Raw genomic sequence first — 72,089 nt, 5'->3', positions numbered from 1 at the left:
GCATAGTGATGGGCCTCTAAATTAGACATAAATTAAGGACCATGCCTATAAATTAAACATAAATTAAGGTCCATCTAACCATCCTTCAGCATATTAAACCTCTCTTCTTGCATTAGATAATTTATTTTTTACTTTAATATATTCATTAGGAAGGTTTATGAATAATTGGATATTTATGCCTAATATTATTTATTTTTGTGGAATATTATGAGAATATTGGGCAGATTATGAAGATTTGGAGGAGGAGATAATTTAGAGACTTTTTCCCTACTAAAGGAGGATCAATAATAAATAATAAATCAACAAAATACTATGGAATTATGGCATAGATTGTGGAATTCCAATTATTGGGAAAATCTAGGAATGTGTTCCACTAATCAAGGGACCAGATCCACTAATCAATGGATTTGTGTGGGGAAAGATTCCTCCATTCATGGGGAAAGATTCATAATAATTTTGTATAAGTACCAAGTTGAATTTGCCTCTAGGGAATGATTGAGAAAATCTAGGAATGTCTTCCCTGCCATTTAATGCAGATTCCTAGTATTGGGGACCAGATCCACTAATAAATGGATTTTGATGGGGAAATCTTCCTTCATTCATGGGTAATGATTCCTCATCATTTTGTATAAGTACCAAGCCGATTTTGCCTCTAGGGGGAGATTTTCATTAGTGTTCTTGTGGAGACAACTCGTATTTTTGCAGCTTCATTGTATTTTCTTGCAAGGATGTAATTCTATTGATGAAAATAATGAAGATTGGTGTCATGTTCAGCTTCTAAATCTTGTTCTCCTTAATAGGTTTCTGAGTTTCCTTGGGATTTTCCATCCCAGGATCCTCAGAGCCCTTTTGTATCATTTTCTTTCCTTATTTTCATTTCTTATTCACATGCATTTGTTGTTTTTATTTCTTCCTATTTCTACATTTAGTATTAATGATTTCTTTTTGTAGGATTGAGTTAAATGGTTGATGTAAGTTATTTTGCAGGATCACAAGCACTATTTCATCCTTGGAAAAGCTTTGGAAGTTCATAGTAATCATTGAGCTGCTTGGATTAGTCTTCCTATTCCCAAATCTAGATTGTTGGACCTCCTTTTTAGCAAAGAACAATAAAATTCTGTTTTTTTTTTTTTATCATGCAAATAAGCTTCAATCGTGTTGTTTCCACTTGTATTAGATCCCAAAAACATTCTACTTCATAACAAAAATTACCTGATTGCATTTGCACTTGATTTGGTTAGGCATTTTTTAGATTTACTAGGTCACTAGTTTTTGAATTTCTAGATTTTCGACTAGTAATGTTTTTTATTTTTTTCATGGGTTAACAGAAGTCTTTTTGAGCGATTCCACTTGTAATAGGGACCTACGACATCCTAGTTAATAAAAAAAAATTCCCATCTAGTTTGGATTTTATTTGCTTGGTCATTAAACCCTCACCAATTTCATCATTTCACAAGGAAACTTCTCCAAGCTTTTTGAGAAAATCCATCCATCTCTCAACTTTAGTTTTGATTTATGAAGTGGTCCTAAGAACTCCTTGCCTTTTTCCATCCATCAACCACTTTCCCTAAGCTTTACATCACCTTCAACATCCATCATTTTTCTCTTGGGTGTATCCTGTAGGTTTTCAGGGGATCCTATAGGTTTTTAGTACATCTTGTAGGTTTTCCCGTAGTGCCTTGTTTTGAGGCTGAATTGAGGGAAAACCTCCAGGAAGCCACACAAGGTCACATAAGGGTCTCCCAAGCCTTCCAACCATCCACCATCATCTCCAAGCCACCTGGCACATCACCAAAAGAGATTAGCTTTCACACTCTCATATGAAAAAAGACAAAAAGAAAAATAGATTTATTTTATTCATTTAAATGTACATCAGTAGAAGGTTTGATGGTTTGAGTCTGCATGCTTAGGATAGTAGGATTGCATACATGTTAACTTAACATTCTTTTGAAGAAAAGCCTCTTATAATTTAGTTAGAAAATGGTGTGTTTTAGCATTTGATTTCAGTCTCTTTCCTTGTACTATCTTTCTCTCAATAGGTTAAGGTTCCATTTCGAACATTTCATTTTCTACAATTAGTTTAGGATTTGACTTCAGTACATGCACTCCATTACATCATGACAACAAAGGAATGACACATTGTATTTTGCACATATAGTGTTGATACCTCTTCAGTTTGTACGAACCCCGAGTTGACAATTAAAGTCGGTAGCCTTGGGAATTGCAATATTCTTGTTGCAATACCAAGGCTCGTCACTTTTTAGCGTTGTTGTTGAGGAGGTGCCAAAGTATGCATTGTTTTCTTCCCTAGTTGATTCATTTCTTTTTAATTTTTGAAAAAAAAAATTAATTACATTAGGCATATATCATTTCAAAAGTGCATTGCATTAGTGTTTTCATTCAATCATAAAAACAAAAAACAAAAATATCCAACACCAACCCACCCCTCGATTTGATCACGCAATGCAGTAAGAGCCACATCACCATTCACTTTTGCAGGTAGAAGAAGAAGATGGCAAAGAATGTAGAAGAAATGGATAGAGATGATGAAAGTGAGGAAGATCCTCTCGGATTTCCCATTCAAGATACTGATGGTAATATGCACATGAAGAACATCCCTCCATATTTTCTTCCAAAATTTCATGGTCTAAGGTCAGAAAATCTGGAAACCTTTCTCTTTGAATTTTAAATTGTTTGTAGATGTTATGGTTACTTATTAAAAACTCAAAAACTGAGATTGTTTTTGGCAACATTGAAGGATAGAGCTCTTAAATGGTTCATGAGTTTAAGGACTAATTCAATAAGATTATGGAATGATATGCAAAAGATATTTTTAGAAAAATATAAAGGTCATGATCTTAAGGAATAAATCTTTAGAATGAATCAAAGAGAAGATGAGAGTCTAGAGGATCTAATAGAGAGGTTCATGTATAATGTTAAGAGGGGAAAACTACATCATTTAGGATCTGACACACTAAAAACCCTCTTACTTAGAACAATTAGGGATGAATGGATTGATCTCCTTAATCTCATGAGTAAAGGTGATGTATATCAATTATCATTTGAGGAAATTTGTGAAACATGCAAACACATATCAAGAGGAAAAGCAAGAGTAGGTAAATCAACATCAAGATCAATAAGTCAAGCTAAACTTGGAAATTTGTTTCATGATTTTAAAACAAAAATTCTTAGCAATCTAACAAAACAAGTATAATGGTAAGAATGCAAGATGAAGGAAACGAAAATGCTGATATTTGTGTTACAGAATCACATGATGTTAAACATTGTCCATCATTACCAAGGTTAAAGGAAGTTTACCAAGAGGACAATGGAGAAAGTCAATCACCAATGTAGCTATATTATGTAGCTCCAAGAGGACCATGGTAGCCTATTCAACCTAGTATGATGCAAGAGCCTAATTCACAATTTCAAGGTTATGAATATCCACCTCAAAGTAATTGGAACACACCCTTTCCTTGGCAACATTGGCCATCTCAACCCCAAAACCAATCTTGGCAACAAGGTTGCCAAGGAACTTATGGGAGCCATCCACAATATCCTCAATATCATCCATACCCAACTCCATGTTATCCCTATCATTCACCTCCACCACAACCACAACCACATCCACATCCATCTCAAATATACACTCCCACTCAACTATCTATACCACCATTTCCAAATCCACACTTTGAAGTAGCTCAACCCACTTACAATGCTGAGGTACAACACTTCCAAACATCTCCTCTTGAGATCAATGGTATTCACCATAACTCAAGAAGAGTATTGCAAAAAAGAGATTATCTTGATATCATTGAAGGACCATATCCAGAAGAAGAAGAAGATTCAAATGAGAAGACCACATAATCATTTGCCCTTGATGAAGAGCAGACATCAAAATCATAGATCAAGAGAGATCCTTCATGTATTCAAGAGAACAATCAGAAAAAAGAAGAAGATTTGAAGGTCATGGTAGAAGAAGACATGAAGAATGATCCAGATAAGCAAGAAAACCAAGGACATCAAAGTTATATTGAGGTTTGGTTCTAGAAAATCAACAAGATGGAGCATCACTCTCTTCTTCAACTATGCTTGATCCTTTCAAAGTCAAATCATTTGGTCTCTAAAATATAGGTACATGTCAAAGCATACATTTAAAGCCTACACATCATTTTGTCTATCATCTTTACGTGCACATGGCTCCATTAGAAGTATTCTTATACTTGAAAGTGATTTTGTTTTTCAAGCAGGTTAGGGCAGAAAAAAATTTGATAAAAGAAAGAAAAAAATTCAGGTGCGAACCTCCTCAGAGGTGCCTCAGATTGGCTCATTGATTGAAAACCTCCATGAGGCGATCAATGGGTTGGAAAAAAGAAGAAAAGAGAAAAAAGAAAAAATCCTAGGTTAAAACCTCCTTTGAGGCGCCTAGGCAGACCTACTAGTTGAAAACCTCACTGAGGTGGCTAGTAGGCCTAGAAGAAAAAAAAAGAGGAAAAAATAAAAGAAATCCTTGCTCCATACATAGCTTTGATGAATGCATGTACTCTCCAACTTCTCTAAGCACCAAGAACAAGTTGGTACCAAAAGAGAAATTGGTTAAGCCTAGTCAAAAGAAGTCAAATTTTGACTTTCTCCTCCTTTGCTTAAATAGTCCAACAAGGCCAAGGCCATGTCAATCCATCACCCTCATCTATTTTCACCATCCACCCATCATTCTCAAGCTTCTACCATTCAATTTGCTTGCTATCATAAAAAACTACAGGATGCTACTTTTTACTACAGGATACAAAAATACATAGAGCATAATTCTTTTTTTCCATAACTTGAAAACCATGCATCCACTTGCCAAGTTGTTTCCTGGGGAGATGCATATGGATGATGGTAACATTCTCAAGCAAGTTCAGCAATTTCCAGTGCACAGTTTTTGAGAAATCAACGTCGATCACCTACAACCATTTTTTCATTTTCTCGATATCTGTGCACCCATTTAAAAATATGTATCATGAGAAGATGCATATGGATGATGGTAACATGCCCAAGCAATTTCAACAAATTCTAGTGCATGGTTTCCAAGAAATTGGCCTCCATCATCTTCATCCATTTTTAGTTTTTATCGAGATCCGTGCATCCATTGACCAAATTTGTTGTATGGAGAGGTGCATAATGATGATGGCAACATGCTCAGAAAGTTTCAGGTCAATCCATTCTACCATTTGGGAGATATGGAAAAAATGAGTCCCTGTCCTCAAAACCTACAGGATTCCCTGAGATCCTACAAGATACAAAACAACACCTACAGGATTGGCAGTGAGCAGTTTTAAAAGGGAAAAATAGAGGTTGGCTTTATCAAGCAGTGTTAAGGAGGTAGGATCTACATTTTCCCACATTTTTCCAAGTGAAAGAAACATAAAAAACCCTTCTAGTTTGTTGAAAGTGATTGCAGCATAAGGGAATTGTATACACCAAATTTTTAAATTTGGTATCATACATATACAAACCTCCATCCATTAGAGAAAAATGACAGGGGGAACCCATCAACACAATGATTATTCATCAGCACCCTCCTATACTAGAGATATTCACAAGGCATAATTGAATGGGTTTCTTTGAAAAATTAAGGGGATATGATGATGAAGTAGCCAGAGATTTGCAGTCAGCGTCAGCATGGAGATCCAGAGGTCAAAGAATCTCCTCCAAAGCTTAGCAACAACATCAGCATCATCAGCATCACATCCAACACATGCACATCAACATCAACTCAACAGCAACATGCAGGTCCCTCCAACAACCATTAGGTAGGTATAGGTATGCAATATTTTTGACCTCTTCTCTTGAGCATATTATAGTTAGAAATTTGTTGTTAGTGCATTAGAGATGAGGTTTTATAAGCTAAGGATGGGTCAGCAGTCTCATCCGCATTCAACTAGTTAATTTCAGCTCACTCCTTCACTCATGCAATGTTAAAAAGTCCAATTATGAAGGGGGATGATTTCAAGGAATGAGGACAACAGTTAAAAGAAGAAAATTTTGTAAAGTCCAAGTCACCACAGCACTCCAAGCCCTCCATCCACTTCATATTCTCTATCTATTCATCATTCATCCATCCCATTTCATTCTTGAAAAAAAAATAGAGCATCCTCTCCATTTTCACAAACCTACACTACTCCCTTTGAGCACTAGCATCATCATCCAATCCCTCTTCATCATTTCTCATCACTCCCATACAGTTAGAAGACCCTGAAAGAGGAGGAATGACTACTACAGGAAGGCTGGATGTTGCTACAAGAAGGAAGAAATGAACAAATCATGTTAAACCCAAGGATGGCAGAGCTTAAGAGAGACCTAATCGAAACAGAGAACTCCAAGGTCATTAGGCAGTCATCTAGGCCACAAGAGAGAAAAAGAAGGAAAAAAAGGAAATAAGGCATTCACCATCAAAACAAAACTCAAACTGCAGTGATGAAAAAATGTTTTCCAAGAGGTCTCCAATCTCTTTCTAGCTTTTGTCCAAGGCCAAAAAATGGGGAAAAGGTATGAGAGTCAAGTTGAGGACATGTCCTAGGCTTAGAACATCATTTATGATCAAAAAGGGTTTCCTGTAGTTTTCACAAGATTTCATGTAGGTTTCCTATAGTTTTGACAGGAATTACTCCAGGATGTCCTAGTTCTCATCTAAAGGCAGTTTGAAAGTTTTAGAGGTGTCAAAATGGTGGAACAAGGTAGCATAAGGTTGATAACAATGTGGAAGACCTTGCGAAACTAAAAAATATTCAAAAACCCATCTTCAATAAGCGGAAGGAAGTAAGCTAATGGTCTTAAGAAACAATGATTTTTCTTTGCACAAATATGTTTTTGGGCTTGTCCTTGCAGAACTTACATCCAAGATTCTTAATGCACAAGAGAGAAGCCAACAGGACCATGGATGAGGCACAATGAGGTAACTAAGTTTCTCAGAGGATGAGAAACACTTTCAGTAGGGGAGTATGATGGGCCTCTAAATTAGACATAAATTAAGGACCATGCCTATAAACTAAACATAAATTAAGGTCCATCTAACCATCCTTCAGCATATTAAACCTCTCTTCTTGCATTAGATAATTTATTTTTAACTTTAATATATTCATTAGGAATGTTTATGAATAATTGGATATTTGTGCCTAATATTATTTATTTTTGTGGAATATTATGAGAATATTGGGCAGATTATGAAGATTTGGAGGAGGAGATAATTTAGGGACTTGTTCCCTACTAAAGGAGGATCAATAATAAATAATAAATGAACAAGATATTGTGGAATTATGGCAGAGATTGTGGAACTCCAATGATTGAGAAAATCTAGGAATTTGTTCCACTAATCAAGGGACCAGATCCACTAATCAAGGGATTTTGGTGGGGAAATCTTCCTCCATTCATGGGTAATGATTCATAATCATTTTGTATAAGTACCAAGTCGAATTTTCCTCTATGGAATTATTAAGAGAATCTATGAATGTATTCCATGCCATTTAATGCAGATTCCTAGTATTGGGAACCAGATCCACTAATCAAGGGATTTTTGTGGGGAAAGATTCCTCTATTCATGGGGAATGATTCTTAATCATTTTCTATAAGTACCAAGTTGGATTTGCCTCTAGGGGGAGATTTTTATTAGTGTTCTTGTGGAGACAACTCGTATTTTTGTAGCTTCATTGTATTTTCTTGCAAGGATGTAATTCTATTTGATGAAAATAATGAAGATTGGTGTCATGTGCAGCTTCTAAATCTTGTTCTCCTCCATAGGTCTTTGAGTTTCCTTGGGCTTGGCCATCCCAGGAGCCTCAAAGCCCTTTTGTATCATTTTCTTTCCTTCTTTTCATTTCTTATTCACATGCATCTCTTGCTTTTATTTCTTTCTATTTCTGCATTTAGTATTAATGATTTCTTGTTGTAGGATTAAGTTAAATGGTTGATGTAACTTATTTTACAGGATCACAAGAACTATTTCATCCTTTAAAAAGCTTTGGAAATTCATAGTAATCATTGAGCTACTTCGATTAGTCTTCTTATTCCCAAATCTAGATTGTTGGACCTCCTTTTTAGCAAAGAACAGTAAATTTATGTTATTTTTTTTAGCATGCTAACAAGATTCAATCGAGTTGGTTCCACTTGCACTAAATCAAAACAAATTTATAGTTCATAACAACAATTACTGCATTTCATTTTCACTTGATTTGGTTAGGATTTTTTTAGATTTACTAGCTCACTAGTTTTCGAATTTCTATATTTTCGACTAGTAATTTATTTTTATTTTTTTTGCATGGGTTAACAGAGCTCTTTTTGAGTAATTCCACTTGGAATAGGGACCTAAGACATCGTAGTTAATAAAAAAAATTTTCCCATCCAATTTGGATTTTATTTGTTTGGTCATTAAACCCTCACCAATTTTATCATTTCACAAGGAAACCTCTCCAAGATTTTTGAGCAAATCCATCCATCTCCCAACTTTGGTTTTGAGTTCTAAAGTAGTCCTAGGCACCCTCTTGCCTCATTCCATCCACCAAACACCTTCCCTAAGCTTTCCATCACCTTAAACATCCATCATTTTTCTCTCGGCTATATCCTGTAGGTTTTCAAGGGATCCTACAGGTTTTTAGTACATCTTGTAGGTTTTCCGGTAGTGGCCTGTTTTGAGGCCGAATTGAGGGAAAAAATCTAGGAAGCCACACATGGTCACCTAAGGGTATACCAAGCCTTCCAACCATCCACCATCATCTCCAAGACACTTGCCACATCACAAAAGACATTAGCTTTCACACTCTCACATGAAAAAAGACAAAAAGAAAAATAGATTTATTTTATTCATTTAAATGCACACTAGTAGAAGGTTTGATGGTTTGAATCTGCATGCTTAGGACAGTAGTATTGCATACATGTTAACTTATCATTCTTTTGAAACAAAGCCTCTTAGCAATTAGTTAGAAAATGGCGTGTTTTAGCATTTGATTTTAGTCTCTTTCCTTGTACTTTCTTTCTCTCAATAGGTTAAGGTTCCATTTCGAACATTTCATTTTCTACAACTAGTTTAGGATTTGACTTTAGTACATGAACTCCATTACATCATGACGGCAAAGAAAGGACATATTTTATGCTGCACATATAGTGCCGCTAGCTCTTAAGTTTGTACGAACCCTGGATTGATAATTAAGGTTGGTAGCCTTTGGAGTTGCAACATTCTTGTTGTAATACCAAGGCCCATCACATAGCAGCATCCATCTTGGGTTCTTTAGATACGTGTGCTCCCACCTCAGGCTATGTAGGCACCTACTACATGATCAACGATCAACATCATGGTTATGGGTCAACTACACAAAATCCTTGTCATCGAAGTTAATTTTCTAGGTCGCACACTATTAGTATCACAGTTGGTCACAATCATTACATGGTATCTCTATCATTCGATCTTCATTTTTGATGGTTATGGGTCATCCACAAATCCACACTTCATCGAAGTCCATTTTCTAGGCCACACACTGTCAATATCACAGTTTGTCACAAGCATTATAGGGTATCTCTATCCTTAGATCTTCATTTGTCATGGTTATGGGTCATCCACAAACCCACACTTCATCGAATTCCATTTGCTTGGTTGCACACTGTCAGTATCATAGTTGGTCACACGCATTACATGGTATCTCTATCCTTGGATATTCGTTCATCATGGTTATGGGTTAACCACACAAAACTATTCTCTTCAATGGCTCTTCATATTAAATAAAGGCTTCATAGGAGGGAACTTCATGTAATGGGGACTATTGCTTCTTAAGGAGGGAGGAATAATATGAATGGAAAATGGAATTCAGCCATGGTATTCATCCACCCATGGAATTTACCCATGGTATTGTAAGTGGTGTCCACCCATGGTATTGTAAGTGGCATCCACCCATATTATTCATTCACCCATGGTATTTTCCTATGGTATTGTGACATCCACCCATGGTATTCAGTCACCCATGGTATTTACTCACCCATGGAATTTATCTCTAATATTGTAACCAAAACAAACGATGAGTAATAAGTCGCATTTTGTAAAAGGACAGATTGTCCATCAGAATGTAGCTTTTATATTTAATATCTGTTTTAATAAAAAGAAGTTTCTTTGTGGTTTTTTTTATTGGGTGTTCTTCCTTTTTTCTTCTGGCATTTCAATTTTTCAGATCTTGGGGGCCTCCCCCCAAGGTCCATTTCAATATTTTAGATCTTGAGGGCCTCCCCCCAAGATCTAGATCAGTGGTATCAGAGCCAGGTTATGACTCTATGGGAATCAGGGCTTTATGCATATTTCAATTTCAATGTTTTAGATAAATCTTCAACAATCTTCATGCATGTGCTACGACCTCCACGAAACTCTTTCTTGGGTAAAGCGGGAAGAATTTTCTTTTTCTCAATTTTTTTGCCATAATTTTTTGGGAAGAGAGTTTGCAGATCATATTTGAAACTTTTGGTGATATAATTACAAAAAAAATAACAAAACAGGATTCACTACGAAAAAATCAGTCAAATCAGAGTCTAGATGGGGGAGATATCGTTGATTTAAAATCATCAATGTTACAGAAATTTGTCTAATGACAATTCATGGATGGAAACTCTCCTATCATGATTTGCAGTTTTTGTGCATAATTTCAAAAACATTATTGCAGATTTGAGCTCCTCTTGAAAAATTACCCAATTAAAAAAATATGGGTTGAATCGGAGTTTAGTTGTGGGAGATATCGTTGATTTAAAATCAGGTATTTTTTCAGAACTTTTGTGACAACGAAACAATTGCAGCGTGAATCTAAGATTCCATAGTGTCCGGATAAGGATTTCTAATACATGGGAAGATGCAGAATGGTCATTCCATTTCCAAAAATAGGTTATAATAAATATTGAGTTATATTGATCGAGTTATGTCCATTTTAAATGTGGAGCAACATTCAGAGCGAGTTCCCTTTGGAGACATGTCCTCCTACCTCGCTTCAGTAGGCACCTGCTTCACATTCATCATTTTCAGCATAGCAGCATCCAACTTGGGTTCTTTAGAGACGTCCCCTCTCACCCCAGGTTATGTAGGCACCATATACTTCATCAACAATCAACATCAATGTTATGGGTCAACCGCACAAAATCCTTATCATCAAAATCCATTTTCTAGGATGCACAATGTTAGTATCACATTTGGTCACATGCATTACAACGTATGTCTATCCTCAGATCTTCTTTTGTCATGGTTATGCATAATCCATAAATCCACACCCCATCAAAGTCCATTTTCTAGGCCCCACACTGTCAATATCGTAGTTGGTCACAAGCATTACAGGGTATCTCTATCCTTAGATCTCCGTTTGTCATGGTTATGGGTCATCCACAAACCCACACTTCATCAAAGTCCATTTGCTAGGTCGCACACTATCAGTATCATAGTTGGTCACAAGCATTATAGGGTATCTCTATCTTTGAATCTTCATTCATCATGGTTATGGGTTAACCACACAAAACCATTCTCTTCATTGGCTCTTCATATTCAACAAAGGCTTTGCAAGAGGGAACTTCATGCAATGGGGACCATTTATTCTTAAGGAGGGAGGAATGATATGAATGGAAAATTACATCCACCCATGGAATTTACCCATGGTATTGTAAGTGGCATCCACCCATGGTATTTATCCACCCATTATATTTTAACTGGCATCCACCCATCTAATTCATTCAACCATGGTATTTTCCCATGGTATTGTAACATCCACCCATGATATTCATTCACCCATGGTGTTTACCCACCCATATAATTTACCTGTGGTATTATAACCAAAAAAGGCTACGAGTAACAAGTCACATTTTGTAAAATGACAGATTGTCTACCACAATGTAGCTTTTATAATTATTATACGTTTTAATAAAAATAAGTTTCTTTGTGGTTTTGTTTATTGGGTGTTCTTCTCTTTTTCTTCTAGCATTTCATTTTTTCAGATCTTGCGGGCCTCCCCCCAAGGTCCATTTCAATCTTTTAGATCTTGAGGGCCTCCCTCCAAGATCCATATTAGACAAGGAATTCTTCAAGTGTAGAATTTGTGCAAAAAGAAATCTTACAAATCAATGGAGCATCACATCATGATTATGACAATTATTGCGAAACATCGCCAAAGCTATATAAGCATTTATCACATAATGATGGTGACAACAATGGAAATACATTTCCAAATGTTGGGTGTGGAGCTTGATTATCTTCTATATTCAAAGGTATCGCCACATAGGACCCTAGTTTGAAATGGGGGTGGCAACGCCGCCCGTAAAATATTCACTGCAGGGGGGGTCCAAGGGGGGTGGTTGCGACCTTTTGGGAGCCCAGCTAAAAACAGCTGTAAAATTGCCTTGTAAAAGTATAGTAATTTCTAGTCAATCTGAGTCGTTCATTAGGCAGATGATCTGACGGTAGAACTTATGTTTAGTTTAGGGTTTTTTTTTTTATGCCCTAGAAGGCAACCCCTCTCTTTGTATGAGGGTATTTGTATTTGAGGCTGTGTGATAGATGTGTATTATGTGAGCGAGAAACAGAGAGGTGAGACTGTGAGAGAAAACAGAGGATATTATAGCGGATTTGTTGTAGGTTGTGTCTCTTCATTTTGCTGGATAATAGAAAGGAAGGACTGGCTGTTCAGGGTGGACGTAGCCCAAACTGGGTGAACCACGTATATCTGTGTCTCTCTTGTTTTGTGCGTTTTCTGTGTTTATATTTCTGCAATATTTTATGTGTTCCATTGCTCCGTAATATATAATTTTCTAACACCAAAGAGATATGAGTGGTTTGAAGGAAGAACTAAGTCAATTTATCCTCATCAATCAAGTTCTCCTCGGCCTATTCACTATCCAAAAGGAAACCATGAAAGGTATATAAATAGTGATTATTCAAAAGGTTTCTTTGGTTATAAGTGGTTTAATCAGTTGAGTCAAAATTTATGGAATATATTTCCTTGTAATTTTTGTCATGCACCTAACCATTATGTAGCCAAATTCCAAACAAGGAAGGAAGACCCGCTTCCAAGTTTGAAGGATTTCTTTCCAAGGAACAAGTGCCATAATTTTTTCTCCCATTGCAATATAAGTTGGCACTAGATTGAAAAGTGTTGGAAACTTCATCCGTGACTTCATCCCAAGAAGGAAAAGAAGGGTATACAATCGCCAATGAAGGAAGTGGTAGATGGAAAAGTGGAGCACATGGTAGCCCTCCTAGAAGCAACTCACGAAGAAAGTCAACTGAAAAAAAAGAGCGCTCAGTAGCTCGGTTAGGTAAGAAATGGGTAGACTATTTGTCTAGTTAAAAGTTGCAATTTATCTTTAAATCACATGTTGCATATCCCCATAGCTGGGAAATTTGTAAAAGTGATTTCATGCATAAATCACTTATATGAAACACCATGTTTCTTTTTGGACTTGTTGTTGAGTCAGTGGGTATGGGAATGTGAGAGATGAGTCTATTTTATTTGTTTACAACTTTTGGAGTCCAAAAGTTCTTTTTGTTGGAAGGCATACTCTAGATGGATCTCAAAATACTCATGACTATCTCAAAATCCTTTGTAAATGGCTCCATTGCATAGAGCTTAAAATTTTGAATCCAATGCAACTTGAATGGGAAAGAAATGGGTCCATATGACAAAGTTATCTCACATCAAAGTTCCAGGATAACAGGAAAAAAAAAGTCAAAGTCAAAGGACAGATCAAAGTTGACTACCACATGGTAGTTCATACATCTAAAATGGTATTACAAAAGATGATTTCATTATTCTGAAATGGAAAGATGATGAGTTGTCATGTGTCACTTGGACTTGAATTTTCAACATATGTTTAGCTCATTGAAATTATGCCACATGGCATCTATATGGCTGATGTGGATGCTAACATGGTGTATGGTCACAACACGTGGCACTGACGTGGAGAATTGAATGGACAAGGTTGACTAGATGGTAATTGGGCAAAATTGATGATGTGGGAATGTGGATCCTAATGACTAGGTGCCACGTGGCCCAACCAGAGACCGCCATGTGGCCCTATGACAAGTAGACAAGTGACAACATCATTGGTATGAACATGGACGAATCACGTGAGGACATGTGGTTGTATGGATGATGAGATGTTAGCTAACAGGGGTACGGTGATGGAGCATATGGTATTGCATGTCAACCAATCACAAGGGACCAAATGGCCCTACCTGAAGGCACCATGATGCCCTATGAGGGACCACCACATAACCTTAGGATTCACAATAAAATTTTGTTATCACCTGAATGAGCCTCTAGTGGATCGAACACAAGACCTATGAAAGGAAAGACAGGAGCCCTATTAGTGTATCATGGGTGGAACTTATCCCATATAGGTTAGCAGTTGTATTTAATTTTTACTGTTATCTTGTTTGGCCGTAAATTGGGTAGGGCAATGGGCTAGCTGGACTTGCCCAACCCATGGTTTTATTGGCATTCATATGACCAAGAGGTAGAGTCAGGGGATGTTACAGGTGGGACCAATGGCCTATAGGTCATATGGGTTAAATGTGACTGGAATGGATGTGACAAGTGGGCCAATGCTTCCGCCAAAAATAGTTCAACGACCAATCCATAGTCAGGGCTAGTAAGGTTTGAACCCACACCAGTCGTCAGCTGGTCAACCACCTGGAGGTCCCCATATTATGGCCTATGACAAATATCATGGATTCATAGGATGTTACGGAAGGCCAATGGCCATTGTTCATATTACCCCATGCAACCATAGTAGAGGTGGGTGAAAAATGGCAGAGGGCCGACAACCCATTTAATATTTATTTAATGTTTAAAAAAAATTCAACACAACATCCACTAACTCGATGATTTGAACCTGATACATATGCTAGATAAGTGGAGCACCCAACCAATTGGACTATATTATGTTTTTTTGTTTGATTAATAGGGAGCAGTTGTTTTTCATGAGTAGTTAGCAATGCATTTGGAAAAGGGAGGTTATCTTGGCCATTCAAAGGCCTTTTTTAGTGTTCTAAGAGCCTAGATAGGGGTTTTTGGTCCTTTTGAGAAACATGGCAATTTCAGAATTGCAATATGATGTACCTAATGTGACATCATCGGTTTTGGTGGCTCAACGTTAATTTCCCATTATTTGAAACACAGATTTCTAGAGGGAGGCCTGGAGGGAATGAGTGAAACATAGTTGAATTTATAATTAAATAGCTCAAAATTTCACAAGGAGTTCATCTATAGATGTTTGTTTTTTCATTCCAACAACCGATTTTTAGGTGATCTTCAGATTGGGGACACTTCATTAAGAATTATGAATTGATTACAAGCAGTGGATTCAAGATTACCTATTTCCATTTTATGTGAGAGTGTCCCCTTTAATCTTTCTTTCCTTTTTGAAAGAGAATGACTCTATGAGTGATAGTTCTTTGTAGGAGAACATTTTTTTGTAGGAGAGACAATTACACTCTAGGAGAGATTCCATTTCTTAAATTGACACAGATTTTCATATACTCATTATCTAGTTGCAGAGATCAATAAAGCGGCCACCCCATGATTGAAGAAGGAGTCAGAGACATAGTCCACATTGGACAAACTTTGTTATCATATGGTTGTCACCTTCTTTCTTTTTCTTTCTCACACTTCTCCATAGTTTTATGTTGAGTATAGAATGCATGTTTTATATTGTCAAGTTCATTTCATTTAAATGTTCATACCTGAAAGCATAAGAACTAATATCATTTTAAAGACCCAATTTTTTAAATCTTGCAAAGTGTTAGTGATGATCAATTTTCAGATCAACTAGCTTAGGAGCTACAAAGCTGTAAAACTTCAATTGACCAAGGCCAAGATAAAATCCATTGGGGATATAAAACTAAAGTAATGTTTAAACTCAAATATTCTTATGCATTTTTGGTTGGTCATAATGATATTCAGAGAGAACCATTCTAGCGCAAATTTGGTTGGAAGGTCATTGGCCTAAATTCACTCAATTCTTGTGGCTGATTGGAAAAAGAAAAATTATTTCATGGGACAAAATTTAGAACAAGGGATTCTAGGGTCCTTAGATCTTCCCATTATTTCAGAATCAGGAAGATAAATTTGGAACACCTCCTCAATTATTTTCCTTTCGTAAACCATCTATGGACTCAAATCTTACTCCTTTTTGGATACTAAAACTGAAACTGTAATATCCTTCTGGAAATAATGGAGTAGTGACAATCGAGCATATTCAATAATATGATCCTAAATCATTCATGGAATTTGGTTTGGGGATTTTTAATGTGGTTGACTTGGGAAGAAAGAAATAAGAGGATATTTAAACAAAAGGAAAATGAAGAACAAGAATTCGATTAGGGAGACCATTCTATTAGAGGATTGGATTGAGAAGGCCTGGAAAATTGATCAACATGAGATGATGATCTTGAACTAATTATATCTTTCACCATCTATAATAACTTGGATCAAAACCAGGTCTCCAAGTAGTAGAAGTGATTCTCCCACATTCTTTACCCCTCCAACAATAGGGTTTGTGAAGTTAAATTTTGATGGTGCTTCTAAAGGAAATTTTGGCCAAGCAGGATTCGGTGGGAAATTCTATGATTATTGATGAGAACCAATATTGCATCAAGGATGTTGCTACTCCCAAGACGCTTGACTTTAATTATCAACTCATGGTTCGTACAAACTTAGAGGTGACAGTGATATATGAACAATAGGTCAAGTTCTAGTCATGTCACCATCAGTAATTGAATCAGATCAAGGCATGAAAAGACCACTCCTTCATCTAACTACAAAGATAATTTATGGGAAAAGACACAAAGCCTACTCTAATTACAAGGAAATGAGCATTATCCTAGTTGCAAAAATGAAAGTTCCATTCATTAGATGTGGAGACTAATTGTAACTACAAGAAGGAAAGAGACTACACTAGTTGCTGGAATGAACCATGCTACTCTACTTGTAAACCAATCCCATCAATACTCTACTTTCAGAATGTAAATCATTAATATAACTACAAATTGCTTTGAAAGAGGAAATTTAGTATATAACACATAACTAGGAAATCCAAGAGTGTAACTGATTCTAACCTATTTGCATTGAAGATTTTCCCTTCATATCACCAAGTGTAAGATAGTTCTAGCTTTAAAAATAAGGTATTTACTCATTGCATAAAATAATACTCATTGTGATTCAAATGTGAAAATTTACTTCCTAACTTTATTTGTTGTCTTGTTCCTATAGTGGAGGAATGAGGGGTCTAGAATGGTCCTTGGGTCTCCCCAATCATATATTCAAGGCCTATAGGTCATTATTCAATCTCAAAATGAAAAAATCAAGATACTATAGAAAATCTAGTTGAGTTTAGGTCATGCTACAAGCCTACAACATGATTCTATAGGATAGTGCATTTCGCTACAGGATTTCCCTGTTTGGCTACAAGATTGGGTCTGAGAGATTTTTGGGGGTAAGGAAGGTGTTATGAAGTTGTTGGAAGGTAGATGAGGGTACATCAAGGATGTCTGAGAACTTTTTCCAAGCTTAGCACCCCTCAGAGGCCCATCTTACACAAAAATCCATGCTCACAATGTCCTTCATTAACTCTGAAAAGATGATCTCGGTGGCAGAATTTGAGAACAGTATGGGGTGTCCAGGTGGAGGATAGTAATGAAAAAGTGGATGTGGATGAATGTGCACACCCCTGCAAGCCAATGGCAGCCCCTGTAGACTAACAATAAATAACATACATCTAATGATCAAATTTCAGCAAAACAAATCAAAGTGGAAAGGCTGAGTTGAATTTTATTTCATTAAGAACTATTGTATCCTACAATATACATCTGATCCATTTGCAAAGACATGCTATTAAATTCTAAGTTGCATAACACAACCATGCATGAGAATTACAATCCAAAGCCTAGAAAATTCCAAAGAAACACAAACGCATATTTTTGGTTTGTTTTTGTAGACTCTTCAACCACACTTCCCATAGGAGAGGTGGTGATCAAACTTGCAACTGAAATTTTTGCAATCTAACTTATATCTAAACAAGGAATGAAATACAACAACTTCAAAAATAAAAAAATAAAAATACATGAGAGGTACTAAAGCCTCTGGGGTTATCCCTAACCCAAGGGTTTCAACCCTCCTAAGCTAACTCAGATGTGAACCAACAATTAACCTTTCATTAGCAGAAAATGGAGTTCAAATACATAATATTAGAATGTAAATAAAAATCTCAAGTACTTGGCCTTCAATAGCCCTTTCTATCTCAATACATAATCTTAGAATGTAAATAACAATCTCAAGTACTTGGCCTTCAATAGCCCTTTCTATCTCTAGAATTTTGAATCCTAATGAGCTCTTAGGCCTATTTATTTATGCAAAAAGTGACTAAGGGGAACTCCCTTTAGAGGAGGACTACTTCCCTCCAAAAATATTGAAATTAGTGGATCCAACTCCCTTAGATCTTCCCATGCACTTGAGTTCCTCAGATGTCAATGAATCTTGAGCTATACATGAGTGCATGTGAGTGATTCTAGGGATCACTTCAGGTCAAGGGAGAATAAATGCAGGGGAAAAGCCTACTACTTTCCCTCTAGCTGCCTCCAACGTGCCTCTACATCATAAATATACCAAAAAATCTCTCTTTCCTACGCATAAACCACATTAGGCCACAAAGTATGACAAACACACTTTAGTCTTCCTACTAAACACATTATCACCAAAAACGTAAGTTAATGTGGAGAAAAGAAAGGATTTATGGGTTGGAGGATAGAAATATAGACTTAAAAATATACCTAATGATGGGACCCATCATCACCTCCCTACTGAAGGGGTTTCTCACCCTTTGAGAAACTTACTCATTGATATGAAGTCCATGCATCACCTTGGTGGCCTCTCTAAGATCCTAATGCATCTCATATGGTGGGCCTTCCTATGGATAGAACCCTACAATTGCGTCTATGTATGCCCACTCCCTTTATTCTTCTTCCTAATTCCTTTTCTCCTGTAGGCCCAATAGCAAGGGAGGACTAATTTTGAGCCCTATCTAATTGATCTTCAACCTTCGAAAAATTCTTTTGTAGAGTGGGGTTCTCTACAGGTTATTCCTTAGTCTTTTAGGGGAATGAAACTCTCGGATTTTCAAACTGTGAAGGAGAGCATGTCATCTCCTTTGGAAAGCACATAAGATCTCAATCCCCAACAACCTTAAGGTATCCTCAAAATGGAGGATAGCTTGTTCTTTTGTTTTCATGTAGTGAGGGGCCAATTGGGGATTAGAGGAGATGATGTTGTGGTTAGTGATGATAGGCTTGGGGCTCACTAACTATGCTCTGATGTATAAGTGCACACTTTCCTCTTTGGCCACCACCCTCTTCACTTCGTCAGCCCTTGTTTCTTTGTGGGTCAACCAAAAGCATAGTTCCATCAGTTGCATATCTGCCAAACTTGAGCTGGCGTCCCGAAATTTCATGTTTGTGAGGATCATGTTACGCATATAGAACTTAACAAATTTGTCCCTATCCTTAGTGCTTACCTTTTGGAAAAAGTCAATGAACCTCCTATAAACTTGGAATGGTAGAGAGACATATTGTGCCAATGTTTTTATTTGGAATTGTGCCACTTCTCCTTGAGGAGGATGGCATAGGACTTGGATCATTGTCTGCATTAGATGGCTTCCATGGAAAAATTTTCCATGGTGGCAAGTTGTGCTTCTCTCTCCTGTAGCTGCTCTTTTAGTCTCTGATTTTCTAATTGCAGTTGTTCTGACATGCTTGACTCTCTTAACCTTAGTTCATAAATTTATCTTCCCATTTGTTTTAATTTCTCCTCCATAATACCCACATATTCTACCTTCTTTGATTTTAGAATCTTCATCCATTTGTGAGTTCTACCCCTCTTTTTCCAATTCGAATAAGAGGGGTATTGAAAATTTCCCAGGTATAATCCTACCTACCTCCACAAATTTATAAAAGGATCCAAGGTTAGGTTGTAGTTCAAGCTCCTGGATTCCTTGGGGACCTACTCCTTCCTCTTGTGATCTAGATTCCCTTTTCTATACCACTTTCTCTTTATCATGTAGAAATCTTTTTCCTTCCTGTAGTAGCCCTGTTTCTTCCAGTAGCATCTGTTTTTTCTCCTATAGCTCCTCTACTTTCTCCTGTAGCACATTTGTCTTCTTCTGTAGCACCTTTGGTTTCTCCTGTAGTAGTGTCTTGTGCTTTGAGTTTCTTATATGTGACTATTCTAGTGGTGGGCCTCCCTATGGGTGAAAGAGGTTGTTTGCCCTTGGCCTGAGGGGAGGTGACATCCTCAATTTTCCCTTCACTAGGTCACACTTATTTTTCTTGGTTGGATGACTCATTAATTTTGATTGGGATTGTTGAAGGAGTTTGAGGATTCCCTTGCTTGATCCTGGTGCTATTTCTCCTCTTAAAGTACAAGGGGCCCTGCTTGGGATGCCTTCTCTTGGGCTTGACAAGTGTGTTACGTGTGGCCAAGGTAGCATCCACCTCTTGTTATGTGTTTTCTAGGGAGAGGATTCTTTGCTCCCCCTATTTTCCTATATTTTTAGATCTAGATGGATCCTAAGGTGTCTATTCTTCTACTTTTTTTTTCCCTCCTTCTTCCTCTGTCTTTTCTCTTCCCTTTTACTCTTGTTCCTCTTATTCTTCTTCTTTCCTACCTCTAGCACTAGATCTTGGTGTCTCTTCTTGTTGTGTTGAGGTAAGGGTTTGTGTCTTAATGAAGGCCTCCTTACCATGTCCACAAAGTAAGCCCACAAAATAGGTCTTCTGAGATGGCTTAATGCATCCATCACAATGATTCTAATGAGGCCATGATGAGCAATGTATTGGTGCTTTCCTTCCCTAACTCTCTGGCTCATTTCAATTATAGACTAAAGGAGAAAATTTGGAACACTAATCTTGCTTGGAATGGGAAATTATGTTTGGAACCTTAGCTCATAGAGAAACCTAAATTGATAGGAATATACAACACTCAACCTCCCTTCACATGATATGTATTTGAAGATGTTATAGGCTACTTCATCCCAAGGGTATGGGAGGCTTTATCTTCTTACTCACTTTTTGTCTTCAGTAGGTTTCTCTTCAGGGAGGAAGCATGTTTTCCTGGTTGTAACATCTATTGTCCTATTCTCTTTGCCCCATCAAACTCCTAAGGGTATGATGTTCACTCTTATAATCAACTCTATGTCTAGATGAATGGTAAGTCCCCTAATAATAATGGCAGCAACTATCCTCTCCCTGAGAATTGAGGGCCATGGATAACTCATGTGTTACCTCATCATGACATCCTTTCAATTGTTCAAAGAACCTCATTCACTGGCATCTTAGAAAATTGTCTCTCACTGGAGGGCATTGATGGATTCTATTAGTGTTTATGGGCTTTATTCAATTGAAACCTCCTTTCATGGCTTCTAATGCTTCTTCCTTAAATTATCTAAAGGGATTTTTTTTCAAATTTTTTCTCTAAGTAGTCTAGGGTGCAGAGGTAGAAATAAGGAGGTTGATGCCAATTTTTTGTAAAGAGAGTGAGAATAATGATACCCTCTAATTTAGTGAAAAACTTCATTTCCCTTGTATATCCTTTCTTATGTGATAAAATAAGTTTTTCAAAGGAAATTACCTCTACGGGGGTTTGATACAGGATTCATGTAGCAAGTAAAATCCATTTCACAATTGTATGTAAAATGAGGAGGGAGGATGCCACTTACCCTTCTTGGGATGAATTATTGATGTTTATGGGGGTTTGAAGGAAAATTCTCGGTGGTTTGGACTCTTTTCCACCTCTCTCACCAATCCTATAGCACCTCCTCTATGTTCCTATAGCAATCCTGGTAATCCTGTAGCAGTGGTGCCTAATCCTGTAGCACCTATAAACCAACTTTGTAGCTCTTCTACAACACCCTAGGCAACCCACGGTAGAATTTAGCTCAATCTTCGATATATTGATGGGCCTCTTTAACTATTTTGGGAATGAGCATCGGTATAACTAAAATCGACCCTTTTCCTTTTATTTCTTTTTGTGGTAATGGGATTGGCACACTTGGTGACTTGGCCTTTACACGTATTTCCTCTTTTAGTCATTGTCTCCACTCCTTGTAATTATCACTTCCCTTACTTTGAATTTTCCACATTTCATGGGTGGATGAGTAGACTCCATTTTACTAATCGAAGGTGGACAAGTTTACTAGCCACCTTCGGCCCATTAAAAATCTATTCTCACTCATTAAACACATTTTTTTAACCATTATATAAATAGGGAAGAGATAATGGGTGTTATACCTAAGCCTACCTGTGATGTTGAGTTGTTGGAGATGCATGCATGATGCTACTGAACTAATGATCAATCAACTTCTCTCTGAAGGTGCTAGCTTCCATTTGCTTTCTTGTGCACAAGTCTTCATTAAACAAAACATTATGATGATGTATTGGAATGATAAAATATCCCTTTCATGCAGGTATTTTCCAATGTTCGATCTTCTATTGTTGGAGTGGATTGGTGACCTTGGATCTACCTCTTAGGGATGGTGTTACTTCCCCAAATCTCCAGGATGGACTCTTGCTTCTTTAGGGTGGCCATATCTTCATTCTAGAGCTGCAACAATCCTCTTCCTATGGGTTTGTTGGATTTGTGCAGATTTCTACAAGATTGATCTCCTTCCTGTAGTAGTCACACAGTTCCTTCCAAAAACCTCATAATCCATTCAAGTATTTAGATAAATCATGGTGAGCCTAGGGATGAGAACAAAATCTTCTAATGATGGTGAAATTTTGTGAAAAAGAGTGAAGGAAGAGTCTTTTTTTTGTGTGTGTGTTTTTTTAAGGGCCAGATGTGGAATCTTGATAATGGAGTTAGCTAAATAAAATGAATGAGAGATGAAGGAGGTTTGATGGACCTCTTCTAACATTTACGAAGGAGAAACATGATTTTGACCCTTTTTTCTAAGTAGATCCCAATCATGTAGCATTTCTAGTCGATCCTATAGCAGTTTAGGACAATCCTGTAGCAGTTCATGAAAATCTTGTAGCATTGTGGGATTGAAGAAAAACTAGGTGCAGTTTTGTGCTAAGTGATGGAGGGATGAAGGAAGATGGTAGAGAGATGGGTAAATGATGAGGGAAATGCAGTAGTTAGGTTTGGGGAATTGAGAAATGGACTGCGGATTCTATTCCTTCAATTATTGTTCTCTTAATTGTTTGGAGTCCTGCAAAAGAAAAATGTTAGCAGAATTGATGTAAGGAACCTCTTACCTATGTGTACTTCCTCCTTGTGTTCCATTTTCCCTTTTTCCTCTTTTTTTTTTTTCTTAGACATGCAGATTGCCTCTAGGGAGGTTTTCAATCTGCAAGCCTGCCCCAGATGCCTCATAAGAGGTTTTCACTCAAGGATCTTTTAATTTTAATTTCCCCTTCTTCTTCTTCTTCTTTTTTCTCTCTTAGGTTTCCTCGTAGAGGTTTTCAACCCTAGAGTTCGCCTTATATTCTAAGTGGAAGTTTTAACCTAGGCCCTTTATTTTTATTTATTTTTTATATTTATTCATCTTTCTTTTGATGGTCAAAAGATTGGTGGACTAAGGGCTCTGAGCATTCCAATCACATTCAACTCCTTGCTAATTGAGCTAATAAACTCCTCCTTAGACATAGGTATTTTGTACAATTTCAATCGGTAACCATTAACAAGCAATGGGATAACTTCCTTATCAATTTTTTGATTTGGACAGACCCATTCTCATGAAATATTTCCACTAGATAGGGGCCCAACCATCTTCTCATTAATTTTCCTTTGAAGTACTTGAATCTCGAATTATATACAAGAGCCCAATCACCCTCTTGAAAATATCTTTCCCTGATGTGTTTGTCATGCCAAATATTCCTTTGTAGTTGGAATACTACAGTGTGTAGGAAAGTTTGCAATATGAATTCATCTAAACCATTGAGCTGTAGCAACCTCTATTGATATTTTCTAGTGAGGTCTAAGTCTAACTGAGCTACCATCCTTACAGTATTATATTCAAATTTAATGGACAACAGGGCCTTCTTTCCATAGACTAATTCAAATGGGGTAAATCCAGTGGTGGTCTTCCAAGTGGTATTGTAGGCCCAAGCGGTTTCTATAAGTCTACCTACCCAATTATTTCTACTAATGTTAAGAACCTTGGTCAAAATTTTCTCCAAGGCTTTGTTTATGATCTCCACTTGCCCATTTTCCTAAGGGTGATAGGCAGTGGATGTATTGTGCTTGATTTGGTGTTGTTTCATGATGTCTTCAATCAGATTCCAGGTGAATTGTGTCCCTTGATCAGTGACCAACTCCCTTTGCAAGCCAAACTTGTATAAGATGTTCTCCCTCAAAAATTCAGCCACATTCTGCTCAACTACTACCCTTATTGCCTTTTCTTCAGCCCATTTAGTCAGGCAATCAGTGCACACAATGATATACTTATTCTGTCTTGATGGGCGCTCAATGGGACGAGTGAAGTCCATGCCCTATTTATCAAATATATCTAGAGTCACTTGAGGTTGTCGGGGAATTTCATCCTTATGTGTGCGCTTTCCCATCCTTTGGAACTGATCACATTTGGTGGTGTACCTCCTTTTATCCTGATGGAGAATGGGCCAGTAGTAACCGACTTGTATAAGTTTGAAGGTTGTCCTCTTGGTAGAAAAGTTTCCTCCAGAAGGTCAATCATGGCATGGTAAAAGGATTTCAAAGACCTACTCTTCCCTCACACCTCTTCTCAAAATCCAATCTAGCCCCAACTTGAAAATATTTCCCCCAATCCAAGTGAATGGGGCACTCTTCCTAATAATCTTTCTCTTATCACTATAGGATAGGTTAGGAGGGAACCTTCCATCAACCAAGTAGTTTGCTATTATAAAAAAACCAAGGAGATAGCACCGAGAAGGAAAATATGTATTCATCTAGGAATTGATCATCTATCATCTCCTCATTCCCTGCAGGTAAGGCCAGTCTTGAAAAAAATATGCAACCACATTCTCTTTCCCTGGTTTTTCAACAATAGTTAAATCAAATTGTTGCAATAATAACAACCATCTAATTATCCTAGCATTAACATCAGGTTTATTCACTAAATACTTAATGGTTTCATTATCAGTGTGGACAAAAGTTTGATATCCAGTGATGTAGTGCCTAAACTTGTTCAAAGAGTGTACCACAACCAGGAGTTATTTTTCAGTGATGGTATAATTTAGCTCAGCCTTAGAAAGGTTCTTACTGATGAAATATATAACATAGGGTAATTTGTCTTCAATTTTTCCTATGGTTACTCCTATAACTTTATCTGATGCATCTGTGTGGATAAGGAAAGGAAATGCCCATTTGGGACCCCTAATGATGGGTGCAGTGGTAAAATTTTCCTTTAGTACTTCAAAGGCCTCTTGACATTTATTTTGCCAATAGAAGTTTGAATATTTAGCCAGTAGTCCAAACAAGGGTGAAGCCAATTTACTAAAGTACTTAATGAACCTTCTATAGTACCCATCCAATCTCAAGAAACTTATGGACTCTCTTTATTTTTTAGGGATAGGGACCCCTTTAATGATGGAAACTTTTTTGGGGTCAACCTGTATCCCTTCCTTAGATATGGAATGGCCTAGTATAGTCCCTGCATTCATAAAAAAGTCATATTTCTTGGGACTTAATGAAAGATTCATCTCAATGCATTTCTCTAAGACCTTACATAGATTAGAAAGAGATTCCTAGAAGTCACAACCAAAGGAGTGAAGCCATCCATGTATATCTCAACAGTGTCATGAACAAATTCAGCAAATATACTCAGAACTACCCTCTAGAAAGTAGCAGGGGCATTGTACAAACCGAATGGAACAACCCTATAGGCAAAGGCACCCCAAGTACATGTGAATGCGGTCTTGTCTTATTCCTCAAGGCTGATTTGTATTTGGTTTTACCCACTAAAACCTTCTAGGAAAGAAAATAATCTCTTCCCTACAAGGCCATCTGAGACTTGGTTAATGAAAGGAAAAGTGAATCGGTCCTTCTTTCTTTCCTTGTTAAGATTTCAGTAATCAACACAGATCCTCCACTTCCCATTTTTTTGTGGGTACTATGAACCCTGCATCCAGTAGTTTTTGTAATTCCTATTTGACAATGCCCTTAAGAGTTGGATTCATCCTTCTCTAGTGTTGGTGCACATGCTTTTTTCCCTCTTTGATGTAGATATGATGAGTAGAAACTGAGGGATGGACACCTTTCATTTCTTTATAATCCTAAACAAAAACATTCAGGTGTTTCCTTAACACATTGCATAATTGTTCTTCTTTCTCAACTGCGAGACAGGGGTTGATCTTTAGACTTTTGGATGATCTAATCTATACAACCATAACATGATATATATTAGGGTTAACAGAGAACATATCACTCCATGGGATTCTCTTGGATTCTTTCATCATTCATCCATTGTCAAGGTAGTGGGAGGTTGATTCTGTAAGATATGGTCAATAAGGTCATCTTCGTCAAGTTGTCTCCTTCCTACAACAATGTCTGGTGTACAAATTGGGTAGAGGGAGGTTTGATAAAACTGTTCCTCTTTATCATCCTCTAACCATAAGGGAAATTCATGCTCAATATAAGTTTGAGCAAGAGGGAATAACACAAAATGTTTTGATAGATGACCATTCATGATGATCATGTTCCAAGTCGTGCAATTAATATAGGTATCAATAGTGCCCAAGCAAGGTCTTCCTAGGATGAGAGGGTAACCATTACAATTGATTTTGGGCTGGACGAAAAAGAAATTAGTGGGGTACTCCCAACAGTTAATGAAGACCATTACATCCTCAATAACCCACCCTTGAGCTACTGTGGATCTATCTACAAGTTGCAGCATTGTAGTGGTCTTCCTGAAGGCCCCTTGGAGGTTGAGCTTAAGCATGGTGTCCTTTGTCACCACATTGATTGCAAACCCAAAGTCAATCAAGGTATTAGAGATCATAATGCTATCAATGTGCACATCCACTACTGGGCTACCAGGATCTAAGTACTTTGGAGAGATCACCCTCCCAAGAATTAGATCAGACAACTACCCAACAACATTGATAGTGGGGGTATCTCTCCTTCTTCTCCCAGGTATTTTAAAACACTCTTCCTTGATAATATTGTTGTAAATGGGGACATATTTGATGGCCTGGAGAAGGGGTATTTTGACACACAAGTTATTCAATTTTCCCAGAAGTTTAGCCTCTTCTAGGGTGTGTTGTTTAGGTTGGACCAACCTTTTAGGATAGGGAGGTGCATTGGCTTGAGGGGTACTATCTTCCTTTTTTTCTTTAAGTTTTTTAAGGTGGAGAAGGTGGGTGAGTATTTGGAAGTACCTTCCCAAACTGAAGGTTGATCTATTATATTTCCACAACATAATCAAGGTAAGATGTCTCCCCACTGTAAACCTATGGTGCTTGCTTATTGCTCAGGTTCAAATTGTGTTGGGAAAGAATTTGAGGTTTCTTAGGTGGGTTATGGTGAGGGAGTTGTGGTTGAGGTTCAATATGAGGCATTAAAGCATGAGGTTGGGTTTTTTGAGGCCTCCATCCTTATGAGGAGTTTCCCCATTGAGGAGATTGAGGTGGATATGGATGGAAATGAGGGTTAATATGCTGAGGAGGATATTGAGGAGTATAAGGCCAGGGAGAGGGTATTTACCATGATGGAAGAGAGGAAGGGTACCAAGGATGGAAATTTGAATTCTTATTTGGATTATAAGGAGGATATTGTGCACCTTGCATGCCTTGTTAATATGGTCAAGGGCCTTAGGGCCTCCTTTGGTTGATAAAACAAAGCTGCTTCGAACCACTTTTTACCCCATGCTATATAGCTTTTAGGCATGGAAAAGAGGGACATTTGTCTATTGCATGGCTTTCCTCAGACATGGCACATACTTCTATGATGTTCAGCGGGCACTCATTTCTAGGATGTCTCTTAGTGCATATAGGGAAAAAGATAGCTAGTTCCCTTTCTTCTTCCTCTTACTTCGTTTTTATCTACATAGTGTCCATATGTACGGAAAAGGTATGCAGCATTTCACTCTTGAAATCCTCCAACATATTTTGTATCTCATGTTTGAAATTTGACGCAGAGGAAGATGAATTGACCAGCCTTTAACTAGACTTACCCTTTTTCCTAACAACCCTTGAATGATTCTTGAATATTATCTTGATTTCATCATAAGGCAACTAGTAGATGTATCCTCCAAACAACATGTTGAGGGTCTCCTTTACATCTTCCCTGATCCCTCGAAGAAGTACTAGCTTGAGTGACTTGTTTGGCCTTGAAATTGTCATTCACTTCCATTACATTTTCACTTATATTTCAATATTTTCATGTTCACTCCACCTCTATTTCATTACATTTACCTCCATTTCATTGCATTTACCTTACCATTATCATTATTGGCTCACATTTATGTGTTTCCAAACTTTATTAGTTCTTAGCATTTTTAAATGAATTTATGGTTAAAAATTAGGAAATAATGTGCATATGATTATACCTAACAAGTGGGATGAGACTGTTGACATGTGTAGGTCGGAAAGAAGCTTCTAAAAGACCTTTATGTGGCCTACCAAAACCAAATTCGAATTTGAGTGGAGAAGATCATGGGATCATAAGGATCTGTGTCTGACTTCCTATTTGTATTGAAACTCTAAGAAGACATGTGTCTTATCATTTCCTATTTTGATTATAACTCTAGAGATATAGGGAGAGATTCATGGACTCTCATTAATGAGATATCTTCTCATATTTTTGTATAAATAGGGGAGTTTTCTCCTATCATGGGGGGGAAAAGCAGAAAAAGAAGAGAAAGAATTATAGAATGTTTAACAAAGCTTGAGATGGAATGGGATGTAAAGTGAAGTGCTATTGATGTAATGAGATTAGGAGTGTAGATTTCCATTGTGTAAAGTTGTGAGTTTATCAATAAAGAAGGTTCTCTTCTATTATTGAATCTTAGAATGTGAGTTTGTGAGTTGGAATGCTATTGGACAATGGAAGGGCCCCCATCAACCACGTGCATCCCTTTGTAAATTTGTAAGATTAATTAGTTTGTTTTACTTTGATTCATGCAAATAGTTTAGCTTTACATTGTAAATGTTATTTTATTTTTCAAATGTAGATTTACCTCACTATGTAATTTTATGTTTACTAAGAGCATCTCAAGAAAGTAGTGTTTTATCTATTTTCTAAAATTTGATTGCTTGAAGCATTAGAGCATACAATGACTGAGTTTTCTTTCACATGTCTTTACAATTCTTTCTTAGATTCAACTTTACATTCACTGTTTAACCCTATGTTTTCCAAAGAGCTTCTCAAGAAGGTATCATTCAAATATTTTCCAATATTGGTTGCTTGAGGCATTAAGAATAAACAGTGATTTAGTTTCTTTCCTTATGATTTTTTCATGATTTTTATATTAAGCTTTCATCTATTGTGTAATCTCATGATCAGCAAGTCCAAGATGGTAGTTCTTCCAATTTGGGTTGCCTAAGAGGCATTGGATCACATAGTAGCTGCAAGTTTTCCTTTCCATGCTTTTATTATGCTTTCTTATATCACATCTAATGTATACTCAATTGCTTAAGTCATTTCAAGAAGATGATTTCGACATCTTCCTATATTGAATGTTCACAATAGTATTTGAGCTTGCAGTAGATCATAGTTGTCTTTATATTGCTTGCTTTCAGTTCATGGAATAGGATTAGTTTTATTTTTTATCAAGAGTTTTCATGGATAGGATAGGAATTGATTTCATTTTCATCTTATCAATGAATACAATTGTATCTAGAATAATTCTCTACCTTTCATAGACACAGTGCCGGCCTAGATTAGACTAACCATTCAAGTTTTTGATTTGATTTTATGCAAATTAAATTAGTTGAAGTACATTTCCTTTTCTTCCTTCTTAGAAATTAATTTTTATATTAAACATCCATTAGACTTAGTTGATCATTGACACTTAACATCCACTAAAATCGTTAGGCATTAAAGTTAAAACCCTCAAAACAATACAAAAGCATACTCAACGAAGTAAGAAACAAGGTTAACTAAGCACATATTGTGCACCACACGTCATCAGTGTACTAACCCTGGTCGATCATTTATGTTAGCAATTTAAGACATTAAGTTAAATGAACATGACTCAGGGTCAAGGATATAGTTAGCCCTCCTATAATTGAGTTGGAATCTTTCCTCATATTCCTCTAAAGATTCATCTAGTCCTAGGGTCATCCTAAATATTTCTTCCTTTGTTTCTTTGTACGTATAACAATCCTTGTACTTCTCGATAAAGGCTTCTTGCATTTAGGAGAAGGTATTGATGTTTCCTCCACGTAAACCCATAAACTAGTGCAAGGATGCATCTTTGAGGGTGGATGGAAACAACTTCAACTTCTGTTCATCAGAAGTATAGTCATAAGTCCTACAAACAATAAAAAATTCAAACATGAAGGTGTCTGGGTCCTCAGAGGTTAGGCCTTCGAAGTGTGGAAGGGAATCAGGGCTTATATTCTTCATTATGGCCTCCCCATTGGTTTCTTAGATAGGAAAGAGCTCATTTTGTCTTTTTTTAGCCATGGTTTAGGTAGGCGAGCTAGGCTCTTCTTTAACTATTGGTTCCTCAAAAATTTTAGGTTCCTCACCTAGAGGGTTTTCTAACTCCCCTGTAGTTAGAGAGGGAAGTTTATAGTCACCAAAGAAGAATGATGCTTGACTGCTTGAAGGGTGGGGGCTTTTGGTAGGAATTTCCCTTCACTATTCTTTCTCCTATGAGGCATGAAATAAGTAGCCTTATTTTCTTTTGAATTTTTCTCTTTTTTTGAGTTATCAAATCAATAGTACTAGTGCAAAACAAAAAGAAGAAACAAGCAAATTTTAAGTAGAAACAACACCTACTTGGACACCTCCTGGACAATGGTGCCAAAACGTGATGAGCCTTGGTATTGCATTAAGGATGTTGCAACTACCAAGACCCTCAACTAGAACTATCAACTCGGGGTTCATACAAACATAGAGGTGACAATGTTATATGCACAGTAGGTCAAGTTCTACTCATGTCACCCTCAGTCATTGAACTAGACCAAGGTATGTAGAGACCATTCCTTGAGATAACTACAAAGAGAATTTATGTGAAAAGACAAAAAACCTACTCTAATTGCAAGGAAATTAACATTATCCTAGTTGCAGAAATGAAAGTGTCATTCATTAGATGTGGAGACTAATTGTAACTGCAGGAAGGAAAGAGACTACACTAGTTGTAGAAATGAACCATGCTACTCTACTTGCAAACCAATCAAATCAATACTATACTTGCATAATGTAAATCATTAATCTAACTACAAATTGCTTTGAAAGAGAAAATTTAGTCTACAACACATAACTAGGAAATCCAAGAGTGTAACTGAGTCTAACCTATTTGCATTGAATATTTCCCTTCATTTCACTGAGTGTAAGATGGTTCTAGATTGAGCAACATGGTCTTTACTCATTGCATAAGAGAATACTCATTGTGATTCAAATGTGAAAATATGCTTCCTAACTCTATTTGTTGTCTTGTTCTTGCAGTGGAGGAAGGAGGGGTCTAAAGTGGTCCTTGGGTCTCCCCAATCATGGATTCAAGGCTTGGAGGTCATTATTCAATCTCAAAATGAAAAATCCAAGATCTTAGAGAAAATCTAGCTTAGTTTAGGCCATGCTACAGGACTGCTACACAATGCTACAAGATACCCTGTTTTGTTATAGGATTGGGTCCAAGAAGGTTTTTAGTGTAAGGAAGGTCTTTTGAAGGTGGTGGAAGGTGGATGAAGGATGTGTGAGGCCATTTGCTGAGATTAGCATCCCTTAGAGGCCCATCTTGTACAAAACTCTATGCTCAAATTGTCCTTCATTAGCTCTAAAAAGATGATCTTGGTGGCAAAATTTGAGAGCAGCATGGGGTGTCTAGGAGGAGGATAGTAATGACAAAGTGGATGTGGATGAATGTGCCAAACTTTGCAAGCCACTGGCAGCCCCTTTAGACTAACAATCAAGAGCATACATCTAATGATCAAATTGGAGCAAAACAAATTATAATGGAAAGGATGAGTTTAATTTTATTTCATCAAGAACTCTTCTATACTACAACATGCATCTAATCTATTTGTGAATACATGATATTAACTTCTAAGTTGCAGAACCCAAGCATGCATGAGAATTACAATCCAAGCCTAGAAAATTCCACAAAAACACAATCACATATTTTTGGTTTTCTATTGTAGACTCTTCAACCACACTTCCCACGAGAGGTGGTGATTAGACTTGCAACCACAATTTTTGCAATAAAGCTTCTACCTAAACAAGGAAAGAAATACAACAACTTGAACAAGAACAAAGGAAAAATACATGAGAGGGACTAAAGCCTTTGTGTTGGGCCCTAACCCAAGTGTTTCAACCCTCCTAAGCTACCTCAAATGTGAATCAACAATGGACCTTTCATTAACAGAAAATGGTTTTCAAATACATAATCTCAGAATAGAAATAACAATATCAAGTACTTGACCTTCAAGAGCCCTTCCTAGCTCTTAAATTTCAAATCCTAAGGAGTCCTTACACCTATTTATTTATATAAAAAGTGACCTAGGGGTAGCTCCCTTGAGAGTAGGATTGATTCCCTCCAAAATCTCAAAATTAGTGGATCCAGTTCCCTTAGATATTCACATACACTTGAGTTACTTGGTTGCAAATGGATCTTGAGTTCTAAATGAGTGGAGATGAGTGATTCTAGGGATTACTTCAAGTGAAACGAGAGTAAATTCATGGGACAAGTCTCCTACATACCCTCTAGTAGCCTCCAACATGCCTTTGCATAATAAATGTAGCAACAAATTCTCTCTTACATGCACATAAACCACATTAGGCCATGAAGTATGAATAGCACCCTTTAATCTTCCTACTAAGCAAGTTATAGCTAAAAATGTAAATTAATGTGGAGAAAAGAAAGAACTTATGAGATTGAGGATAGAAATATGGGCCTCAAAAGATACCCATATATGGGACCCATCAATTGTGAAGGACACATGTTAAACATTTATACTATAAATTATGGATCAACTAGTAACAATGTGGAAAATTTTAGCCCGCAAGGGTTTGGTCTCGTGGTCAGCGAATGGTTTGCTAATTCATTCGTGCCGCTGTGTAGGTCATGGGTTCAAGTCTCGTCTTACCCTGAGGGGATGTTCCTTGCGGGCTGGGCGGTTCCTCCTAGTTGTTATAGTGGCAGCCGGTGGGATTCGACCTCGTGTAACGCGAGTACGATACCACCGCCGTTGCCGATTCAGCTAGATATAAAAAAAAAAAACAATGTGGAAAAATTTCTTACTCTTGAGATGGATTTGAGTCTGGCTAGAAATGAAGGTTACTCAAAACTACATGTAGATGGTGACTCTTAGCTAGCTATAACAATAATTAGGCGAATAATAAATGGGTCTCCAATACAAATATTTATTAGGAGTTTGCTACTAGAGAACCTCATCTCATGCATTCAATGCTTGATCCAATCCATCCCTCCCATCATTTCCAAACACTCTCAATGTTCTGGTAATAAGGTATCTAAATTTTTGGCTAATGTGAGATGCCAAGCCCAGAACATCTACTTGGAAATGGCATGATTTCATGTTGCATGGTCTAATTGGAAATAGTAATTCAAAAGCATCCTCTACCACAATAATCTTCAATCGAGGTGTTCGAACTCGAGTCAATGGAGGTGGGTGTGGAGCTCTACACCTCACCTTCCATTACATTTGAGAGGACGAGTGGCACGGCCATCCCATCCCATGCATGCAAACATATATTCATTCCCTTCACAATCACATGACAACCCATTCTCCATCTGAGCAATCTTGGATGGGTGATCTTGACTTTATGTTTATCTAGTGTGCCAGTGACATCCCTTCGTTGTAGGTTGGACAATTCATAGATAATGCATGCTTTGTGGGGCTCAACTCCAATTACTGTCACAACTTAGTGTTGTGAAACAAGCTTTCTAGTTCAGATCTAGTTTATTGGACGACATATTCTGATGAAAATGATTTTGGGGGTTTATCGTTTTCAATTTTTTTTTACTAGTTCAATCTTGGGACCTATGGGTTATGAGCCCACAAACTCATCTCATCCTAGCTTCCACTGCAAAAGTTGAACAATCCTGTGGTCTACATGTAACATTAATTCATCAAACAAAGTCAAAGGGTCTATGCATCAAGCCATCAATGCATTAAATCACCATGCACATTAACATAATTACATAAACTAGGCATTAAAATTAATTTAATTTCTATGCTATTACATAGTGCCTCAGTGGGTCTAATATTCATCCAATTGACCGCCTATTTTCAATGCCCAAAAGCTATAATTTATAAAGGAAATTACAATAATATGGATCACTTCAAGATCTATGATCTCCATAAAGCTCTCAACATGATCCCCTCCACAAATCTCTCAAAATGTTTCTTTTTTCATAAAGCTTTGAACATAATCCCTAAGATCCCTCATGGATCTATTTTTTAAATATTTTTAACAAATCCTTTTCCTTCTCACGTTCTTTTCTCATTTTTCACCTTCTAGAAGTAGTTCTTGCTCATTTTTCATAGGATGGGTCGATGCTTCTGATTCATATTCCTATGGAAATGGATCTATGTGAACAATAATTCAAGGAGGTTCGAACCCTAAGGATGTTGATATCCAATGCATGCATTGGGTGCCAAGAATTTGTGAGGGGAGAAGGACAACTATAACAAGGGAGGTGACCTTTGGGATGTGGTGGAAGTTATGGTGGAAATTCAAGCAGGGATGGGTGGCAAAAAGAAACAATGTAGCCTCATTGTGACGTAGATTCAAGCTCGCTGGGATGACCATTTTTGGTTACTTTATTCTATGTCTAATCTCTCTAGTTTCATTAACTATTTCAATTGTTTAGCTTTTGTTTTGTGGCTGCAAACATATAGTTTTCAGAGTACAACAATTGTCTACAATGGTTTTGGTATTCTTGATTCATGTGATTGTTAAAACATGCCCATAGCCCTTTCCTCTCTTTCTGTCTATTGCTCAATATCATAAAAAATGCTCTAGACTCCCTTGATAGCTCAAGTTTTCTTGGTTATTAATTGTACTTTGTTCTCTGTTTTACAGTCTCATCAATTTCCTTATTCTATGGGTGGGTATCCTCACTTTGGTTTTTAGTAACCCGACACAACATGCGCCAATAGAGGTTGCATTGTCTCCAGGGGCCTGGTGACAAGGGCCCTTAAGGTTTGTTGCAAGCCCAACCCCGAGCACAAAATGCAGTAGTCATTTTTCACTCCTTCGGAAATCCAAGAGGAAATTCATCAACTTGATCCTTGACCACTAATGACCTCCAAGCATACTCAGATTTCAAAATTTAAGTTGAAGTGGCCAATTGAGTTCCTAACCCTGGACATACCAGGAGAAGATGCAGCAAATATCTGAACTCCATTACTGCCCATTGGAAAATGAAAACACTCTTGGGCAGAGTCTCAAAGGATAAACATGAAGATCCAATGGCATTGTCTCTTTCCTTAATGAAATTCAACAAGTTCAATGCCATCAATATTCTTGCCTTGCTAGTTTTGATGCTTGGCTAGCTCACATAGAAAGCCATCTCAAATGTGGCCTGAAATATCCATGTCTAGGCACCCAGTTGATTTCTTTTATTTTTAGTAGTTCAGTTTATTTCAGTTGTCATGAACTTAGTGATTATAGTTGCTTTCATTTTGATAGACCTACCCTATTGTCTATCATCAACAATATTGGTTTCCCTTATAATAGACTATCAATAGACTCAACTCAAATAGTAATATTTGATTTTGTATAAAATCATTTTGAGGCAATATAATTTGAAATTAAAAAAAAAACCAAACAAATAAACCATATTTAATACAATGTTGATGTATAATTCTATATTTTTTTATTTAAACTGAAAAATTATATAACTATTAAATTTTTATTTAAAATATGTTTTTCCCAGTATATTGCTAATTTATTTCATATATATTTTTAATAACATTTATAAATATTATTATTAAAAAAATTCTATAAATATAAATTATATTTACTATTACATACTTCTTATTTAAGTTGTTAATTCTTAATCTTTTATTATATTTTCAATTATTAAATTCCCCTTTAATTTAATAATCCTAAGTTCAAAGGAAATAAATTGTCAAACCATGAAATGTTAAGAATCGATAAAATAGCACGGATCGATAACCTTCGGAGAAAAATTATCATTATACTTAAACTTTCAGAGATGGATTGATAAAATGTTTGCAGATCGAAAATCGATAGCAACTAATGATCCCCGGCATGGATTGATAAGATGTTTGCAGAGATTTTGGTCATAATATTTAACAAGTATTTAATAAGCAATAAATTGTTTTGAATTATGGAAATTTTTAAAAATGGAAATTTATCTAAATTTCAGAAATTTTGTTCAATCTTATTAGTCTATAATATGAAATTGTTTAGTATAATTTTGTAAATATATTCAAATTTACAATAATTTGATATAGTCTCTATATAAAATTTTGGTTATTTTTAGGGTAAAATAATTTCATACTATAAAATTTTAGCTAATCATTTTTTGTTCAATCTTATTAGTCCATAATATGAAATTTGTAAAATGTTTAGTATAATTTTGTAAATATATTCAAATTTACAATAATTTGATATAGTCTCTATATAAAATTTTGGTTATTTTTAGGGTAAAATAATTTCATACTATAAAATTTTAGCTAATCATTTTTAGAAAAAATAAAAATTAGTGACTTTTTTAGAAAAATATAAAAAATTACCCACTTCCAAATATTATCCCCTAAAATTTTCCCTATTTTACATTCAATAAAAAAATATATTAGCTCATATAAATTATTTTCAAATCAAAGAGAATCATTTTCCACTTCTCCAAAAACTGTATAGTTATACGATCGAGGTTGTTATAGTTTTCCTAGGCTGATTTTTGCGGGCTTCCATGCTTATTTTGGATTTGGTTCTTCTTTTCTATCTGTTTGACTCTGGATTCCTTCTGAGCTTATTTGAATGACAGCCATTTGATCTTTTCAATCTTATTAACATCAAATCAGTTATACAAATCTTATTAACATATGAACATTGAGCATATAAACATTGGAAATAGGAAATATATAAGATTTATAAATATGGAAAAGCTTTAAATGAAAAAAAAATATATAAACATTTTACAAACAAAAATGTATAAAACTCACTTACAGTGCAATCTTATATTGTACAATCTCATTGTTTATTCATCTTATATTTGTTACATTTGTGAATAATAATCCTTCTCTCATAGAACAATTTATGAAAACATACCATATGACCTCCTGCAATTTTATTACCGTTGATAAACTTGTCTAATTAAAATTCATACAACAAATTCTGAAAACAGACCTTACGATTTGCCTATGATCTTATTACACTTGAGAAACTATCTTATTACAGTTGAGAAAATTCCATCTTTGATAAGATGAGAGAAAACGTAAGCGTTGTCATTCTGATCAGTAATCCAGGGTATGATGTGTAATGACTTTCACTAACATTTTTGTTATAATTCTAATGAAACCATTCAATTTAATGATAATTCATTAGAATTCATAGAACAATTTCTTAAAACTGTTCATATGATCTTTCTGCAACTTTATTGCAACTGTCAAACTTCCATCATTGACAGGATTAGACAAAATGCAGATTGAGTTTTCAAAAGCAATGATGGCAGGACCCATATATATTGGCTTTCCCCAACCAAAATCTGCATCGTGAATAGGCAATCGAGCCCAACTTGTGATGCAAAGATGAGGAGACCTGAATGTATGAGATCCTCGAACTAAAGCCTCCAAATCATGGTGTGACTCCAAATAGTCTAAAGCTGAGCGTAAGTATTCATCATCCATCCCAACCAAACCTTCATGGATGATACTTGCAGCATAATATATGGGTTTTGAGGTCAGTTTCCCCACCAGAGCCATAGGCGAAGCAATAAAAATAGCATTTCCAAAATAATTAGGGGGAAGAGGTGGCAGGAGCCGACTACGACTATCAATAGGAGCATACATTTTGCTTTCTTGATTTTCGCTGAAATTTCCAGCTTTACAAACACATCTCCAAATGTGACCTGCCAGCATTTCATAACTACTGTATTTTACCTGATTGCCACTCTCTGTGGCCTTGGCTTTAAGGCTATCTAGTTGGTCTTTTGTAATTTTAAAGATGCCAATTCTGTTCTGGCTATCATTTGTTATCCCATTTTTATCATTGAATGGTGAAGGTTGTTCATATTCTATATGATGGAATTTTGGATTTGGAGTACTGTTAACTTGCAAAATACTTCTGTCAAGATAAGGCTGACTAATCTTAGCTCCACGAGCTACAGCAGCCCAACTATTCATAAAATGTAAACCTGCACATCCATCGCCCACAATGTGATTTATTCTCACACCTAACGATACTCCTCCACATTTGAAAAATGTTACCTGCATATTAATAAATTGCACATAACATTAAATTCTATACATATTCCCAGGCCAAAAAATTCAATCTTACGCACTCTTATTTATAAATGGTTAACATCAGTGTACAAATAAATTATAAATAACATCGCGAATATGTATACATACTTCGAGACAAAAATAAAAAAATTGTTATGGGCAGAGAATCAATTATACATAACATGGCGAATATGTATAAAAAATAAAAAATTGTTATGTGCAGAGAATGAATCTAAAAAGACAAACAATCTAATATATCATTGTTATTTATAAATTTTCATGAACGTTATACATATAATTTTTTCAGAGCATACTTTAAATGCAAGGAATTTTTAAATGAAGAAAAATTATGGGGTTTTTTTATTTTAAGTTTATATTATTATTTATAATTTATTTTTTTTTTTGGGTGATTTTTGAAAGATAAAAAGAGTGTCAATTTTAATGGGGATTATAAATTTTGAAACTAAACATAAAATTATATATAATATTATATATGAAATATAAACATAAAATTATATATAATATTATATATGAAATATAATTTAATTTGATTTCAAAATTATTATCATAATATTTTTCGGAAGAAATCAATAAGATAGCTTTCATTGATGTGTTTCTAATGAGCAAGTGTGGTTCATCTTCAGAGCAAGATGAGGAGATTGATTTAGGGATTTAGATAAATAGGTGTAGAAAGCATAATAGCTACTTTGACAGAGGGTAGGAAATAGAAAAAGTTAATGACCAAAAAAAAGGAAAGAAATAAAACTGTTATTATTATTATTTTTTTTTGGATAAATTAATGATGTAAAAAGTTATAATTTAGAAAAAAATAATAACCCTTTATAACTAAATTAATTAATATGTATTAAAAAATAATTTTAAGAATCATAAATTGGATACTATCAATAAATGATATTTTAACAGGAATTAATATTTTAATCTTATTCATATAATTATTAATTAATATTCGATAGTCAAACTTATAAAACTATATAATATAATCATATTGAATAAGGAAAAAATAGTAAGGGATTTTACTACAAGGTTAAGGGAAACTAATTAAGGAGAATAAATTACTGTATAAAAAAGAGGTTAAAAATAATAATATATATATATAATTTTAATAAATAAAAATGATAAACACCTTATATAACTTATTAGTGAATATAATATTATATTAAATAACCTCATTAATGAATAAAAAATAAAAAAAATATTAAAGATTATTCAAAAAAATCTATAAGAAAATTTTCTAGGAAGAAAGTCCAGGAATCCAGTTTCCTGATACTCCAACCATCGTTTCTATTTAAATTAACAAGTCTCTTTTTGATTTCTAAGGCCTCCCTGAATTTACGATGATGAAAATGGTCAATCCTCGCAAAAACCTTAGCTTCTTCGATGTAGAATGTGATGATTTGTTTTTTTTGCATGCTCTGCCAAAGCAGAGGAGCGAACTCTTGGGTGCCTAAGGTCAGTAGCATGTTCAGAAATATTTTGATTAATGGATCAACTAGTCTCACCAATATAAGGAGTTCCACAAGAGCAGGGAATAATGTAAACACCCTTTCCATCCCTGGGAGGAGCGAGCTCTTGGGTGCCTAAGGTCAGTAGCATGTTCAGAAATATTTTGATTAATGGATCAACCAGTCTCACCAATATAAGGAGTTCCACAAGAGCAGGGAATAATGTAAACACCCTTTTCATCCCTGGGATTAATCCAGTCTTTAACAGAATGAAGAGAACTCCGAATAGTGTTAAGGGGTCTAAAGGAAGAATGAAGCGATTCTATGTGTGGTCCCTTGGATAAAAGGCATAGGAACACCAGAAGACTAATCCTTGGGATCAATTTTATTCTTAGAATCTTTTTATGCATTTTGAAAAGCCTTAAAATCTTGAGACCTACTATTATTATTAAAATAGTGACTTTTCTAATCTCTCTATTATTCATCACTTAAGATAATTTTGAAACACTTTTTGAACATTAAAAAAATAAAAATCTTAAGTTATTATTATTTTTTAAAATTTCATAAGTAAAACGGTTAATAGAAGTTTATTTCCGTAATCATGATCACAATTTAAAAAAAAAAAACAAATTAAACTATATCATATTATGCATTAAGTATCACTAATTTATAATTAAATAAAATCAAACTCATTTCTAAATAAATATTTTTTTTATAAAACTATTAAATACAATTAATATAGAAATTCTGGAATTAACATAAACCTATGGGATGCTATATAGCTCAAGCTTTTTACTTATGAAATCTGTACAACTCACCCCTCTCCACCCTGTACAATCACATCGATAGAAACATTATGACAGTAACCTGAGAACCCGTCCATACTTACAATCCTAACCTATCAAATAAATTGGATTGAAATACTAATTAGTAGAAAAAAATATTAGTTTACCTGAACAAGGAGCAGCGGGTAGGTATGAATGTTTTCTGAGGTACAATCAAGCTGGGGAAGAAGCTGACAGAGCTCCAGACTGGGTGCAAAATCACCAAAATCGTCAATGGTAGAATCTGTTACAGCCTCAATAAGCTCACCTCCCTCTCCGTTACAGATAATTTGCAGACGCCCATGCGCATCTTTTCCAAGTCTTCCTGCAATCGGATAGAAGGGCACCAGAACTTTGCTCAGAGCTTCTTTAAGAATATCCATTGAAAAAAACTGAGGTGTAGCAGTGCCAGTGGACCTGTAGATATATACAGTACTAGCATGCGTTCTCCCCACTACCAGATCCAGATTTGACAGCCAAACATTCCCCCGTGGGGTCGGTGCAGCGGGCAGCACCGTTTCACAGCTCTTCACGGTTATGTTAACCATTTTTGCAGGATCCAACCTTTGCTATGAGGAAACAAGCAGCAGGAAAATGAAGGTATGGACTGATTCCTATATTGAAGAAGCTCCATATTTATAGAGCTCGGGGTGAAGATTAAGTCTGGTCGTCTGGTTGACGATGAATTTTAAATTTTTCCGTGCACGCAAAGAGAGGCCATTAAATAATATAATAAGCGGGTTGCTATCGCTGGGAACGCTCTTTCATGATTTCGGCATGATCCGGGTGTCGTCAATTAGTTATTAATTGTTAATGAATCAAAACGTCCCCACGCCCATTACGTGGCCACCACTAGCATGAAAATACGCGTTCATGACTAAGTCTTCTCCATTATAAATAGTTTAAAAAATTGAGTAATAACTAACTTGTTTTATATCTAAACTAATTAATAATAATGTATTTAAATTTTTGAGATAAATTTCATGTGATAATCATATTAGAATTTATTTGTTGATGTATTTCGAATCAATAAGTGTGGTTCATTTTCAAGACAAGATGAATCATACTTGTTGGTTACAAATGAATTCTGATGTGATTATTGCTAAGAATTTATCTCAAAAATTTTGATATAGATAAGAGAAGCCTCAATTCAATAATACCTATTTAATTAATTATAATTATGTGTTTTGATAGGTATTTGTTTTTAAATAAAGCTTTCAAAATAATAATTTAATTAAAAAGTGAAGTTTTCAAAATAATAATTAAATTAAATTAATTGAGCTTAGAGGTTTATTCTACAACTTAATATGAGAAAATGTATATGTCACTGCATCCATCCATTTCACTTTTAAAATAAGATTAAAAATTATGTTCTAAACTGAAAAATAATGTTTTTATGATAAAAGAAAAATGAATAAATGTGTGAGTAAGACTTTTAAATTTTATACTTTTCAAAAACATTTAAATAAACTATTTGAAGATTTATGTTAACTAATTTATGTCCATACGAAATTCATATATATTTATATATAGAATTTTTTTATTAAAATAAAATATTTTAATGTCAATTACGTGTATATATATATATAGACACACACGTAACTGACATATATATATATATATATACACACACGTAAATGACATTAAAATATTTATCATTCAAAAATATACATAGATATACACATGTAATTGACATATATACATATATATATATATATATATATATCAATTACGTGTGTATTTATATGTCATTTCTTTAGGAGTATGAAGAGTTGGAGGACTTTGTACCATCCATTCCAGTGTGGTTGGATTATATTATATTTTGAATGTTAAATAGAATATATATATATAGGACCAAATAAATGTTATATAATGGAAAATTAAGTTCTATGGTTAAAACATTTATTTGGTCCTCTATATATTCTATTTAGCATTCAAAAATATACTTTAAATAATAAAAAATAACACATTATATTTTTTGTTCTAAAGAAGTTTGCACGTGAAAAAAATTGATTCCTAAGGGTTCATGTTAGATCAGTACTTAAATGGATCTATGCTCGTTATGCTGGTTAATTAAAAAATGGTATATGGATATGTGTTATATGAAATGAGTTATGACTTTTTGGGACATGTGGTATTAAGAAGTCATGGTATTGTTACAAAGTTTATTGAGAGACTTAAAATTTAGATAGCATAGTGAAGGAAAATCTCTATGGTGAATAATCTTGTGCCATGTTTTTTTAAATAGGAGAATACTTCTCTCCATTAATAAGTATTGGATATTTCACTTCATCCATAAATTTTTCTCTCTCCTTTCTTTTTTTTTTCTTCCTTTTCTCTTTTTTCTTCTTTTTATTAGGTTTAGCTACAATAGTTGTTCCAGATCCACAAATCATTCCTACCAATGGTCAAAATTTTGTTGAATATATTCTTGAATTCTCAAGTTGGGGAGGAACAATATGGTCCCTGGGTTCCATTTATTGGAACTATGTTTCTATATATAGACACAAAGCATATGATATATATATATATATATATATATATATATATATATATATTTAAAAAAAACATGGTACAAGATTATTAAGCATAGAAATTTTTTGTGTCTATTCTATGAACATTTTTAATTTTTAAATATATAATTTTTACAATACTATGGGTCAACACCATAATTTCTCAAAAACTCATTTCATATAACACATATTCATATGTTTTTATTAATTAATCAATTTAATTAAATTATTATTTCGAAAATTTTATTAAAAAATAATAATAAAATTAATATATATATATATATTATAATTATAATTTAAAATAAAATTATAATTATATTTTTTTAATTTTATTTTAACAATGTGATACATATTATTAAATAAATATTTACCTAAATGATAATGTTTAAAATATTTATTGATCAATCTAAAGTATTAATATGTTAAAAGTTAATGTGTTGGTGGTTAAAATATATCAATGAGTTTCTTCATCAATGACTAGAATTACAATTTTAGTGAATTAGTAGTTAAAGGGTGTCTTGGTTAGTAAGGTAACGACGAGGAAATTGCAATGAGTTAGAGAATTAATAGTTAAAGGGTGTACTCGTTAGGAAGGTAATGGTGTGGAGTTGATCTGCCCCAATTTTTTTTTTTGGGATGAATGGTTGAAGCGGTTATAACATAGGTATTGGGGTTTACGGTAATAGATTGAGTAATGGATTATTCTATCATGTTAATTTATATATTTAAAAAAAAAAAAATAAATTAATGATTTAATGTTAAATAAAAGGAATTGAGTAGGAAATTTGTGAGTTAAGAGTTATAAATATAGATATTTATAAAATATAAATTTACTTATATATAATTTAATAATAGAAATAATGAATAACTAAGAAATTGATAATGAATGATTAAATTATAATATTAATTTTTTTAATAAAATTATAACAATAATATTTATTTTGGATTATAAAATTATTAATTTAGATTTATTTTTTTAGATTTATTAAGTATGGAGAAATTAAATTTAACTGTAAATTTATTTTTTAGTGTAAAATTTGGAGGAAAGGTTTGCAACTCAAGAAATTTGATCCTTCTAGGAACTTGATAGATCCGAGGTTAGGATGGATAGGTCGATTTCAATATGCATGGTTACACAAAATTTGTTGAAAATCTAATTAATTTGATTATTTTAAACATGTTAAATATGTCTAGAGTTAATTTGGTCTTTCAATTTTAAATTTACTCAATTACCTCATTTTGTTGAGAAAATAGAGATTGATATTAGCTTGAGTGTAGAAGGGATACAATAAACATGTTAAATATGTCTAGAGTTAATTTGGTCTTTCAATTTTAAATTTACTCAATTACCTCATTTTGTTGAGAAAATAGAGATTGATATTAGCTTGAGTGTAGAAGGGATACAATAATCTTCGCACATGTTTCCCACTAAGCTGATACGATATAAAGTGTTAATAACTTGAGTAGTTTGATAATTCTTTGTTCTTGGCACTCTTCAATTGTCATTTATTTTTCTCTTCTTGGTTGATATTCTCTTCAATGTTCTCTTTGCCTTTTAATTTTTCCTTCCATCTATTCTTGTTGAGGTTCAATTGTCATTTGTTGTGATTGTATTTTTTGATCTATTCTTTATTTTTCCCTTTGTTGTTGACACTCGTCAGTTGTCATTTCTTGTGTCTTTCTCTATACACTTTCTTTTTGTTATCCATTTTTTATGTATTGTCTATTATTCACACTCTTCAGTTGTCATTCTTATGCCTTTCATGTTGATATGCTCTTTGTAGTTCAATTTTTTCTTTCTTAATTTTTTTGTGCATACATTGAAATCAATGCACAATATTAATCTAATTGTTTTAAAATTAAAGCACAACATCCACCTAGTTACAATAGATGAAAATTTTACATTAACACCAAAATCAATATACGTAGTGCAACCAATTAAATAGGATTACAAATCAATATCTTGTAATAGCCCCTGATTGATTTTCCATGTAAATAAAATAAGACCACAGTCATGGGATACATATTCCAAGTTGAATGCTGGGAAAACATTATATTGGGTATCACTTGTGGTTTATTAATCATAGTGTAAATTGGAAAAGGTAAAGAGGCAATAAATGACATTTAATTATAAGAAATAAAGGAAAATAGGAGAAAAGGAAGGTGAAGCGAATATTTGCATCCTTGGAACAACCTAGGTTCCCTGGAGGTTATGGGTTGAGATGGGAGATCTCTGGAGCCTTATAACAACTTGGGTTTCCTAGAGGTTGTGGGTTAAGATAGAATCCCTTGAGCCCTTAACATCTTGGGAAAAGACCAATCTGGTTTGGCATTAATGATTTCTGGACCAGTTAGGTAAACTCACTATGGTTGAGGGTTGGGGTGGTATGGCCTATGGAAACCTTGGTTGGTTTTATATGGTTTAATGCATATGATCTCACATTCATGCTTGGAATATGGCGCAAGGGTGATTAGCTGAAAGAGAGATTTTGGTTCAGCTAATCTATGATTGGGTGGTACGTGAAAGTCTCTCACTTAGTTGGCTTTTTCATATGTTAATATGGCATATTTTCCTATTGTGACCTATGAACACTTGTACTGATCATTTTCTTCATTTTATGACTGGTTTGTCATGGATTCTATTCTAGTTATATGCATGGTTATATGATGTGCTCTTGCTATGTATCTTGTTCATGATATGATAAGTTATTGAATGATGATAAATGCACTAGCTAACAAGTGTTGTTGCAACTACTTGAGAGGGCATTGGACCTTCTTGATGATTCTATAATGAAGTACAAATGTTTATGATTAGATATGCAGTCATAACATGTAGCTTCTATGTTTATCATATGTTTGGTGAATTGTTTATCATGAGACTAGCATTTTGAGTAAGACCTAGCTTGATTTTTTATTGCATAGACTTGCTATCAACATTGATTGCATTCTGGAAAGTTTTGGGCACTTTTAGGTAGTGGCATGAATACTAGCCCTCAAAACGTTGCATAGATCTCGCCACCGCATGCACACGATAGGGAATTTTTTGTCATAACCACATGTAGGAAGGCTTATGGGTGTGGTTGGTGTGTCAAGGTTGAAAAAATGAGTTCTAGCTCAGGGGTTGATCACCATACATGGTTGTCAAGTTATTGAGTGATCTAGTGTCCCTAAGGGGTGGTAGTATGTGTTTCAGTTGTAGGCCCCACTTCCATAACTGGAACTTGGAGGTCAAGTCATGTCATAGTAGCACTCAACTCATGTTTACCCTAGAGAGCTTGTAAAAGTGGGTAAATGTTACATATCTATATTGAAATCAACACATGTAGTGTCATGAATCAAATAGGATTAGAAATCAACATTTATAGTAAAATCAATGCTTCTAGAACAATTAATAAAACATTATTATAAATGATCCTATATACTAAAATCAGTACACCCATTCCAATTAAAAATCAAATTAATAATTTCAAAATATCAAGTTAAGACCTTACATATACCTCTACCTCTTTAATTTTGGTGAAAATTCCAATAAATTTGTATATTTTGTTTATTTGATTGTGAAACCTTAATAACTTTACCTTTTGTGGAATTTTTACTCTCTTATTATATAATTAAAATTGTAAATATTATATAACAATATATAATATATAATAGTAAATATAATATTATATAATATTTTAATTTCTATTTAATATTAAAATATATTATATTAAAACTAATACTATAACTATATAATATTAAATCTAATATTATGTAATATTATTTTTAATATTATAATATTAAACATTATAATGTTATACAATATTAAAAAACAATCCTAAATTTACGTATTAATTCATTTATATCTTTACTTATATAATATTAAATCTAATATTATGTAATATTATTTTTAATATTATAATATTAAACATTATAATGTTATACAATATTAAAAAACAATCCTAAATTTACGTATTAATTCATTTATATCTTTACTTTAACTAAAATGAAAGCTTTATTCTCAAGTAATCTTCAATTGAACTTACCATTAAAAAAGTTGTTTAATGTTACCTTGGTTCACTGTATTTGACTTTATCTTTTATTTGTATTTTTAAGGAGTATGATCTAAAAATTTACGTATTAATTCATTTATATCTTTACTTTAACTAAAATGAAAGCTTTATTCTCAAGTAATCTTCAATTGAACTTACCATTAAAAAAGTTGCTTAATGTTACCTTGGTTCAATGTATTTGACTTTATCTTTTATTTGTATTTTTTTCTATTTTTCACAATTTTGTTGGATAATTTTATAGAGGAGTATGATCTAAAAATGGAACCGTGGATGATATTCTAGATACATTATTTTTTCAAATTCAAATCACAAAAGCTTACAAACAAGAAGGATATATTTCTTTTGGAAGATGTTGAGTTTGGGATTAAGCAACTCACTAATGGGAAAGCTAGGGACTTTGAAGACTAGCAAGCTGAAATTTTCAAAATTGGAAGGTTTGTCCTCATACACAAAAAATACTCAATTCAGAAATGAAACAAGGCATCCATAATTCTTTGATGCAAAGCCTTATTGTGCCTATCTTTAAAAGTGAGGATAAAACATTCCCTCTAACTACAAGATCACTATGATTAGTCACATTTTAGCCATGATGTACGTACTCATTTTGGAAATGAAGAATAGCCTTTGGCTTGAAATCCATGGTAAAAGAGCTAAAGGACAACTTGGCTTCAGGAGACATCACTCTACTATAGACCATCTTGTTACTATTAGGATCATTGTAAAGGAATGTCACAATAATAAAACTAATCTATTATGTTGTTTTGTTGACTTTAGAAAATCTTTTGATGTTGTTCCTTATGATTAGCTATCGAAGAGGCTAGAAGAGATAATGATTCCACTCGATTTTAGGGTTGTTCTAACTAGGTCGTATGAGAAAGTTATTGCCAAGATCAAGACCACCATGGGTTGGTCAGAAGAAATTAAATGCAATATTGGAGTTAAGCAAGGGTGGTCCATATCCCCTACCATTTTTGGCATTTACATTTGTAACCTAGAAGAGTGTTTGGAAGCTGTAGAATGTGATGGCTCGAGGCTCACTGGTATGTTCTTACACTGGTCTTTATTGTTGTCCTTTATATTCTAAAAACATCGTTGTTTTACCCAATAGTCATGACGATCGTGAAAATTAGCTTAGAATCCTCCAAGCTTACTACTCCAACATGGGTATGACCGTTAATAGAAAAAAGACTAAACTCATGATAATTAAATCGAAAATGAACAACTATGATATTTTCATTTATGATAATAACTACTTGGAGAAAATTTCTTCATACAAATATTTGGAAATCAACATTCATCGTTAGCTCAATTGGAATTATAGCATTTAGAAAAGGATAATTGGAGGCTGGAAATCTTATTATGGTATTGAAAATAATTGTAAGTTAGAAAATATTTGGATATGGAAAAAATGTTCCTCTTTGAGACTCTCTTCACCCCTGCTATTTTATATGGATGTGAGGTTTGGGGTTGCAATATATCTAGACAATTGTGCAGGAAGATTGAGCTAATCCAAAAGAAATTTATAACCTACAACCTAAAAATTAAAAGAAATACTCCCTACCCTATCCTCTTGATTGAAGTGATATTTTCCACCATTGAAATCATGGCTATGACTAGGTACCTCATGTATGAAAAGAAGATATACAACATGCAAGCCAAGAGGTTTCCTAAAATTACCTTTGACTCTATCCAAAACCCCACCCCTTCTCAAGAGAGGATGGCATAAGGATTCACAGTGTTGGCTAGACCATTGGGGAGGAGATCATCTTGAAGAATAAGGATAATACTAAAAATATCTTTACTTCCAAATTTAAGTATAAGTTGTAGGATGATAAAAAGTTAGAGGGAAAAAGGATGCTAAGGTATTACGAGGTGATTAACCCCAACCTTGAAAGCCAAAATTATATTTCTGCCTTGACAAGTGTTAAGCACAAAATGAGTATTGCCAATATAAGAACTAATTCTCATGAGCTTCGAAGTGAAACCGGGTGCTAGTCAATTCCTAAAACACCATAGGAGAAAAGAGGGTTGAAGAACACTTTCTCGTGAATTACCCAACTCTTAATCACATCCATTCTAATTTTCAAAATTGTTCCCACACTATCAACTTTCTTGACTTGTTAAGTCAACAAAACTACGGTGATTTAAAAATGCTTTTTTTCCATCCCTTCTATCCATAAACGTAAAATGTTAAGAAAATTCAATTAATCTCTTACTTTCTTAAAGTTCAATAGACCATATTAATTTTAGCGAACATTCATAATCATCATCACTATCCAATAAAACTTAATTATATTTACAAAATAAATATTTTTAAAATATATTATTATTATTAATTTAAATTTATTTTTTATTAAAATAATTTATTTATCTATTTTAAATAATAATAATAATAATAATAATTATTATTATTATTATTATAATTATTATTATTATAATTATAATTACTATTATAATTATAATTATTATTGTTATTATACTTATAATTATTATTATTATAATTATAATTCTTATAATTATAATTATAATTATTATAATTATTATTATTATAATTATTATTATGATAATTACTATTATTATAGTAATTATTATTATAATTATAATTATTATAATTAAAATAATAATAATAATAATTATTATTATTATTATTATAATAATTATTATAATTATTATTATTATTATTATAATTATAATTATTATAATTATTATAATTATAATTATCATTATGTTAATTGAATAGTAATGTGCCAAAATAAAATCCAACGAAAATATGGGCAGTCAGATCTATTTTTGAGAAGATTTTAAGAAGAAAATATACTTCACCCGTATCCTATTGAATTTGATGAAAGAGTGATGTATAAACTTTTAACATAAATTCAGACTAGTATTCTTCTTTTCGTAGATTCTTTATTTATTCTGCAATATTTTCACTTAAAATTGTTCGTTGATATTCTGAATTGAGCATATGCCTTTAATTTTAATTGAGTAAATATTACGATAACAGAGGTTTTTTTTTTTTTTTTTTAAATAAATTTTTTATATAATTTTATTAAAAATGTTATATAATTTTAACATGAACAACTGAATTATATAACATTTTTTAACATTATTAAAAAAAAAAAAATTATAAAATGTTTGTAAAATAAAGGTATATCCATATATATAACAATTTTTAAACGTTATTTAATTATAAAAATTATTTACTTTTTAATTAAAATAAATTATTCAATTATAATTATAATAATATTTTTATAAAATTTAAAAAATAAAATAATGATGATAATGATGATGATGGTGGTTAATGTTCACTAAGACCAAACTTTGGTGTATCGGACCTAAAGAAACAAATTATTTTGTTTGATTTAAGATTTTATTCCTATGCTCAAAAAACTTGGAGAAAAACCTCCCGAGCTCACTATAATTTTGACTTTGTAAAAGGCTAGGAAGGTCAGTATTATGACAAAAATTATGAAACTGAGATCTAATGTGGTTGTACATGGGGCACTCTAATAGGAAGTGGTTTTCATCCTTGATGTTCTTATTCTCCCAGAGATGGCAGATCCTTTCCATCCATGGTGTTTTAGGAACTACCCAACGACTTGTTTCACTATGGAGTTCATGAGAGTTTGTTCTAATCTTCGCTATATTAATTTTCTTCTTTGAGCTAGTTAAAACAGAGAGATACTTTTGATCTTCTAGTGTGGAGTTGATGACCTTCTTATAATAACTCAATTTTCTTTTAGCTACTAAATCTTTCCACGCCACATTTTTTCTTTGAACTTAGAAGTAACAATATTTTTAATGTTATTAATGTTTTGCAATGCATCATTCTCGTTGATCTTCCAATGGTTTAACCAAGCCCTCGTGTCTTTATAGCACCCTCGCTTGAGCCTTAGGTGATTTTGGCTGGAATTTAAAGCTAGCTTAGGGAGTCTATGATCTCCTATGTTATTGAGTTTGTGCTTGTACAACAAAAGCCTAGTCATAGCTAGGCTCTCGATAGGGGAAAGACCTACTTCTATAAGGAGAATAGGATAGGGTGTATTGCATTTAATTCTCAGGTTATACGTTATAAAATGCTTCTGGATTTGCTCAATCTTTCTCCAGGATTCTCTAGAGATGCTGCAACCCCAGACCTCACATCCATATAAGATAACAGGAGTGACTAAAGTTTCAAAGAGGAACTCCTTTTTATACCACATTACGAGGTTTGTCGTTCTACAATTATTTTCAAGACCAAAATAAGCTTTCCACCCCCCATTAATCCTTTTCTCAATGCTAAAGTTCCAGTTGAGCTTGTGATGAATATCAATTCCTAGGTACTTGTAAGAATACACTTCCTCCAAGTTATTATTGTCATACATAAAATTAGCGTAAGTGTCCTTCTTGGATTTGATAATCATAAATTTTGTTTTGTCAGTGTTAACAGTCATACCCATGGTAGAGCAGAAATCCTTAAGAAGCCTAAGTTTCTTATCAAGATTAGATGGGCACCTTGAAGAACAATATCGTCAGCATAGAGAAGAAGGATGATGACTATCCTAGCTAAGATCGTGCCAGCACATCTTGCTTCCTCTAAATAACCTTTAAGCTTCTTGATGTAAATGCCAAATAGGGTAGGGGAGAGGGGAAACCTTGTTTAACTCTGATATTACATTTAATATCTTTTGACCACCCATCATTGATTTTTAGCTTGGCAATTACATTCTCGTATAACCTTATAGTGGCAGCTCTCAACTTGAAAGGAACCTTTAGCTCTTCTAATATATTCCAAAGGTTGTTTCGAGAAACCATATCGAAAGCCTTTCTAAGGTCCACAAAGCAACAAAAGAGATTGGATTTATCATTACAACATTCCTCCATAATGATCCTAAGCGTAACGAGGTGGTCTGTTATTGAGTGATGCCTTCTAAAACCTGCTTTGCCTTTAGCCCGCTTACCTTCACTTTCAAGCCATATGCTCAACTTCTTTTCCAAAATAATACCATATAACTTGGCTAAGAGAGGGCTCATCATAATTGTCCGATAATTAGAGGGGTTATTTGTATCTCCACTTTTAAAAATAGGGATAATGAGGTTCTCAGTCCATGGTTTAGGGAACCCTTGCTTGACTGCTTGATTGAAAAGCTTGTGGATGTGGGGGATGAGGACAGGACATCCAATTTTTAAGATTTCTGTCTAGTAACCTTCAATGTCCTTAGCTTTCCCATTTGCCAGGCGTTTAATCCAAAAATCAATGTCTTCTAATGAGAAAACTTCTTTCGTTGTAAGCAGGGTTTCAAAGTTATCCATGACATTTGGAGATTCATAAAGCTTTTTAAGATACGTATTCCAATCATGTAAAGCAATTTTATTATTATCTTTAGTTTTCCTAGTCAGAATTTACCTCCAAAATTTCTTAGGAGCTACCTTAGAGAGGTGTAAGAGATTCTCTTGTCTTTTATGAATGTACTGCCTCTTTTTCCTTTTCGTTAGGGCTTTGTATATTTTTATCTTGCTCATTTTAAGAGATTCATCAACAACTTCCTTAATTGCTCTCCTCGCACTTTTACAATCTTTGTCATACTATGGGTTGGTTTTGCTATTTCTTTTATTATTTGAAACTTCAATTGAGAACTTGTTAATAGAATATGAGAGGGTTGTAGTAAAATTGTGATAGAGGTCTTCTATGTTGTCTATCCTAGATAAAGGAAGCAAATTGGTTTTTAATTCATTTAGAAAGAGATCGATTTTATTTCTATCAAATATTAAGTTCTTTTAGCTATAAGGATTATTTTCTATGGGATCTCTATGCACGATAATATTGAGAGTTATAAGTAAAGGCCTATGATCAGAGTCAGGTTCGTGGTCATTTAAGATGTCAAAATTTAGTATTTCGTTGTATAAAGGGAGATCAGAAATAACATAGTCTACCACATTGCTACCAAGCCCGTTGAAGCAGGTCATCTGGCTAGAATTGGGCCACTTCTTTATACTGTTGCAAATTATGAGATCCTGAACACTACAAAGCTTGACTAGCTCCGACCCAAACAAATTCTCCCCGAGGTCATTAGAGCTCCCTTTGTACCTATTAGCCAGAGTAGGGTCTTCGTCTAACCAAAGAGGATTAGGGTTGGAATGATTGCTTAGAATAATAGCTTGGTTGCTTGAAGTTCGAGCATTAAAGTCACCTATTAAAAGGATATTACCTTCATTCCTTAGGCTAGAAATATCATTCTCTAAACCATTGTAAGGACTATTTTTATCTAGATTCTTCTTCTTATAGAAGTTAGAATTGATGGGGGGAAATAACATATTGCTATGTAGGTCTTTTTATTATTAATGTTAGTGATCTCTATCCAACTATATTGGTTGTAAGGGTCGTTTTTATAAATCCTAGCATGGGGGGAGATGTTCTTCTTAATGTAATAAGCTATTCCCCCAATGCCTCAATGGGAGGATCGCTTGTTCCAAGTAGACCATAGCGTAAAGCTATCTATGCTAGGGACCTTAGATTCTTCGTGCTCCCAAGTTTCAACAAGAAAATAATATCAACATCATTTGAGATCCAACTTAGCTTAGGGCCTTTGTTCCATGGAAAGCCCTGGCAGTTCCAAGAAAGAATCCAGAGCATGTTGAATTGCTATTTATTACTATCTTTTTGGTTTCTATCTCGAATAATGGCTTTTCTATTTATGATTATTGCCCATTTTCCTTCCTTCCTCGCTTCTTTTACCTTTTGAACCTCCTTTCTTAATTCTGCTTGATCTTCTGGAATGAGATATTCATTTATAAATATTCACGTTCCTTTTAGACATGAGATTTTACTAAGTATGTCATACTTATGATTAGTAGATCTCACCTTTATTCGGATCAGTTCTTCTTTATTCTCAGTTAATTTCCCCAACCTTGTTGCTTCTGTGAGACACATTGTTTCAATTTGTAATTTATTATGTAATTCTGTTTGGGCTATGGCTAAAGTATCCTCATCTACCTCCTCTTTTAAACCGAAGATTATAAGGTTCAAGGCCCTTTTGTTACGCTCATGGTCTAATTCTATTAATTTTTTCATTTCATATTTAATTGGTTTGATATCTAATTTATCTACCACATTATTTAGGGTGAGGCAGTTATTAACTTTTTCTTCTAGTTCTTTAATCATGTCCTTCATTTTAAGACTCTCTAAAGTATCAGCGTCTCCTTGCTGGAATGTTTGGTTAGTATCTTGGTTTCGTTTTTCTATAACTTGCAACCTAGTCTCCATTGCCACCATTTTATTCTCCAATAGTTCTATTTTATTTTCTATTTGTTTTTGGATCATGTCTTCAAGAGACGCAAATTTATTTTCCAGCATGACTTCTAACTCTGTTTGTAGCTTGACTTCTCTTTCTTCTCTATGTTTCTCTAAAGACTCTATATACTCATAAAGGCCTTGTAGAGTAACTGTGCTAGGTCTGCCTTTGGTAATCTTTGGTAGCTGTGGTGAAATATTCATACTTGAAAATATATGAGCAAATATGTATTAGAAAAAGATAAGGAATGTGTGCACCTGATATCAGCAAACCTGACTGCAGATCGCACTTGCCCCAGATTGGATTGACCGCAGATCCAAAGGTAAAAACCCACGAGTTTCTAGTCACAACAAATGGCTCGTTATAAAAGTCCTCCGCGCCTGGTGCTGAGAATTTTGTAAAGCTTCTGTGATTCGAATATAATCAATTCCGCAAGGAATTTGTGATCAAATTGTGACTAGATCCTTTACGAGAGTGAGAAAGATTTGGTTCTACGTAGAAAGAATTACAATCTGGTTTTGCCTTTATAAATTTCATCGCCTCTTTCCAAAAAACCACAGAGAGGCCGTAGATCATATCGATATCCAGATTGTATTGATGTCCAGATGTAATATGACCATGTAAAGTCCACACTCCCGGATTGTTGACTTTAAAACTTATTGCAGTCCAACTGAATGGAAAGAGAGGCGCTGTGTTTATGGGCGGATTTATGAGATTAAACTTCTCTGTATCCTTGAGCACATCGAACGTCCCATGTTCGTGAGCAACAACCCAGAAATCATGGCCGTGAAAATCTCGCCATCCAGATGAATCTTATACATTTATCAAATTTAATAAGAAGTGTTTCATATTGTCGCAGAGAGGCTGCAGTTAATATTACTCGAAGGAAATTCCAAATCGCAGAGAGACCGTAGAGAGGCCGCAGTTAATATTCCAAATTGCAGAGATCATGACCGTGAAAAGGCTACAGTTATTATGTCCAGATTGCAGAGATCATGACCGCAGAGAGGTCGCAGTTAATATGTCCAGGTCGCAGAGATCATGGCCGCAGAGAGGCCGCAGTTAATATGTCCATATCGCAGTTAATATGAAAAGGCCGCAATTATTATTCCAGATCGCAGAGATCATGGCTGCAAAGATCTTTACATCCACTTAAATCTTAGGCCGCAAAGATAATATTGTGTCCAGATCCACTTAAAACTAAATGGAAAGAGAGGCGGTGTGTTTATGTGTGGATTATGCTGAGATCGCAAAGATCATGGCCGCATAAAGGCCACAATTAATATGAAAAGGCCGTAGTTAATATGAAAAGGCCGCAATTATAAAAAAAAATATATATGAGTTAAACATATACATATAACCGAGTGGGCGTTGAATAAACAATGATGAGGTGTATTGTTAAGTGACTCTGTGATGTGAAGGTCATTGGTTTGAACCTCTATGCGAAAACATCCAACCATGTTAAAGCATGTTGTGGCCGAGGCAGGATACCCCATCACCGTCCATTCTAGGCCCCATGGGATATATAAATATATATGTTTAACTCATATAATAATAATAATATAAATATATTATTTTGGTTAACTTTTATTGTATTTTTTAATCTTAGCAATGCGATAGGTATCATGAAGTTTTTTATGTTTATCATGGATGGATGTTTAACAACGTTTACTAGTAACTTAAATTATATATATGTGCTAGTAAAATTTTAGTTACAAATTATTTTTATGACATTCAACTCTAACTTAATATTAATTAATTTTTTTTTCCTTTATTTAATGGATGATAATTTCAAAAGGGGAGTAAGTGTAGTAGGGGCGAGGGAGGTGCAATATTTCACGTTGAAGGAACAATTGTAGGAAAATCTACATCGAAACTAGGGATCATGACAATTAATCTAGTTGAAACTTATGCACTTCTTCAAAGTCATAGTTTTATCTCCTTCTCCTAGCTCAGACATATCACTATCTTCAGCGACTCCCTTATCATTATTAGGTAATTGTAGCTTTGATCCCATGAAAAGGGCCTAAGAGGACATCAGACTAGAAGAAATTCTTAATCAAATTTTGGTTTCCAAATCACTTAGTTCCATGTCCAATGAAGCAAACCAAATGGTAAAATCCCATGCCAATTTGGAAATCCAACTAGGAAAAATGGGGTTTTTTTATTTGATCCCAAGAAAAGGGCCTTAAACTAGAAGAAATTGTTAATAAAAGTAGGAAAGGTCCTTAGAATAGAAGAAACTGTTAGTAAATTTTTTTTCTATTAATAAGGAATTCCAAATCACTTGGTTCCATGTCTAATCCAACTATCAAAAATAGGGTCTTTTTTTATCCTAAGAGAAAGGCCTTAGACTATAAGAAATTGTCAATCAAAGTAGACAGGGGCCTTAGACTAGAAAAATGTGTCAATAAAAGTTTTGGCTATTAATAAGGAATTCCAAATCACTTGGTTCCACATCTAATCCAACTTGGAGAAACCAAGTCTTTTTGTTTGATCCCAAGAAAAGGGCCTTAGCCTAAAAGAAATTATTAATAAAAGTATAAATGGGCTTTAGACTAGAATAAATTGTCAATCAAAGTTTTAGCTACTAATAAGGAATTCTAAATCACTTGGTTCCACATCTAATGAAGAAAACCAAATCCCATGCCAATTTGGAAATTCAGCTAGGACAAAGATGGTATTTTTCTTTTACTAAGAAACATAGCACACATCCTATCACTTAAAAGCATGATTTATCTGAGTATCACTCACTCAACCCCACCAGGGCCTAGAAGAATTAAGTTTGCATGAAAGTAGCAAGTCTCTCCACACACTCACTCCTCACAGTCATGTGTCACATTTGCTCCATTTCGTGAAATATTAGTTGGAATATTATCACAAATAGAAAGTGTGGGATGATTTGTAGCAAAGATAATATGGCGAGGTCTAGGGATAATTCAGGGTGATGGCCCTTCATTTATCAATTGAACTCATAAATGGTTACTACTGAAACTAGCTTGAGGCTAGTTGTCAATTATCCTTTGTTATTTTCCTTGAATAAAATGCCTTGGTTGGAAGAAAACATGGATTTAAATGGGTTGAGGGCTACCTACTTCACTCTTTAATAGCATGGGTACTCCCTAAGTGCGATTCACTTAGATATCAAAATAAATATCAAGAGGTTTGCGATAGTTTAAGGAGTTAGTGACAAGGTTTGGTTATCTTCTTACCTACACCTGAATAGAAGGGTCAACATATGAAGCAATGATTAACATTGATGAATTTTGGCCTCAAGAATCCTCAACAATCCTCTATTAAATCTGTGGGCCTCCATCTTAGTTCTCCTCTATCTTCTATCTTGAATAAACAATTTCCCAAGAATTTAGAGGCACCTCAAACCTCCATAGCAAGCTTGTCTCTGGCAATCAAGTAACAATATTTAGAAAAATTATAGTATTGATCTTCTTGTAATAGGAATTAGTTATAAATTCCCATTGTTATTTTAGGAATGTTTGGAGTTATTTTCAGAAAGTTTTGGGTTATTAGAAGATTGAATGTTTTGATTTATAAGAAAATAATATATTTGACCCAAATTGCCTCTATATCTAGATATTTATATTTGATATTGAAGCTTTATCCCTTGAACTATCTATTTGCTCCAACCACAACCTTTTATAATTAAATAAAAATTACCTAGCTTTTATAATAATAAAAAACAATAATTCCAAATATTAGAGAATATTTATAACAATTTCAAAAATAAAAGGGGACACTTCTTCAATTGGATGAAATTGTAATAAGAGGTAGTATCTCATTTATATATATTATTAAGAGCATGACTTGATTATAAGTAGGTTTGAAAGATACCAATTTTTTTGTGGATATTATCTTGCTTGATTTTTTTTTCAATTTTGAAATAATTTTTTAACTATTTATGATGTTGGTTTTGGATCAATTCACAAGAGTGAAAATGATCCTTATGCATATCCTAATTTTAGGTAGCGATACAAATTCTTTTATGAAAATTATTTTGGGTGAAATTAATTTTTCATTTTAGAGTAAGATTTAAAGCTATTTATGCTAATGAGTCTTCTCCTCCCTAGGATAGACTCATTTTAAAAATACAAAAATTTTAAAAACCTTTAACAAAAAAACTAAAAATATTAAAAAATAAATAAAAACAAACAAGATTCAAAAAAGAAGAAGAGAAAATTAACCAAAAATAAAAAAATTAAACATTTTAAATAATTTATAAACAAAATTAAAAAACAAATCAACAAAAATAAAAAAACTACTAAAATTAAATTAAAAGCATTTCCGTGTTTCCCCCTCATCACCTTGATCATTTGTTTTCCTTTTCTCCTTCTCGTTTCTCTATTTTAGTATTTATTCAGTGGTTTCGAGTTTCTTTCACTCCCTCTAGATGAATACTCCTTTTCATTAACCTTATTGTTTGAACACATAAATTAAGAATATTCCTTTTGTTCCTAAACATTGATAATAACTATTGATCTAACCCCCCTTTTTGGATATTATTAACTATAAATGAATTAACCAACCTATTCTTCTGCAAAGATTTTAAGTTCCATGTTGTTTAATTAAGAGGAATTTGCCTCTTCTCTATGCTATTAGATTCCTTAAACTTAATTAGTGGTCCATTATTTAACTTATTAGGTTTAATAAACTTTTATAATATATATATATATGCTTATTATATCAATGATTTATGTTTTTATTTGTTTAGTTTTAATAGTAGATAAGTCTATTAATAGGTCTTGGGGGTTAATTCTTACAATTTATTTTTATAATATAACAAGAAACTAGCTTGCATAATAACTAACTTAATATTTATTTATATATTTATATCTAATTGAGAATATTTATATTTATATATTATTCCATATTATATTATTGATTTAAGGTTTTTGATCTTATAATTATATATATAATTAAATTCATAATATAAATATATATTTATTTATTATTCCATATTATGATTTCAATTACCATTTTTTTCATATTAGATTAATGACTAATGTTTGTTTTAGTGATGTTGGTAGTTATTTCAAACTATTACAATTTTTTGGGAATAAATATAACAAAAACTAACTTACGTAATAATTAACTAACCATTTATTTATATAATTATAATAAGAGAAATAGGCCTATTAATAACTAATTGATTCATACTCTTGATTATTACATACAAACTTTACCTTTATTCAAACCTTGGTAATAAATATAACAAAATTTTGGTAATAATAATAACAAAAATTACTTTTCTTGTCTGTTTTCCTTGATCTAGTCAGATTGGCTAGTCAAATTTAGCCGTTACTCAGTCAAATGGTCTAGTTCAATGTAGTCGTTTCCTAGTCAAATATAGCCATTGGAAGATCTGCTCTCCCTATTTAACATGCAACCATGATCTGATTCTTCAACTTGTCCTGATGATGAACCACACTTGTTGGTTCAAAACGCGTCGACAAAAGTATTATAATGTGATTTCCACCGAAGAAATATTCTCAAAAACTTGATATGGATCATAGAAGCTTAAATTCAACAAAAACAAAAAAACTCAAAGTTAATAAAAAACAAAGAAACCATTAAAAAAAAAATTCACCCCCATGGGCTTCTGAGGGCCAATTCTGAGAACCGGCCCTCAACCCCCCGGCGGCCCGTGGGGGTGCGGCCCTGGGTGGTGAAGCTGCTACCACTCAGCTATCCGGGGCTCGTGGGGGCACAATGTTTTTTTTTTGAAAGTTTGAATTTTTTTTTTTTTTTATTTTAATGGTTTTTTTTTCAATTTGAGTATTTTTTTTTAGGTTTATTATAATTTTTTTTATGTTTTTTTAAATGTTTGTGATTTAATTTTAGTAGTTTTTTAATTTTTGTTTGTTAATTTTGTTTATAAATAATTTAAGACGTTTTAATTTTTTTGGTTTGTTTTTGTTAATTTTCTAGTTTTTTTTAATCTAGTTTGTTCTTATATATATATATATATATATATATATATATATATATATTTCGTTAGTGGTTTTTTAAATTTTTGTATTTACTTAATTTTATAATTTTTTTAAAAATCCATTTTTTTATTGTTTACCAGATAATTTTGATTTTTTTTTACATTTTTTATGTTTTTTTCTAAATGCGTTCTTGTTATTATTATATCTATATATATATATATATATATATATATATATATATATATATATATATATATAGTTTTTTAATTCTTATCTTTTATAAGTTAATGTTGTTTTTCTTTTTTAACATTTTTATGATTTCTATTTTTTTATGTTTGATTTTTTGTCTTTCTATATATTTGATTTCTTCTTTTCTTTTTCTTTTTATTTTATGTTTTGTTTTTAATATATATTTTTATTTACATTTTGTTTTTTTTTTTTACTTTATGTTTTTTTCATTGTTTTAACTTTTTAATTTATGTTTTCATTATTTTTTTAAAATTTTAATGTTTTTCAGAGTTATGATAAAATCTTTTATGCCATTATTTGAAAATGTCGAAAATTTATGCTAAAAAAAAAAAACCACTTTATTTCATCAACACATGTTTGAAATATTTTATGCCATTATTTCAAAATGTTGAAAATTTATCCTGCCAAAAAAAAAAAAAAAAAAAACTTATTTCATCAACACATGTTTAAAATTTTCTCTAGAAAAAAATTGTTATTCAAGCATCAACACTTTTTGTTTTCTAGGTGTTTTTTTGCACAAAAAATTGGTTTTCACTACCATTTTAAAACATGTTGAAAATTTACTCTAGAAAAACAAATGTTATTCAAGCATCAACACTTTTCATTTTTAACATTATTTTTCATGTATTTTTGGGGTTTTTGGGCTAAAGTTCTTATTCTGAGTTTATAGTTCCTTATTTTGAATTTATTTTTAACACTACACTTTATAAAATATTATCATAACCTTTTTTTAACCCTGCAAGATGGATAAGTGAATTCTATTATTTATAAATGATATCTTGAATTTGGTTTGTTTGTGAATTAAAACCTTTGAACTGTAATATCATTTTTTTTTTAAATGTAAAGCTATGCTTGAGTTTCTTGTAATAATAGATGTGATAGGAAAAATAAATTGTATATTAGAGAAAGGTAATTTTTTAAAATGGCTCAACTCTTATAGAGGTTCAAAAAACGAGTTCCTACAATAATAGAAGACATCCAGAAAAATCATTACCTTATTTTAAAAAGTATGTCAAAAGTCACTCTACGACAAATACAAAATCCAATTCAATGCATATACAACTCACATAATTCTTTATAAAATAGTTGGTATAAAATGTAGTCACAAATCATTACCATATTTTAAAAAGGGGGTGAAGAGTCACTCTATTATAAATACACAATCCAATTCAATGCATATAAAACTCACAGAATTCATTATAAAATAGTTGTCCATAAATAGTTCACAAACAAATAGGGTTTAAGCATTAGGGGAATTTTGAGGTCTAAAATGGGCCTTCTAAGAAAAATGTATAACGAAAATAAACTTTATAAGAACCAATAGAATTCAAGATGATGATGTCAACCATGGGGGAAGTAAAAAAGTAAAAATATTAAAAAATAATAAAATAATAAAACTACTTTTTCAACTTGTATTTTCAACTTATCTCCCTAAGGTTTTACTCAAATTTCGAGTTGGAGTACTCCTTGGATGCAAAACTTAATTATCCATCCAAGGAGTTCCCATACTGCGTATTTTTTATAGACCATGCTACAAGAAAAAATAGAAATACATGAAAAAATGTGATTGCAATCATGTTTTTTATGTATTTTTTGTTTTTTGTGTAGTAGGGTCCATCGAAAGTATACAACATGGGTACTCCTTAGATAATGAATATAATTCTGCCTCGAATGAGTGTTTCCACTCGAAATTTGAGTGAACCCATAGGGATATAAGTTGAAAAGGCGAGTTTATTTTTATTCTTTTATTTATTCTTTTTTCCCTCTAAAATTTGATGATGTAATATAATCTTATTTTATTATTTCCACTGTTATTTTATAATTTCCTTACGAGGCCTATTTTAGACCTCAAAATTTCCCTAATTAATACACAATTGTGCAAGAGAAACTAAAAGTTCAAGTGCCTTATCAGATAAGGGCTACGAAATGAAAATACACACCATTCCTGATTGTACTATGCACCATTTATCATTGATTAGTCCTTTGCCTTTGCCACGGAATATAGTACTCATTTTGTAGTCAAAGTTTTTTGAGTTTTTGGGGTCTTTTTATAACTTAATCAAAGTTTGAGGATTTGTTTTATTTACTATTTTTCATAAATTATCAAAATAATTTTATAATTTTTGAAAAATATATTTTTAATTTTTTAATTCATCTAGAGCACTTTAATGGGACATAATGGCTTTAGTGGAGTGCATTTTTATTTTCTTATTTTTGACCACTCATTTTAAAATGAAAAAAAAACTAATTGTGTAAGTGGTCACACTAACACTAACACTGTTATGTGTGACGCTGACACTGCTAGTGCTCTACCTATATCCTTTACATTAGCGAGGGGGTGAGGTAGAGGAAATGAGCATCTACAGTCATAGTGACTTGTCTAAATCAAGTATATAAATAGCTATGTAAAACAAGAGATATAAACACCCTTTCAACCACACACCCATTTTCTACACACTGCAATAAACCTTATTAACAATGACTTTTGTATAAAAACAAATGAACTCCAAACTTAAGACAATACCTCAAGATAGCTATATCCACACTGGTTTGCTACAGTTTTACAAGGTTTCAAACATAAATTCAAATAAATACACAAAACAATAGACCATTATTTCATGATTTCCATTCAATATCACATCTCTCCCACCAAATATTTATGCTTGTTGTTCAAGTTCCTCGAGCAGATAAATGACTTTGATTCCTCCCTCCCTTTTGTCAAGGAGATCTCCGACTTGAATGATTGTCGTCTTTCCTTTGATCCATTGATTGTTCTCGTCCATGACCTAGGAAGCCATGAGAGATTTCCTTTCCCTCTGAAGGTCCCCATGGATGTCACCAATAACAACGAGGCGATTTGCAGATTGGAATATAGTATCTTTATGTGCCAACTTCAAATCCCTTCCATCTATATTGGATGAGAGAAACTACCCTCCAACAATGAAGTTGAAAAAAGTGTCGACGAATATCGAGATAAGGGCAGGAAATTTGTTGCATTCGTAATCGTGGACTTGTTTGTTCATTTTCGATCACATGAAACCCTGTTTAAAGCATGCTCTCAGTTCATTGATAAATGACAACGAGGGTCATCGTAAAGACCACACGTCGACATTATGCCACTTGCGGAGAACGGGGATTTCACCACACTTTCACATTTTATCTCTCTAAGCATTCATTTGTTAGCCAAGTGCAGGAGTGCACCAAAGTGTGATCTTAATTTTTAATTTGTATTACAGTTTTATGTAGATCAATATATTTCCAAAACTAGAATTTAAAATTGTTAAACTAACTTTGTGATATTATTATTATTTTAAACTTACATGGCACTTTTTCTATAATTTTCCATTCTTCGTTAGAGGAGTATATCACCAAATAGCACTGAAGATTATTTTTTTTCAGAGTGAAAAAGCATCATTGTATTATATTGAGACAATATAAAAACTTTAGAAAGTACAAAATGGTGGCTCATGGAGCAGCCACGATAGAAGCATTGAGGATAGATACAACCTCATAGGTCCATAAAGAGACAGACCTCTGAACATCACAAGCCAAATCATGACATAAATAGCGCTGAAGATTATAAATAAATAAAAAAATACAAAGGAGACATTTACAATCATATTGTGAAACTCGCTTGTAATTTTCTTAATTTAGTTTAAATCCCAAATTTCATTTGCAATCCTTTTCTTATTACTATTGATATTTGGGGTCTCCCAAGGGTAACTAAGGAATCAATTACACAAATTCATACGAAAGAGAAATAAATAAATATAAACAAACAAAACTTTTTCAATGTCCTAGTTTTTGAATTCCAATTAGCATGTTACTACATGCAACATTTTTTAAAATACTTGGAATTTCTAATATAAAATACTTAGAATTTATAATATAAAATACATTGAATTATAAAATACTTGGAATTTATAATATAAAATACTTTGAATTAATAAAGAAATGTAGATTATTCTAGAGTTTATTATTATTAGATGTTTGTTAAGATTTTCTTGTCCCACTTAATTTGTGAGATTATTTAGGATTTAGATCTTATTTTATAGGGAGTTGTTCAAACTCCTCGACAAACTTATAACCTTATATATGTATGAACTTTCTTAATGGTGAATAGATGTGGCTTGTGAGCGAGCACTCTCAGGTTGAGCTAGCCTCATTTGAGAGCTGACAATTTCTGTCATGGTTTGTTCATTCTTAATTTTTAGATCGTATCAGAGCATGACGTGAAAGGTGGGTGAGTGACTTTGAGTAGAGGTTAGGCGTTCTGCAGAGGATTTGACAGTTTTGGATTTGTTGTTGTTGGGAGAAGTGAAGTATGGTTGATCATGTGATGAAAGCCTGTAGTACTCTTGTTCGTGTTGTTTCATTGCGGGGAGTTTCCATTGCTGAAAGTTGTGTGTGTGTGTGACCCGTGCACACTCGTGAAGCAGACGCGTGCCTTGGAGAACTATGAAGAAGGAGTTGTAAACCGCATGATAAACAACTTGCCATTGGAATTGTGCTTAGCGAGCGGAGCAAACTTCATGGAGTTGTAGACTCATTGGAGAAAACATTGTCGCTATTATGTCATTCGTGCTCTATAATGTTGGGATATATATATATATATATATATATATATATATAATATATATATATATATATATATCTAGATATATATATATATATATATATATATATATAGATATCTATATATATATATATATATATATATATATATATATATATATAGTTCCTAAGCTAGTGGTGGGTGCCCAATTGTGGATCTCGTCCTTCATCTGGTCAAACTTCTCGGAAGTGCAACTACTTTTATTTATGTTACATTTCCTACTCATGGAAGGACATACTAAGGAATAATTAGAAGGCTGAAGTGAGAATACAAGTCAGAAGATTGTGTAAGGGAATCATGTTCGAGTAGTTCCAACTCCCGCCTACATATGAAGAAGTTGAGCATTGTTTGATCGTTTAGCAAGCGAGTGTTGCAATTGACAGTTTGGCATACCATTTTGTGAAGGCAGCGTCGTTCTTATCAACCTTAGTGTTTCATCCTTGCATGCATGGATATTTTTCCAGAAGGAGACGGAGTGAATGTGAGGAGGGAGTAACAAGCAAGTTGTGTTGTCAATCTGGTGGCTTGCCTTTCGAGATTGTTGTATAAACTTGCCTGCCTGTTGAGATTGTTGTGTAACCCTGCCTGCCTATGGAGACTATTGTGTAACCCTGCATCGATTGTTCGTTGATCAAGTTGGAGGGCCCAACCGAGTGTGGCAAGAGATGAGACCAGGAAAATCATGGTGTGTGGCGACTAAGGAAAGTTTTAAGGATGGAATTTTATCTTAAAGTTTAGAAACCTTGGCAAATCTTACTAGTCCATAATATGAAAATTGTAAAATGTTTGACAATATTTTTGTAAAAGTATATATATTTCTAATGATTTTATATTGGTCTATATAAAATTTTGGTGATTTTTAATTAAGTAAAATAATTTTAAAATGTGGGCAAATCATTTTTAGAAAAAATGGAAATTGGCGAATCTTTCTTCTGGAAAAAACATGGAAAATTAGCCCACCTCCGAATATTAGCCCCTAAAATTTTCCCTAGTGTCTGCTAGGATTCACGTGTTGTGTAGATTGTGATTTCTTCATGTAAGTTGGTGTGGAGTAAATGTGTTGAAACCTATGTGTAGAGAGAAATATCATCAACATGCAACACAGAGATCCATCTATGTGTGGATCTCATTCTAAAGGCAACAACCCATTTGTGAGTAATGAGAAACCAATTTGTGTGGTTAAGGAACTGCCAACGTGTGTGGTGTAGCTAGAATTGGAACTCTTGGACTAGAGCTAGAACGGGAGTGCATTTTACACTGATTTCCTTTTATCGGTCAGACCTCAATTAGAATTTGTGTGTAGTAATAAAGGGGATTAAGAAGTGAGAACGAGTGTGAAGCTTCTTGGTTGAGCCATTGGTGGAAGAGATTTCTTGAGTAAATTAATTTCGATACTATCTAAGATGCTCATTGTGGATTTGGAAGGCTGGTGGTGTGGTTGCACGCTGAGGAATTGTTGTAGTGAGGCATGTTCAGTTAGAGAGTAGTGTGGTGGAGGTTGTTGAGCATTGTAGCTTCTGTTGTATAAGACCTTGTCTTCACCTTTTAGAGACCTACGTGGAGAAACCTTTGTGTAAAATTGCATCTAAGATGCGTTTAACAATTTGAAGTTGAATATGTTCTTCAATAATGTGGGACTTGTAGTTGCAGTGGGTCATGTCATTGTGGAAGATAGTATTGAGCATATTGTTTCTCTCTTTATGGATGAATTGTCCTGCACATCGTGGGAAGAGATCTATCAAAGCCTAGCAGCATGCTTGTCGAGATAGAAGTTGAGTTGGAGTGAACGGATTGCTAGTTAAAGGAGAAGGTTGTTGCTTGATGAAGAGTTGTTCGATCTATTTGATATGTTTAAGTGTTGTGGACATTGTGTGATATAGTGGAACCCTGTTGTGTGCATGGAGCTTCCTAGAGTAGTGTGGAGCTATGTATTTCATATTGTGCCAAGAACATGCTCCGTCTAAAGCCACTTTCTAGAGGAGCATTGAAATCATTTTGTCTAGTTTTCTGTGGTGAAAAGGGCATTGAAGCATTGGAACGCCAGGTGGGACACGAACCCACAATCACCCTGTTGTGTGAAGCATGTGAGGAAGAAGCTTGTGAAAGACTACTAAGTTGAGGGTCAAGCGTTGAAGACACAAAACAACTAGTGAGTTGAGATTTCCAACCACTGTTGAGGTGGTCATCATCGAGTTAAGAAACTGTTTGTTATCTGTGACTTGACCGGTGTGAGAACTTTTGGAGCTATTGGAGTGTTGTCATGCAATGAACAAATTTGTATGACTGTGGATGTGTTTATGCAGTGTTTTATGCCACTTATAGCATGGACACTTTGAAAATGTGATTAATCTTTGGAGGAGAGGGTATCCTATAAGGTAGCTACTTACAAATATCGCAGGCAATATATTCCTGTGAAGTGCATGTGGAGGTAGCACAGTTGGCTCATATTTTTTGAGCACGTATTGAATGTAGCGAAGTAATTCGCAGTTGTGACTTGTGCTTTTGTTGTTATAGAGAGTTGTATTTTACTAGACTAGTCTAGTTTGATTATTGTTTCACTTATTCATCTCATGAATTGTTGAAAGGAGAAGGAAACAATGGGTAGGAAAAGTAAAATTAAACAATTCTGAAGAGAATTTAAGTAATTTGGAGAAAGTATCATGGGGCTGAGATGGAATATGAAATGCTAAATATATATTTGAATCAACTCGAATTGAAATGCATTGAGAAAACTGAAGAATACGAATGTGAATTTCTATTAGAAAATCTATAGCTAGGTGCAGATATTGATGAGGAAAAAGTTGTGGATGACTCGATAACAACTCATGAATTTTTAATTAAATTTTATAATGGATAATTATGAAAATGAAATGTAGCTTATCTATGAAAAGGAATTAATTGATCAACTGGTGTTTTCTTTTGATGATCAAGTGGAAGAATATGAAGAGAAAATTGTTGCATCAATCAAAGGAACAAACAAGTTTGAAGTTAGCAAGCTTGATTATGTTGCAGAGATAAATCTAATTGAAGGATGGCTTGAGAAATATTTTGAACAAATTGATGTAGGTTTGAGAGTAGTAACTCAAATGGTGAAGGACCTTGAAACTCAAAAAATGAATAATCCATGAATGATGCAGGTGACATGGATATTGAAACGATAATTGATACATTTAAATAAGTTAATGGGATTCTTATGTAGTGGAGTCTTGAAGAAATTAGGCATTACTATAGGTCAATGTAGAAAAATTCCACCAAACAAGGTAGAGACAAAGGTAATGATAAAGAACAACAATCCACTTATGTATGTATTGAATAATCTACAACTATTGAAGAAACTTTTTGGCCTCAAGGGCCTGATGATATACTGCAGATAATGAGAAGAATACCACAACCCAATTACACCATGTAGTTGAAGAAATTGTGGAAGAAGCATGATTATTTAATAGTAATAAAGGTAAAAATGAAATTGTAATATTAAAATGTAAAGCCTGGATGAGACTAAGACCAATAGACATTATGATCCATTTCTCCATTAAGGGGGCAACTTCGAATTAATAGATAAATGTATATTATTATAAAGTGTATTATTATTAGATGTTTGGTTAGACTGTGGTGTCTCAGTCAAGTTGTGGGATTTATTTAGGATTTCTATCCTATTTCTTAGGGACTTGTTCAAACTCCTCAACAAACTTGTAACCTTATATATGTATGGACTTTCTTGCTGGTTAATAGAAGTGGCCTATGAGAAGACACTCTTAGGTTGAGCTAGCCTCACCTGAGACATGACCAATTTTGTCATAGTTTGTCCATCCTTAATTTTTAGTTGGTATCGGAGCATCAGGTGAAACTTGGGTGAGTGAGTTTGAGTAGAGGGAGGTTGTTGTACAAAGGATTTGACAGTTGGAAATGACAAAGAAATTATCTAGGATTTGAAGGCCCAATTGTCCAACAATATTGAGTGTGGATGATATGTTACTAGTTGGAAATGACAAAGAGATTATCTAGGATTTGAAGACCCAATTGTCCTCCAAATTCGACATGAAAGATCTCGGTGCTGCAAACTATATTTTGGGCATGGAAATCAAAAGAGATCAAGCAAAGAGGAAGCTCTGGTTAAACCAGAGGAAGTATGTCGAGACAATACTGCAGAGGTTCAATATGTAGGATAGTAAACCGGTGAAGGTTCCTATTCCTGTAGGTGTGAGGTTATCTGCTGAACAATGTCCCAAGACACAAGAAGAGGAAGAGGACATGTCCCATGTTCCATATGCAAGTGTAGTCGGTAGCTTGATGTATTCAAATGGTCCATACTAGACCGGACATTGCACATGCAGTGGGAGTATTGTGCAGGTTTATGTTAAAACCAGGAAGGAGCACTGGACAGCAGTGAAGCGGGTTTTCAGGTATTTGCATGACACTAGTGATTATGGTTTGTGCTACCAAGGAAGATAGGATTGGACAGAATGTTGGATATTTGTGGCTTTGTTGATGCAGACTGGGCTGGAGATCTGGATTAGAGAAGATCTACAAGTGGGTATGTGTTTAACCTATTTGGAGGTCCAGTCAGTGGGATGAGTAAGAAACAATCTGTAGTGGCACTATCAACTACAGAGGCATAATACATGGCATCCACTCATGCAAGCAAGGAAGCAGTTTGGTTGCATAGATTGTGTTCAAGTATGGGGTTAGTACAAGGAGCTATAAGGATAGACTGTGACAGCCAAAGTGCAATTTTCTTAGCAAAGAACCCCACATATCATTCAAAGAAAAAGCACATTGATGTTCAATATCACTTTGTGAGGGATATGATAGAAGACAAAAAGGTGTTGCTGGTAAAGGTGGACACTTTGAAGAATATTGCGGATGCATTGACAAAATCTGTGAGCTTTGAGAAGTTCTCTTGGTGTAGAGAGACAATGGGCATTTTAGGGCTGGAAAAATGACTAAGCTCTCTTGTTTCCTGGTGGACTCCAGTATTGTAGCAATAATGCTACAACTCCTGGGGCTTCCTATCTCTAATTTTATCAACCCGGTAGTTCGTACAAACTTGGAAGTGACGGTGCTGTATGCACAAGTACTAGCTCTTGTCGCAGCTGTCACTTGGTCAGCTAGCACAAGTCCGCTAGGGCTCAAGCCAACTTCTATATGCTCTCAGAAGAAGCTTGCTAAATGATGGACGAAGGCTATCTCAAAGGAAATTAATCTACTTTGCAAAAATGAACTGAAAGCCAACCAAAACATGGAAACCCTAGTAAACCCTAATCTGACTAGCTTAATCTCTATGATGCAATAGTGAGAGTGCAAACTTCTAGAAATGATGCCATTACTGCTAGTGATATGAAATGCATGAACTTAAACTACTTCCATTGAAAAGAACATTGTTTTTGTATTTTTGCTTAAATGGTTGGAGTGATTATGATTTTGTTTCTTATTAGGGTTTGGCTGTGCAGAGGTGGTGCGAAGGGAAGGAAAGCTTGGGAAAGGTCAGGGGGGCTAGGAGAGGTCCCAGGGGATCCCTAGCATCAGTCCACAGAAGTCCACAACGTTCAGGTGCTCGGCAACCGAGTTTGCAGGCTTCTACAGGATGTCTGCAGGGGATCCTACAGGAAACTCAGGAATTCTACAGGAAGTCTGCTAACTTCTACAGGATGTTCTACCGTGGGAGTTTTGGGTGATGGTGAAGTGATGGAGCGGTATGGGTGGATAGGGAGGATGAAAAGGGAGCTTGTGATGGCTCAGGGACAGAGAGATAAGATGGAGAAAGAGTGGGTAAAGTTGGTTGGTGGATAGAAGGGTGGAAGCAATGAAAAGTTAAAAAGATGGAGCTACGTGAGAAGTAGAAGGGTTGGAAGGCAACTGAGCTGAACAGAGGATGAGTAGGTGGCTTAGGCATGGTTCAGAAAGAGAAGAACACGATGAAGTGGTGCTGTGCAGTGGAAATGAAACAAATCACCCTTATCTTGCATGTAAACGAAAGTTCACCAACCTATTCTAACTGTTTTATTAGGAATCAAAGAACAGCAACGTAAGTTGAAAGGAATTCATGCATGATGCTGAACCAAAGAGTCATTACTCAAGATAAAATCGCATGGACAACTCTTCAATTGAAAACATTACAACAATACTTGCATGCATATGTTGAAACAGTGTTTTTTTGGCAGTTGGCACGGTCTACACTTCCGGTCCCCAAACAGAGGTGAAAGTGAGCATGCATTCAACCTTTTTGAACTCAATGTAACTCCAATCTCCCTAAGCTAATTCTGAACTACTGAAACAACTGCATTCATGAAACTAACCTACATAACAAAACTGAAACAATCAATTCAGCAAACTGTGTTTTTCAAGTGCATGTAAGGGAAAGAAATGCAATGATAAAAGAAAGACAAGTAACAATACAAGGAAAGGAGGTCTATTGCTCTCAGGTTGGGCCCTAACCTGAGAGCTATAGCTCCCCTAAGAACTCAGAATCGAATCCAAATCTGACTGCCTTTATTAAAATATCATGATCATGAGTCTAACAACATGCCAAAATTGGCTTAC

General features: G+C 34.0%; 1 protein-coding gene across 1 annotated transcript; it reads right to left on the bottom strand.

Moving 5' to 3' along the window:
- Positions 1 to 37,619: 37,619 nt before the first annotated feature.
- Positions 37,620 to 41,499, bottom strand: LOC149253405 (shikimate O-hydroxycinnamoyltransferase-like). Its single transcript, XM_089456828.1, has 2 exons — positions 41,033 to 41,499; positions 37,620 to 38,602 (listed from the first exon to the last, which is right to left on the bottom strand). The coding sequence occupies exons 1-2, from the start codon at positions 41,450 to 41,452 to the stop codon at positions 37,718 to 37,720; spliced, it is 1,305 nt and encodes a 434-aa protein (XP_089312954.1). The 5' UTR covers positions 41,453 to 41,499; the 3' UTR covers positions 37,620 to 37,717.
- Between the last annotated feature and the right edge of the window lie 30,590 nt (positions 41,500 to 72,089).

The sequence above is a fragment of the Pinus tabuliformis genome, chromosome 7, assembly GCF_031772625.1.
Source record: "Pinus tabuliformis cultivar Carrire ecotype Pingquan chromosome 7, CPIR1, whole genome shotgun sequence".
NCBI classification, from domain to species: domain Eukaryota; kingdom Viridiplantae; phylum Streptophyta; class Pinopsida; order Pinales; family Pinaceae; genus Pinus; species Pinus tabuliformis.
This window is presented reverse-complemented; position numbering and strand designations above follow the sequence as displayed.

Bases quoted from the DNA above. Each gene is read 5' to 3' on its own strand.
- LOC149253405 (XM_089456828.1), bottom strand. From the start codon at position 41,452: ATGGTTAACATAACCGTGAAGAGCTGTGAAACGGTGCTGCCCGCTGCA. The intron at 38,603-41,032 runs GTAAACTAATAT...ATTAATATGCAG, and splicing joins ACCCGCTGCTCCTTGTTCAG to GTAACATTTTTCAAATGTGG.